The following is a 65,188-nucleotide window of genomic DNA, read 5'->3' as shown; positions in this document are numbered from 1 at the left end:
TTATGATCATTATCTCCAAAATGCTCTCCCACTGAGAGATCTGACACCTGACCAGGTACATTTCCCAATACCAAATCAAGTAGAGCCTCTCCTCTTGTAGGCTTATCTACATACTGTGTCAAGAAACCTTCCTGAACACACCCCATCTTAACCTCTTGCTCTAAGGAGATGCCAATCGATATTTGGGAAATTAAAATCTCCCATCATGACAACTCTGTTATTATTACACCTTTCCAGGATCTGTTTCCCTATCTGCTCCTCGATATCCCTGTTACTATTGGGCGGCCTATAAAAAACACCCAGTAAAGTTATTGACCCCTTCAAGTTCCTAAGCTCCACCCATAGAGGACTCAGTAGACAATCCCTCCATGGCATCCACCTTTTCTGCAGCTGTGACACTATCTCTGATCAACAGTGCCACACCCCCACCTCTTTTGCCTCCCTCCCTGTCCTTTCTGAAACATCTAAAACCCGGCACTTGAAGTAACCATTCCTGTCCCTGAGCCATCCAAGTCTCTGTAATGGCTACCACATCATATCTCCAAGTACTGATTCACACTCTAAGATCATCTGCTTTGTTCACAATACTGCTTGCATTTAAATAGACACATCTCAAACCTTCGGTCTGAGCGCGTCCCTTCTCTATCACCTGCCTATCCTCCCTCTTGCACTGTCTATAAGCTTTCTCTATTTGTGAGCCAACCTCCACTTTCCCAGTCTCTTCAGTTCAGTTCCCACCCCCCCAACAATTCTCGTTTAAACTCTCCCCAGTAGCCTTAGCAAACCTCCCCGCCAGGATTTTGGTTACTTTGAGTGCCAGGCTTTAGATGTTTCAGAAAGGACAGGGAGGGAGGCAAAAGAGGTGGGGGGGGGGGGCATGCCACGGTTGATCAGAGATAGTGTCACAGCTGCAGAAAAGGAGGAAGACATGGAGGGATTGTCTGTGGGTGGAAGTTAGGAACAGCAAGGGGTCAATAACCCTACTGAGTGTTTTTTTTATAGACCACCCAATAGCAACAGGGATATAAAGAAGCTGATAGGGAGACAGATTCTGGAAAGGTGTAATAATAGCAGGGTTGTCGTGGTGGGAGATTTTAATTTCCCAAATATCAGTTGGCATGTCCTGAGAGCGAGGAGTTTACATGGGGTAGAGTTCCTTAGGTGTGTTCCAAGAAAATTTCTTGACACAATATGTAGATAAGCGTGCAAGAGGAGAGACTGTTCTTGATCTGGTATGGTGAAATGAGCCTGGTCAGATATCAGGTCTCTCAGTGGGAGAACATTTTGGAGATAGTGATCACAATTCTATCTCCTTTACCACAGCACTGGAGAGGGATAGGAATAGACAAGTTAGAAAAGCGTTTAATTGGAGTAAGCAGAAATATGAAGCTATCAGGCAGGAAATTGGAAGCATAAATTGAGAACAAATGTTTTCAGTGAAATGTACAGCAGAAATGTGGCAAATGTTCAAGGGATATTTGCATGGTGTTCTGCATACAAGGGGTAATTGATAAGTTCGTGGCCTAAGGTAGAAGGAGATGTTATTAACTTCAAACTTTCTGCATTATCATCCAAAGAGTTGAACAGCACGTGCATGTAATGAGAGCGTCACGGACCTCTGGGTGGTCCACAGCAGGGGTGATTGATAAGTTTGTGGCCTAAGGTAGAAGGAGATGAGTTATACAGCTAGCAGAAAGGAGCTTAAGAATGAAATTAGGAGCACCAGAAGGGGCCATGAGAAGACCATGGCGGACAGGATTAAAAAAACACACCAAGGCATTCTACAAGTATGTGAAGAGAAAGAGGATAAGACATGAAATTACCGGAAGTTAGAGAGATCAATGTTTGTGCCAGGTTGGAGGTTAGGGTGTTGCTCCTCCAATCTGAGAGTGGTGTCATCATGGTAGCAGAGGAGGCCTTAGCTGACATGTCAGAATCGAAACACCTGAAACATCAACTGCTTATTCCCCTCCAGAGATGCTGACTGACCTACTGAGTTCTGTTAGAGTGATTTTTGGGTTTAGGACATATACATTTAGCAACTGACTTTGGCTTCACATCTGAAAATATGCATTTAATTTGGAGCGCAGCTCTTAACAATGGGTTCCTAAAAGCTGTGAATCCCAGTCCAGAAATGTTGATTAAAATTAATTTGGGTGTCTGTGGTGAGGATGCAAATCAGGAGGTGTGACGGTTGTATGTAGTTTCAAAGAAAGCATTGTCCATACTTTTAACCATATAACCATATAACAATCACAGCACGGAAACAGGCCATTCCGGCCCTCCTAGTCCGTGCCGAACTCTTAATCTCACCTAGTCCCACCTACCCGCACTCAGCCCATAACCCTCCACTCCTTTCCTATCCATATACCTATCCAATTTTACCTTAAATGACACAACTGATCTGGCCTCTACTACTTCTACAGGAAGCTCATTCCACACAGCTATCACTCTCTGAGTAAAGAAATACCCCCTCGTGTTTCCCTTAAACTTTTGCCCCCTAACTCTCAAATCATGTCCTCTCGTTTGAATCTCCCCTACTCTCAATGGAAACAGCCTATTCACGTCAACTCTATCTATCCCTCTCAACATTTTAAATACCTCGATCAAATCCCCCCTCAACCTTCTACGCTCCAATGAATAGAGACCTAACTTGTTCAACCTTTCTCTGTAACTTAAGTGCTGAAACCCTGGTAACATCCTAGTAAATCGTCTCTGCACTCTCTCTAATTTATTGATATCTTTCCTATAATTCGGTGACCAGAACTGTACACAATATTCCAAATTTGGCCTTACCAATGCCTTGTACAATTTTAACATTACATCCCAACTTCTGTACTCAATGCTCTGATTTATAAAGGCCAGCGTTCCAAAAGCCTTCTTCGCCACCCTATCTACATGAGACTCCACCTTCAGGGAACTATGCACTGTTATTCCTAGATCTCTCTGTTCCACTGCATTCCTCAATGCCCTACCATTTACCCTGTATGTTCTATTTGGATTATTCCTGCCAAAATGTAGAACCTCACACTTCTCAGCATTAAACTCCATCTGCCAACGTTCAGCCCATTCTTCTAACCGGCATAAATCTCCCTGCAAGCTTTGAAAACCCACCTCATTATCCACAACACCTCCTACCTTAGTATCATCAGCATACTTACTAATCCAATTTACCACCCCATCATCCAGATCATTTATGTATATTACAAACAACATTGGGCCCAAAACAGATCCCTGAGGCACCCCGCTAGTCACCGGCCTCCATCCCGATAAACAATTATCCACCACTACTCTCTGGCATCTCCCATCTAGCCACTGTTGAATCCATTTTATTACTCCAGCATTAATACCTAACGACTGAACCTTCTTAACTAACCTTCCATGTGGAACTTTGTCAAAGGCCTTGCTGAAGTCCATATAGACTACATCCACTGCCTTACCCTCGTCAACATTCCTCGTAACTACTTCAAAAAATTCAATAAGGTTTGTCAAACATGACCTGCCACGCACAAATCCATGCTGGCTACTCCTAATCAGATCCTGTCTATCCAGATAATTATAAATACTATCTCTAAGAATACTTTCCATTAATTTACCCACCACTGATGTCAAACTGACAGGTCTATAATTGCCAGGCTTACTTCTAGAACCCTTTTTAAACAATGGAACCACATGAGCAATACGCCAATCCTCCGGCACAATCCCTGTTTCTAATGACATCTGAAAGATCTCCGTCAGAGCTCCTGCTATCTCTACACAAACTTCCCTCAAGGTCCTGGGGAATATCCGGTCAGGACCCGGAGATTTATCCACTTTTAAATTTCTTAAAAGCGCCAGTACTTCCACCTCTTTAATTGTCATAGGTTCCATAACTTCCTTACTTGTTTCCCACACCTTACACCATTCGATATCCTTCTCCTTAGTGAATACCGAAGAGAAGAAATCGTTCAAAATCTCTCCCATCTCCCTCGGCTCCACACATAGCTGACCACCCTGATTCTCTAAGGGACCAATTTTATCCCTCACTATCCTCTTGCTTTTAATATAACTGTAGAAGCCTTTCGGATTTACTTCCACCTTATTTGCCAAACCAAACTCGTAACTTCTTTTAGCTTTTCTAATCTCTTTCTTAAGTTTCCTTTTACATTCTTTATATTCCTCGAGCAATTCCTTTACTCCATGCTGCCTATATCTATTGTAGACATCCCTCTTTTTTCGAACCAAGTTTCTAATATCCCTTGAAAACCATGGCGCTTTCAAACCTTTAACCTTTCCTTTCAACCGAACAGGAACATAAAGATTCTGTACCCTCATAATTTCACCCTTAAATGACCTCCATTTCTCTATTACATCCTTCCCATAAAACAACTTGACCCATTCCACTCTCTCTAAATCCCTGCGCATCTCCTCAAAGTTAGCCTTTCTCCAATCAAAAATCTCAACTCTAGGTCCAGTCCTGTCCTTCTCCATAATTATATTGAAGCTAATGCTATTGTGATCACTGGACCCGAAGTGCTCCCCAACACATACATCTGTCAGCTGACCTATCGCATTCCCTAACAGGAGATCCAACACTGCCCCATCTCTAGTCGGTACTTCTATGTATTGTTGCAAAAAGCTATCCTGCACACATTTCACAAACTCTAAACCATCCAGCCCTTTTACAGAATGAGCTTCCCAATCTATGTGTGGAAAATTAAAATCTCCCACAATCACCACCTTGTGTTTACTACAAATATCTGCTATCTCCTTACACATTTGCTCTTCCAACTCACGCTCCCCATTAGGTGGCCTATAATACACTCCTATCAGTGTTACTACACCTTTCCCATTCCTCAATTCCACCCAAATAGCCTCCCTAGAGGAGCTCTGTAATCTATCCTTCCAAAGCACCGCCATAAGATTTTCTCGGACAAGCAATGCAACACCTCCTCCTCTGGCCCCTCCTACTCTATCACACCTGAAGCAACTAAATCCAGGAATATTTAGTTGCCAATCACACCCTTCCTGCAACCATGTTTCACTAATAGCTACAACATCATAATTCCAGGTATCAATCCACACTTTAAGCTCATCCACCTTTCTTACAATGCTCCTAGCATTAAAATAGATACATTTAAGATACTCTCCACCTCCTCCTCTCTTTTCATCCCTAGCAATGCATTCAAATCTATTATCCTTTTCTTTCTTCTCCCCTACAACTTCGGGCTGAGCGCATCCCTCCTCCATCACCTGCCTGTCCTCCCTCACACACGGTCTACTTACTTGCTCTACTGGTGAACTAACCTCCTCTCCCATAGTTTCCTCAAATTGATTTCCGCCCCCCCATCTTACTAGTTTAAAGTCTGCCCCGTAGCCCTAGCAAACCTCCCCGCTAGGATATTGGTCCCCCCAGGATTCAAGTGTAACCCGTCCTTCTTGAACAGGTCACGCCTGCCCCAGAAGAGGTCCCAATGATCCAGAAACTTGAATCCCTGCCCCCTGCTCCAGTCCCTCAACCACGCATTCATCCTCCACCTAATTCCATTCCTACTCTCACTGTCGCGTGGTACAGGCAGTAATCCCGAGATTACTACCTTTGCGGTCCTTCTTCTTAACTGCCTTCCTAACTCCCTATACTCTCGTTTCAGGACCTCTTCCCCTTTCCTACCTATGTCATTGGTACCTACATGTACCACGACCTCTGGCTCCTCACCCTCCCACTTCAGGATATCTTGGACGCGATCAGAAACGTCCCGGACCCTGGCACCAGGGAGGCAAACTACCATCCGGGACTCCCGATCACCTCCACAGAACCGCCTGTCTGAACCCCTGACTATCGAGTCCCCTATTACTATGGTCCTCTTTCTTCTATCCCTACCCTTCTGAGCTACAGGGCCGTCCTCTGTGCCGGAGGCCTGGCCACTGTCACTTCCTCCAGGTAGGCTGTCCCCCCCAACAGTACTCAAACATGAGTACTTATTGTCAAGGGGTACAGCCACTGGGGTACTCTCTAGTACCTGCCCCTTCCCCTTCCTGATCGTGACCCACCTATCTGCCTCCCGTGGCCCCGGAGTGACCACCTGCCTGTAACTCCTCTCTATCACCTCCTCACTCTCCCTGACCAGGCGAAGGTCATCGAGCTGCAGCTCCAGTTCCCTAATTCGGTCCCTCAGGAGCTGCAGTTCGGCGCACCTGGCGCAGATGTGGACGTCTGGGAGGCTCGGAGACTCCAGAATCTCCCACATCCGACACCGAGAACAACAAGCTGCCCTCACACTCATACTTCCCGAATAACTGAAAATAACAAGAACTAAAAGATAAGCCTACTGTGCCCTCTTCCGCCTAAGCCCTACACTCTGCTCCCGGCTCACTCCGCTGCCCGCAAACGAAGCTGCCCGCTGCTTAAGGCTGCGTTCTTTTTATATCTTCCCTCCTTCCCAGGCCTCCTTCACGCGCCTGCGCAGTCCCGCCTCTCAGAACTCCGATCTGAGAAGCAATTTGAAAATGGCCGCCGCCGCACTTCTTCTCAGCCTCGCTGTCCTCTTCCAAAAGAGGAATATGGAATTTTATTTAGCACATAAAATATCGAGCCCCATGTTGGGCCAGCAGACCTTTCCACTGAAAGCATCTCCATATGATGCCGGCTGTACCTTGTTTTGTTGACTAAGGAAGTTGCTTTGTATTTACCAGCAATTTTCTCCAGTGACTTCATTCATGCAACAAGTTCCTCCAGCATTTTGTGTGTTTTTCTCTGGATATCCAGCATCTGCAGAATCTCCGGTGTTTATAATTATCAAAACTTTATGATCAAGTCAACCATGGATAAGGGTCTCACCTATACAACTTCGGCATCTTTACAGATCTACCAGTGTAGTGGATAATGGAGCAGAGTTGTATTTTGAATGAGTCTCCGAGGACACTGTTTGAAATTTAAAAAAAAGTGGAATGAAAGGGTTCGCAGAACCCACCAGTAGTAACAGTGCAAGAGTGGAAGGGAAGCCACTAAGTGACTGAAGTTGATAAATAACAGTTCAAGCAGATCCAGCAAAACTATACTGTATATAGTGAATAAATACTGGTCTCAACTTTATTTTGTAAAGTCTAGTCCAGCTTTACACTCATTATAAATAATAACTTGCTGTGTCCAGTACTTCCCTGGGAAAAAATTAAGAATTACTCTTATTTTTCAAATTAAATACTTAAGCAGAATTAGAAGTTTCAGACATGACAATGATGTGGAATATGTTTCATATTTAAGAACAGTTTTATGCTCTTACAATTTGCTGAGCAAAGTTTTAGACTAGCTAATATCCAACAGGTGAACACTTTGAGAAAGAAATCAATAATAATTGCAAAATGTATTTTGGTAGTTGGTTTGGTTACCAATACACGTGGACTTTTGGTTAGTCATTCCACCAGCTTCTAAAGGATTCATATTAAATGCTGAGCTTATGTCTCCAGTGACCGATGACTGTTAATAGCGTGTGGTGTCTCAGACAAGTAAGAATTTACTTTAGTAAAACATTGGTTTATCTGCAAGTGCCAATTGAAAAACAATGCAAATCCAAAAACTATTTTAATACATTTGGAAGAGGGCACTGATTCAGTAATAAATACTGCTGCTGTCACATTCAATCTGAATCTGTTTACTATCTCCCCACTTAGAATATTGAGCTCTGAAGTTAAAGCACATAAAAGATAAAATATAAAAGTATTCCTTGCGTCTCCAATTTAGTGCTTAGATATAATGGAAAATCCTCAGAACCAACTTAGTTGCTCTTTCAGAATAGCAACAGTCAAAAGCATCAAAGTGCACACAAATCTGACCGTTCACCTGCATTCGCTGGGCAAATGTGACAAAGTAGAAAAGAGAGCTAGAAATATGCCAATGCAATTTTGGATTTTTGATTGAAGCTGCTCTGTTCTGGAGCTATTTAAAAATCTATCAGCAGTTATTAAGTGATGATTGACATCTCTTCTTTCTCTCTGCTTTCTGACAAAGAACTAACAACCGTTCCCAAATACTGACGGAAAGCTGTGCGGACTTGTTCCGGATCCTCTTCTAGGTTTGAATGGATCAAACTCAGCTTGCTTAGTTGCTGGGCTAATGGAAAAAAAGAACCAAAACTAGTTAGGAGCTGAAATCATATCCCCATTACAAAGAAATTATATACAAGCCATTTTCTGACCATTACTTGAAGTTTAACCTTCCAGTCTACAAAAGAAAGTGTGTCTTTGTTCAAATATTCTTTGATTCTTAAATATATGGAGTTCAAGGGGATAGGATCAACTTTGTTAACAACTGGGGATGCAGAACAAATGATCTTCATCCATTCAACATTCATACTCTTTTCCCACCCACCATACGAAAGAAGGTCAGAGTACCTGTAGGGAAGCAACCAAAGATGGTCAGGCAACCTTTATACAATTAACAGAGGCAGAAATGATGGATCTGGAAATAACTGATAGAAGGAATAAATGCTCATAATTATGATACCTGCAAGGCTGAATACATATGCCTTAAAACTACAATGAAAATAAATTCTCTTGCATGAGTCACACTGCAAGAATCACAGCAATACAATACAATACAATGTATTGTCATCAGCAATACAAATGCCAATAATCAGACATTTTCAATTTCCATCTTTAATGTTACAGGACACACAAGGCAACAATAACTCCCTTACACAGGAAATCATTCATTCCAAGGACTCCTGCCCACTGTTTCAATTGGTTACAGGTTTCACCTTGTGGATCTCACAAAACAAGCAAGAGCAGATGGAACAGACAGAGGATACTGGCTGTTCAAGCTCCGCTCAGTGGAAAGTCAAAACAAAAAGGATATTAATAGAGCAGCAAAGGATGTGTGATGGTAAACTGTCCAGGTCTGTGATTATAAAAAGTGGAATGCAGTTTGGACATGAACAACTTAGCTAGTTTCCTTCATGATGTTCTCAATCCAGTGAAAGTGTGGCCACTGGCATTAATATATAGCAAATCGCAACTACATTCATGCGTACTCCAAGTGCTTGCACACATAAACACCGATGGGAATAGAATATTCTTTCCTATCACCAGTTAGCATCCCAATTAGCAGCTCCAAAAATGCATCTACTACGTTAAAACAGGGATCTGACTAGCCTGCCTGTACCATGAGATGCACCATGCATAAGTTTTACAGTGAAAATCTACAGCTGCACAAAACAATACATATATTTTACACAGTGTAAGAATGTTAAGAGGCTCACACACAAAATGCTGGAGGAACTCAGCAGACTAGGCAGCGTCCATGTATCTACATTCACTGTACTTTGCTGCCTGGCCCGCTGAGTTCCTCCAGCATTCTGTGTGTGTTGTTTGGATTTCCAACATCTGCAGATTTTCTCTGTTGTTCAGAGTTAGAAGAATTCCTAATGAAGGAGCTTGGCCTGAAAAATCAACTGTTCATTTCACTACATAGCTGCTACCTGACCTGCAGAGTTACTCCAGTATTTTGTGTTGCTCCAGACTGCTAGTAACTGCAGTCTCTCTTGTATCTATATCACACAATTCACTGGGATTGCATGAGTACTGGAGAGGTGGGCAAGGAGTGCATGGCTGTCTAATGTACAATAAAGGACATATCAAGGCACTCAAAAACACATTTTCAAAGTCCCAATAGTTTGCTAGATGAGACTTGAGCTTAGCTGGTTCTGGTCGTAATGTTCCCTGACCTTATTGCCTAAAGGGTGTGATCATCCAGGTTTTGAAGTAGGGCATGGGTATAATTCCTGGTCCCTGTGTATACAGCTGATCTATCTGCTTGGGAGAGCGATGCAAGGAGAATGAAGAAGAGATTGCAAGGGAATGATGTCATTGAGAAAGCTGACTGGGAATGTTGTACTCAGCTGAGAAGCATATTGAAGAGGTGGACACTCCTTGCAGCTGACAAGGTAATCTTCTACACTAATTGAAAGCCACTGAGAATCACAACCCAGAAATCTGTAACTTCTGATTATCCCTCATCACAAAGTTGAAATAATTACCTACACCCTATTAACAAACAGTTACCAGTCGCTGCAGACATAAGTTCGGCATTTAATATGAATATCTTTTAGAAGCCGGTGGGTAAACGGTCTGCATTGGATCTCAAGATCTTTCTCTGTAACCGGATCTTGCACTTCTTGACAGAAAGGCCACAGTCAGCCTGTGTTGGCAGAAATATAAGATCATGAGCCACAGGAGCAGAATTAGGCCATTTGACCCATTGAGTCTGCTCTGCCATTTCACCAATTTTCCTCTCAGCCCCAATCTCCTGCCTTCACCAAATTCCGTTCAAGCCCTGACCAATCATCAATCTATGCTTTAACTATACATAAAGGCTTGGTCTCCACAGCTGCATGTGGCAAAGAATTCCAAAGATTCACTGCTCTCTGGCTAAAGAAATTACTCATCATCTCCATTCTGAAAGGATGCCCTTCTATTCTGAGGCTGTGTCCTTTGGTCTTAAACTCTTCCCCAGTAGGAAGCATCCACTCTAATAAGTGAAACCATTCGATAGGGTTCAATGAGGTCACCCCTCTTTCTTCCAAATTCTAGTGAATACAGTCGTAGAGCCATCAAACACTCTTCATATGACACGCCATTCAATCCTGGAATAATTATTACAAGGTTATGGACGAGTTCTGTTCCCGAGTCCGTCTTTAAGTCAGATTTGTATGTAAGTCGGAACAAGTGCATCTGGTATTATTTAGCGTCAGTTAGTCAAACATTTGTCTTAGTATATAGTATACATTTTACCTTTCTATGCATATAAAACACTTAAGAAACATATGCATTCCAATAATTAAACCACTGCATTGCTTAGTAATAATTGTAGCTTTCATCGGCGCAGAGCCTTTCACATGCTCCATTATTCTCACTTTATCTTTTATCCTTTAAAATTGTTCCCATTGTTGACTGACTGTAGCCTAACGCTTTTCCAATGACCGATGGTGTATCACTTCTTTCCAAATGCTTTATTATTTCCACTTTATTTTCAATTGCGATTGCTTCCCGTCAATGGAACAGAAACACTGTGGGCAGCGGATCCCGAGCTGCACCAGCTCCCGAGCTCCACTGGGTCCTAAGGACCACCAATCTAAAATCCCTGGGTCCTAAACTGCACCGCACTGAGACAGGTTAAATGGGACAAGTGGGGGCTGTGCTGGGTTCGGGTACTGTATTTGAGCCTCCACAATATTCCACGTGGGAATTTAAACTGGAGGTGGCAGTGTTTTTTTTTACGAGGTCGAGTTGTGATCAACCCGGTACGGATGGTACGGGAATCACTGGTTCGATATCAACCCGGCACGCTCGGGAGCAGTCTGTCTCGAGCCTGGTGCTGATCTCACTGCGCCACCAGCCGACCGGAAAAGGGGGGGGGGGCGGGGTCAGGGTGAATCTTGCTAAGAAAAATTTAAGCCAAATACAAAGTTAAACACTCAACACAGTGTCAACGGCAATGACTTAAAATGGCGGACGGCATTCTCCTTCCTCGGTTCGTAAGTACGAGTTGTCTGTAAATCGGACGTTCATAACTCGGGGACTACCTTTTATGAACCTCCTTTGAACCCTCTCCAGGGGTCCAAAACTGCTCACAATACTTCAAGTGAGGCCTTGTTTATCTCCAAATGAGGCCTCATCAGTGCTTTATAAAATCTCAAAATTACATCCTTGATTTTATATTCTAGTCCTCTTGAAAGGAATGCTAACATCGCATTTGCCTTCCTGACCACAGACTCAACCTGCTAATTAACCTTTAGGGAATCCTACAGAAGGATTCCCAAGTCCCTTTGCACCTCAGTTTTTTGTATTTTCTCTTCATTTAGAAAATAGTCAACCCTTTCATTTCTTTTACCAAAGTGCATGACCGTACACTTTCCAACACAGTATTCTATTTGCCATTTCTTTGCCCATTCTCCTAATCTGTCCGAGTCCTTCTGTAGCTTCTCTACTTTCTACTATCTGCCCCTCCAGCTACCTTCATATCATCTATAATCATTGACATAATAATGTAAAAAGAATCGGTCCCAACACAGACACCTGTGGAACACCATTAGTTACTGGCAGCTACCCAAAGGCGCACTTCATTCCCACTTTTTGCCTCCTGCCAGTCAGCCACTGCTTTATACATACTAGAATCTTTCCTGTATACTATGGGCTCATAGTGTGTTAAGCAGCCTCATGAAGGCCCTTCTGAAAATCCAAGTGCACAACTTGGTGGTGTGTGGTGAGACGGCACTTAGAGTATTGTGTTCAATTCTGGTCACCTCATTATAGGAAGGATGTGGAAGCTATGGACAGGGTGCAGAAGAAATTTACCAGGATGTTGCCTGCATTGGAGAACAAGTCATATGAAGCAAGGTTAGCAGAGCTGGGACTTTTCTCTTTGGAGCGTAGAAGAGTGAGAGGGGACTTGATAGAGGTCTACAAGATTATGAGAGGCATAGATAGGGTGGATAGTCAGTACCTGTTTCCCAGGGCACCAATAGCAAACACCAGAGTGCATATGTACAAAATTAAGGGAGGGAAGTTTAGGGGAGATATCAGGGGTAAGTTTTTTTTACAGAGGGTTGTGAGTGCCTGGAATGACTTGCCAGAGATGGTGGTGGAGGCTAAAACATTAGGGGTATTTAAGAGCCTCTTGGACAGGCACATGGATGAAAGAAAAATGGAGGGTTATGGGGTAGTGTGGGTTTAGTACTTATTTTAAAGGATTATATGGGTCAGCACAACATGGAGGGCTGAAGGACCTGTACTGTGCTGTAGTGTTCTATGGTTCTAACATCAACCGATTTTCCTTTGACTATGTTGCTTGTTATTTCTTCAAAGAATTCCAACAGATTGGTCAGGCAAGATTTTCCCTTGAGGAAATCATGCCGACTATGGCTTAATTTTATCATGTGCCTCCAAGTATCTCATCCATAATAATCGACTCCAGCATGTTCCCAACCCCTGAGGTCAGACGAACTGGCCTATAGTTGGAGTGACATTTGCAATTTTCCAGTCTTCCAGAAGTACTCCAGAATCTAGTGATTCTTGAAAGATCATTACTAATGTCATCAAAATCTCCTCGGCCACCTCTTTTAGTACCCTGGGATGTATACCATCTGGACTTATCTACTTTCAGACCATTCAGTTTCCAAAGAACCTTCTCTCTCGTAATGGTAACGTCACACACTTCATGACTCCTGACAGCTGGAACTTCCACTATACTGCAGTGAGGACTATTGCAAAATACTTATACAAATCATCCGCCATTTCATTGTCCCCGTTACTACCCCTCCAGCAGTCCGATATCCATTCTCACCTCTCTTATCCACTTTATGTAACCAAAGAAACTTTTGGTATCCTCTTTACTATTACTGGCTAGCTTACTTTCGTATTCCATTTTTTCCTCAAATGGAGCATTTGAAGCACGTGATCCTGAGATTACAACCCTAGAGGTCCTGTCCTCTAACTTAGCACCGAACTCTCTGAACTTCCTATCCAGAACCTTGTCACTTCCTACCCATGTCATTGGTACCTACATGGACCAATACTTCTGGCTGTTTATCCTCCCACTTAAGAATGCTGAGGACTCAATCCGAGATATCCTGGACCCTGGCACCCACGAGGCAACATGCCATCCTGGAATCTCGTCCACGTCCACAGAACCTCCTGTCCATTTTCTTAACTAACAAATCCCACACTGCACCTCTCCTCCCCCCTTCCCTTCTGAGTCGCAGAGCCAGACTCAGTGCCAGAGACCTAACCATGGTGACTTTCCTGTTAGGTTGACATCCACTCTCCCCAACAGTATCCAAATTGATATACCTGCTGTTGTGGTGGTTGGCTACAGGAGTACTCTGCACTTGCTCCTTATCCCCTTTCCACTTCTTGACTGTCACCGAGTCTCCTGTGTCCTGCACCTTGGGTGTAACTACCTCTCGATATGTCCTATCTATCACCCCCTCAGCCTTCTGAATGATCCGGAGTTCATCCGATTCCAGCTCTAACGCGGTTAGGAGCTACAGCTCGATGCACTTCTTGCAGTTGTAGGCATCAGGGACAATGAAGGTCTCCCTGCCTTCCCTCATCCCACAAGAAGAGCATGCCAATATCCTGCTTGGCATTGCTAGCTCCATCACACTAAGCATCTGTGCTCCCCAGGGCTGCAGGCTCAGCCCGCTGCTGCCACATGGCTGCACTGCTAGATCCATTTCAAACCGAATCAAATTTGCTGATGACACAAGTGGATGGTCTCATCAACAATGACAAGGCAGCATACAGAGACAAGGTAGAGCGGTTAGTAGGATGGTGCGAACACAACAATTTGATTGGCAACAATGACAGGACCAAAGATATCATAGTGAACATTAGGAAGGTGCAGGCTGTCCACCCCTTACTACACATAGGACAGTTCGGAGCCCCACGTTTCTGGGAGTGCACGTAACGGACAATTTCGCTTGGTGCCTCGACACCACCTGTTTGGTCAGCAAAGCACAGCAACATCACCACTTCCTGAGGAAATTCAAGCGAGTGAGGATCCCCCACACCCTTCCCCATTTTAACAAGTGCTCCATCGAAAGTTTCCTGAGCAGCTGCTTCACTGTCTGGTATGGGAATTGTAAGGCATCTGACTGCAAGTCCCTACAAAAGATTGCAAAGGTTTCTAAGAGGAACATTGGGTTCTGCCTTCCATCTAGCAGAGGTATTTATTAGGTGCACTGCTTATGCAGGGACCTTAGCATTGTCAATTATCCCTCCCATTTATCTTTGATCCCTTACCATCAGGCAAGACTGTAGCATTAGGGCAAGAACTGTTAGGAAGGGAAACAGCTTCTTCCCTCAAGCCTTAGGATTACTGAACTCCTTGCCACCGCCAGACTTTATCATGCATGAAGCGTTATACCGTTTACTTATTAATTTGTGTCATAAATGCCCCTAATTATTTGTTAATTTACTTGTGGTACTGTTACTTGATGTGTTGTTGTGTACTATATGTTCTGTGTTGTGCACCTTAGTCCGGAGGATCGTTGTTTCATTTGATATGCGTTCAGTTGAAAGATAATAAACTGAACTTGTACTTGCAAGAAAATTAGCTATGATCAATCACAGAAGTGACCAAGCTATATGCACCAACACATCCTGAGAGACCTGCAGGATTTTTAAAGTAAAGACTGCTCAACACAGCTGGGAGTTGCTTCTCACTTGTGCATGTTAGATCTGTATGCCAGCATATTGAAATTAAAGATGTCTGAAAATTAAATACTGTTTATTTTGCTTTACAAGTCTCATGATTATGACTACTGGTTGCTGATGAACATGAAAAGAAAAAATGAGAATCTATATACAATATTCTACTTAAATGCAAAATTATTATGAAAAATTGACAAATTTGAGGAATAAAGAAATTAGGGACATTTGGGACTAATGTACTCAATGGTGACCTGGTCAGATGCCAGTTACAATCAAACTGATCATTATTAGTGATTGTAAATGCAGGATATAGATCTTGGCCTGATTAGTAATCAGGGATTGTTGTGTGCCTCAAGTCCCAAATGAATACCTATTTCACCCTTTTTCTTCCAAAGTACGATTCAATCTCCTCTGTGAAATAGGATTTAAATGCACCACTGTGCAGCTAGGTGTTGAACTTCATAACCTAAAGACCCCACATGGTCAAGATGCACAACTGCCCTCCTCATAGTCAGATTCTGGGGTTTAAATCTGAGGTTCTTTTAGAAGTCAGGAACGAGGCATAAAACTTGTTGCTTCATGATCATTTTTTAAGAGATGATTGAACAAAGAGAACAGGAACAGAACAGTGCTACTCGAAAGGGAGGATCTAAAGAAGATGGTGCCTTGCACAAAACAGCTGCTTTTATACCATAGAGCCATGCTTCCTCTAATTTTTTTTTGAACAGCTGTGCAGACCAACCATTGCTCTGAGCAGGAAATTATTAAACAGCATGAAAATTGTTTGGAACTTGTGTTTTTTTAATAATATGAACATCAAACAAGCACAAACCACAACTTACAACACAAGTAAACTGTCAGCCAGTCAAAGCAACTGACAGGCGGAATGGCAAGAGTAAAATGTTTTGACTAGACAGTGTTGGCATTCAGTGGGCCTCAGTTTAACAATGAGCTTCCATTCTGTGTTTACAGTTATAATTTGTAACAGTGCTGTACCTTGAAACACTGACAATATAAATACATTGAAGTTCCAAAATGTTTCACAGGTCACAGTAAGTTTATTTAAACTGCAAAGAAAATGACATTTAAATAGTCAAACACCTGGCTGCTCCAGGGCTGTGTGCTGAGCCCATTGCTGTACACTCTGCTCACACGTGACTGCACAGCCCGAGTCAAGTTCAAGTTCACCAATGACCAAGTGGTGGGGCTCATCAGCAACAATGATGAGACAGCCTACAGAGAGGAGGTGGAAGAGTTCAAGGCCTGGTGCCAGGCAAATAACCTCTTCTTCAATAATGTCAACTTCAGGAAAACTTGCAGCCCTCTTTACATTAGCAGAACAGAGTGAAAACTGTGCAGATTTTCAAATTCATTTGTGTGCATAGCTCGCAAAACCTTTCATGGTTCCAGAAGACACACTGCACTATCAAGAAAGCTCACCAATGACTCTACTTTCTGAGGAGGCTAAAGAGCTGGGCTTTGCACATCTATACTCACGTTACATGCCAATGATAGGATGACAGAATTGATGGCTTTGTGGCAAAGGTTGTGGATGACATGAAGAAAGGTGAAGGGGTGATAGTATTGAGAAAGCAGGGAGGCTGCAGAAGGACTTGGATAGATTAGGAGAATAGGCAAGTAGCAGATGGAATAACACACGTGAAATGCTCAAGGAACTCAGCAGGCCAGGCAGCATCTATGGAAAAGAGTAGTCGACATTTCGGGTTAAGAAAAGGCGTACAGTGTCCTTACTTTAGAAATTACTGGGCTTACCTATAGCCCTCAATGTACCTATCCAAAAGTCTCTTAAAAGACCCTATCGTATCTGCCTCCACCACTGTTGCCGGCAGCCCATTCCATGCACTCACCACTCTCTGAGTGAAAAACTTACCCGACATCTCCTCTGTACCTACTCCCCAGCACCTTAAACCTATGTCCTCTTGTGGCAGCCATTTCAGCCCTGGGAAAAAGCCTTTGACTATCCACACAATCAATGCCTCTCATCATCTTATACACCTCTATCAGGTCACCTCTCATCCTCCTTCGCTCCAAGGAGAAAAGGCCAAGTTCACTCAACCTATTCTCATAAGGCATGCTCCCCAATCCAGGCAACATCCTTGTAAATCTCCTCTGCACCCATTCTATGGCTTCCACATCCTTCCTGTAGTGAGGCAACCAGAACTGAGCACAGTACTCCAAGTGGGGTCTGACCTGGGTCCTATATAGCTGCAACATTACCTCTCAGCTCCTAAATTCAATTCCATGACTGATGAATATTGAAAGGCCTAAATAGAGTGGATGTGGAGAGGATGCTTCCTATTGTGGGAGAATCTAGGACCAGAGGGCGCAGCCTCAGAATAGACAGACATCCATTTATAATGGAGATAAGGAATTCCTACAGCTAGAGGGCGGTGAATCTGTGGGATTCATTGCCACAGGGTAGCTGTGGTGCCAAGTCATTGGGTGTATTTAAAGCAGAGGATGATAAGATTCTTGATTAATCAGGGTGTGAAAGGTTACCAGGAGAAGGCACGAGAATGCGGTTGAGAGGAAGTATGGATCAGCCATGATGAAATGGTACAGATGACTCAATAGGTCAAATGGCCTAATTCTGTTCCTCTCATTTCTGGTCTTATGGTCCTGCAGATGCACAGTAGAGTGTATCCCAATGTGCTTCACCATTGTGTGGTATGGAAGCTGCACTGTGGCACACAGGAGTGTTCTACAATGGGTAGTCAAAACTGCCCAGTGCATCACCAGCCTAGCCTACCGCCATCAAGGATGTACATACAGAAAAGTGCTGGAAAAAGGTCAGTAAATCATGGAGGATCCCACTCACCGTTTCACCCACTCTCTTCAAGGAGAAGGCTATGTAGCCTCCATGCCAGGACCATCAGACTCAAAAGTACTTTCTTCCCCTAAGCAGTAAGGCTGATCAATACCTCCACCCACTAACCCATCTCTCCACATCCCCCACCACTACTACTTCATCATTTCCTGTTAAAGTCACTTATGTACAGACACCTAGAGTCTAATGCCTAGAGACATTTTATGGACATACAATCAATATATACACACAAAGTTATCTTATGTAAATATATTCATTGTGTTTTTATTATTGTGTTCTTTATCTTACTGTATTTTTTTGTGCTGAAATGGACCTGCAGTAATAATTACTTCATTCTCTCTTACACTTGTGTACAGGAAATGACATTAAACAATCTTAAATCACCCTTTTGCTAAGTAATTGCTGCAATTAATCCAAAAGTCTTTATCTCATGGTTTACAATGCAATTAGCACACTGACAAAAGAAGGGAGAAGGAAGAGGGAGGCAACACAATTGTTCCATTTGTTTCTGGAGAACTGCAGCACAGTGACACATTAATTCTCACAGTGATCACATGGCTCCAAGTAGCCACATTTTATCCTCATACAGCTGCCATCTGTACAGAGTTTGGCATCTGATGATACATATTTACCAACATATAATACAAAACATTTTACAATACAATTTTAACACACAATTGATTAAGTGGTTTGGTCTAACATTTGATTCCTTAAATCAGAAATTGTTTGAAAACCCATTGAATTGCACCAGATGTCATCTTCTGTAATATAATAGTCGGAGGCTCACAATTCCTTTACTTACCCAGATTTGGCCGGCTTCTACCAGTTGCTGAGCTTGGCTTGTGGTGAGCAATGAGAAGACATTGAGAGTCATGTAACCTTTGCTGCTGAACAAAGTAGGAATAGAACATCTCAATCTCTTTCAGGTGGCTGGGTACATCGACATTAAACACAATGATAACTCCATTGGAGTCTTTCATTAAAGCAGGCCAGCATGTCTCAAACCTTCAGAGATGAAAGGAACATTATGTGAAAATTAATATAAGAATTGAAAAAGAGTAAGTACATAATAGGTGAACGTGTAACATTCAATATTATCATTAAGTCATAAGATAAAGGAGCCGAACAAGGCCATTTGGCCCATTGAGTCTACTCCGCCATGAATCTTGGCTGATTCATTTTCCATCTCAGCCGCAATCTCCTGCCTTCTCCTCAGATCCCTTCATGCCCTGACTAATCAGGAATCTATTAACTTCTGCCAATGACTTGGCCTCCAGAGCCGCCTGTGGCAATGAATTCCATAGATTCACTACTCTCTGCCTAAAGAAATTCCTCTTTGTCTCCATTCTAAAAGGACGCCTCTCTATTCTAAGGCTGTGTTCTCTGGTCTTAAATTTCTCCACCATAAGAAACATCCTTTTCACATCCATTCTATCAAGGCCTTTTAACATTTGATAGGTTTCAATGAGATCACCCCTTGTTCTTCTGAATTCCAGTGAGTACAGGCCCAGAGCCATCAAATGCCTTTCAATCCCAGAATTGTTTTCCTGAACCTCCTCTGAACCTTCTCCAATGTTAGCACATTCTTTCTTAGATAAAGGGCCCAAAACTGCACAGAATACACTGAGAGGCCTCACCAGTGCTTTATAAACCATCAACACTACATCTTTGCTTTTATACTCTAGTCCTCTTGAAATGAATGCTAACATCGCATTTGCCTTCCTCGCCACTGATTCAACCTGCAAATGAACCTTTAAAGAATCCTGTACAAAGACTCCCAAGGCAATTTACACCTAATTTTTTTGTATTTTCTCTTAATTCCTCTCAAAAATAGTCTACCTTTTTATTTCTTCTACCAAAGTGCATGACTATACATTCCCAGCACTGTAATCCATCTGCCACTTCTTTGCCTATTTTCCTATTCTGTCTAAATCCTTCTGTAGCCTCTCTACTTCCTCAAAACTACCTGCCCCTCCAACTATCTTTGCAACATCTGCAAACTTGGCTGCAAAGTTATCATCCCAGTAATTGATATATAACGTAAAAAGATGTGGCCCCAACACAGACCCCTAAGGACCACCACTAGTCACCAGCATCCAACCAGAAAAGACTCCCTTTATTTCCACTCTGCTTCCTGCCAGTTAGCCACTGCTTTATCCAGGCTAGTATCTTTCCTGTAATACAATGGGCTCTTGTTACAATGTGTGGCACCTTGTCAAAGACATTCTGAAATTCCAAGTAGGCAACTTCCACTGATTCTCCTTTGTCTATCCTTCTTGCTATTTCTTCAAAGAATTCCAACAGATTTGTCAGGCAAGATTTTCCCTTAAGGAAACCATGCTTATTATGGCCTAATTTTACATGTGCCTCCAAGTGCCTGAAAACCATATCATTAACAAAAGACTCCAACATCTCCAAAGACACTGAGGTAAGATTAACTGACCTACAATTTTCTTTCTTCCGCTTTTCTACCTTCTTGAAGAGTGCAGTGACATTTGCAATTTTCCATTCCTCTGGAACCACGCCAGAATCTAATGATTCTTCATAGATCATTACTAATGCCTCCACAATTTCTTCAGTCTCCTCTTTCAGAACCTGGGATGTATACCATCTGGTCCAGGTAACTTATCTATCTTCAGATCTTTCAGTTTCCTTTGAATTTTCTCCCTAATAATGGCAACTTCACCCAATCTGCCTTCTGATTCTCTCGAACTTCTGGCATACTGTTAGTGTCTTCCACAGTGAAGACTGATGCAAAATACTTATTTAGTTCATCCACCATTTCCTTGCTCCCCATTATGATCTCTGCAGCGTCATTTTTCAGTGGTCCGATATCCACTCTCGCCTCTTTTACACTTTATGCATCTGAACAAACTTTTGTTATTCTCTTTATTATTGGCTAGCCTACCTTTATATTCCATTTTTTTCTCTTCTTAATTACTTTTTTAGTTGCCTTTTGATAGTTTTTAAAAGCTTCCCAATTCTCTAACTTCCCACTAATTTTTGCTCTATTATATGCCCTCTCTTTGGCTTTTATGTTGGCTTTGACTTCTCTTATTAGTCACGGTTGTGTCATCTTGCCCTTAGAATATTTGGGATGTCTTGGTTATGTATATATCCTATGCCTTCCGAATTGCTTCCAGAAATTCCAGCCATTGCCTCTCTGCTGTCATCCCTGCCAGTATTCTTTTCCATTCAATTTTGGCCAGTTCCTCTCTCATGCCCCTGTAATACTGATACATCCAACTTTAGCTTCTCCTTCTCAAATTGCAGGGTGAATTCTATCATGTTATGATCAATTTCTCCTAAGGGTTCCTTTACCTGAAGCTCTCTCATCAACTCTGGTTCATTGCACAACACCTAATCCAAAATAGTTGATCCCCTGGTGGGCTCAACTATGATCTGCTCTGAAAAGCCATCTCGCAGGCATTTTAGAAATCCCCCTCTTAGGATCCAGCTCCAACCTGATTTGCCTAATCTACCTGCATATTGATATCCCCTATGACTATTGTAACACTGCCCTTTTAGAATTTCTAAGACCACATCCTTACAACTGTTTGGGGATCTGTATACCACGGTCTTTTTACTCTTGCAGTTCCTTAGCTCTACCCATAACGATTCAACATCTTCTGACCTATGTCACCTCTTTCCAATGATTTGATTTTTTTTTACTAACAGAGCCACACCACACCCTCTGCCTACCCTTTTGATACATTGTGTATCCTTGCACGTTAAGCTCCCAGCTATAATCTTCTTTCAGTCATGATTCAGTGACACCCACAATGTTATGCATGCCAATCTGTAACTGTGCCACAAGTTCATCTACCTTATTCTGTATACTATGTGCATTCAAATACAACACCCTCAGTCCTGTATTCACCCTTTTCAATTTTGTCTGCCTTTTACATTGGAACTCATCCTATTGACTGCAATTCTGCCCTATCATCAGCCTCTCCTAGCTAGCAGTCTCACTACACATCGCCTTTATTTGTAAACCAACTCCTTCATCCTCAGCACTATTGTTCCGGTTCCCATCCTCCTGCTAAATTGGATATTTATTCAAATAATAATTTGATAATATCCAACTACTGGATAAGGGCAACATGGTTACATAGTGGCCAGTGTAACTCTTCACAGCACCAGTGATCAGGGTTTAATTCCTGCTGCGGACTGTAAGGAACTTGTACATTCTCCCCGTGACTGCATGGATTTCCTCCAGGTGTTCTAGACCAAAGGGCTGATTATTGACTTCAGGAGGAGAAAACCAGAGGTCCATGAGACAGTCCTCACTGGAGAATCAGAGGTCGAGAGGATCAGCAACTTTAAATTCCTCAGTGTTATAATTTCAAAGGATCTGCCCTGGGCCCAGCATGGAAGTGCAATTATAAACAAAGGACAGCAGCACTTCTATTTCCTTGGAAGTTTGCAAAGATTTGACATGACATCTAAAACTTTGACAAACTTATGCGGTGGACTGGTTGCATCATTGCCTGGTATGGAAACACTAATGCACTTATATGGAAAATCCTACAAAATGTAGTGGTTACAGCCCAGCCCATCGCGGGTAAAACTCCCCTCACCAACTGAAGCAATGTCACAGGAAAGCATTATCAAGGACACCCACCACCCAGGCCATGTTCTCTCTTCAATGCTAACACCAGGAAGACAGCCTCAGGACCCACATCACGGTTCACGTTGCTACTCCTCAGCCATCAAGCTCTTGAACCTGTGGGGATGACTTCACTCAACTTCACTTGCCCTATCACTGAACAATTCCCTCAACTTATGGACTCACTTTCAAGGATTCTTCATTCATGTTCTTGATATTTATTGCTTATTTATTTGTTATTACTATTATTTATTTTTTTTCTTTTGTAGTTGCACAGTTTGGTGTCCTGTTGAGTGTGGTCTTTCAATGGTTCTATTAGGTTTCTTGGATTTTATGAAAATGAATCTTAGGTTTCTATATGGTGACTCTATACCATAAATAATACAGTTACTTTGAATTTCCTCTCACATTCCAAAGAGGTATAAGTTAGTAAGGGATGTTAAATTGTGGATATACATAGTACCATTTGCAGGCAGCTCCCAGCAGATCCTTGGACTGTGTTGGTTATTGGCACAAATGACATGTTTTGATGCACGTGACAAATAAAGCTAATCTTTAATCTCTTTAACTAGTTAAATATCTTGTTTGGTGTACCTGGAGAATTGAAAAATAGTTTATTTGTTATTCTAGTTTCCTATTCTATTTCAAAACAGTCCATTTGTCCAAACAGATCTACACTGTAATGATATCAATACTCTACATATGTTGCCTTACGGTGTCATAACCTTATTCACCTCTCTCCCTCATGTACTTAAGTAACGAGCTTCCCCTTAAAGGCATCAATTCTCTTTCCCTTAATTAAGTAGGGGGCACAGAATAGTTTGCAAGAAAGGCATGACAAGAAGTATGGTACACATGTAACAATGATATGGAGAGAGCAGGTACTGAGGTCCCAGTCAGTATTTCATGATTACGAAGTTTTCAGAGTTGGGGAAGGAGCTTTAGAAAAAGAATAGGATCTCCAGGGTAGTGATCTCTGAATTGTGTTCAGTGCCAGATGATAAGAAGGATCAGGAGGGAGAATGAGAGACCTTTGGAACTGGTACTGAGGTAAGAGGACCTCCTCCAGAGGAATGCATCATGGCACTGGGAGAGATATCCCCACTGGGGGATCTACTAATATGGCAGGGAAGGTTTGTACTGAGTTTCTGTGGGATGAGCATCAGTACACAGAAGCTGTAAAGACAATGAAGCTTAAAAGAGCAAGACCATTGAACAGAACATAAAACAGTACAGTACAGAAAAGAAAACGGCTCTTCAGCCCACAAAGTCTTTGCGGATCACAATGCCAAATTCCATATCTGCCCTTATATGTCTAAATGACTCTTTCACAGGATCGTACCAATAAAGGAAGTAGTTTCAACAGAAGGTGTAACTATGAGGAATACAAATGCAAGTTTAGAATTATTGTATGTAAATATGCTGGCAGAACATCCAGCACAGATGTGTTGCAGTAATGGAAAGGTCTAAAATCTGAGTTCACCAAGCACTTAATATTCATGTTTACAGTTTTCAGAAATGATAAAAAAAATTATACAGATGTTGCCTGATCAGCTGAGTGCAGAAATAATCTGAGTTTATTTAAGGAGAAAGGGAGATGGACTAAGATAATGCAATGTTACAAAGGAAACATGAGGGGCAAGAAGCAAATTCATTTTGTTGCATATGCAAAGCAAATAGAATATAGTCATGCTACTGTAGATCTCCAAATAGTGGGAGCTGGAGGAGAATGACAAGGAAATTACAGACATGTGCAAGAAGTGTACATCGGGGATTTTTTTGTTACTCAAATGCAACTGGGACAATTTTAGAATAGAAGGAAGGAAAGGAGATTCTATCCTAATTTTTAAAAAGGTGCTGTCAGGGCACTTTTCAGTCCTCTGTTCCAGGGAAAAGTGCCTCAAATTATTCAATCTGTCTTAATAAGATGTGCCCACTGAATTCCAGGTCATCCTTATAAATTATCCCTACCTTTGTAGCTTGATATGGACATCAAAACTATGCCCAATATTCCAAGTGTGAAATTGACCAAGGTTCTATGCAAATTTTAACTCTGAAATTTTAATCTTATGTACAATGTCCTGTGTATGTTACTCAAAATGGCTTCTTTGGTTTGTTAAGAGTAGGAATGCTTCTTTGTCTGATAAGTGTTTCTCTCGCAGTTGTTTAGCTTTAGACTTGCTGATATGGGGATTGTATTCATTTGTTAACGAATGGGGAATTTTATTTTGTCTGGTGAGGCTGGAAGCGGGGGTTTTCACGTTTTTTTCAGGGGAGTCGGGAAGAAGACGCCGAGGAAGGTGGACATGCGCTGCACTGCTCGGTTGACCACCGGGGGTGGTCCCAGGTGTGAGGACGTGGAGGTCGGAGGAAAGGGACGAGGGGTCGAATGGTTCGATGGTTGAGCTCCAACGATGTGCACTAAACTGACTGAACTTTGATAAGTTGGTGCCTTTTACTTTTTCTTTTCTTTCATATATATTTTATTGCATAGTACTCTTTTAGTTTTAGTAAAATCTTTAAAGTGTATTTCATAACGGTATCTGGTGTGTGTTTGATATTGTGTGTGTGTGCGCGGCATAAACTTGATTCCCACAGCACCTGCGTGTAGGGGAGGTGGGGTTGGTGTGTGGCTGGATCTCCTTTTCCCCTAGACATATACCAGCCTGTTGGGTAAGTGTTACACTTAATTTAATCTTAAATTTTAATTTTAAGTGGAAGAATTCAGACCTGGGTAATGTGTCCATTTTCAATTTCAGGGCAAGTTGACAGTAATTGAGGGAGCAAACTCTTGTAACTAACAGACATATTAATTCCACTGTTTTCTTACTTCTGATCACCAGAGCAGTCCCAGAGTTCCACTTCACATCCAACATTTTTACCACCAGCGTTCACATTTAAACATTCGAATTCCAGTATTCTAGAATACAAAGTGATTTTTTATTAGCATTAACATGCATAGCTTATTTAAACTTAAAGTCTAAAGACACTGATACAGCACTAAGGCTTAGTCACCTAGAAGTAGGGCCCATTGCAGAATCGAACAAAATACTAAACAGGTTTTGTTTAATGGCTGAAGAATGACATACCAAATTTCATATGGGTTGATATGAAATTTTAATTTTGCATCAACCTGAATGAAATAACTGTGACTTGTGGGTAGAATAATAAGAATAAACATAAAAGTGGGTAGTACAGTTCTAAGCAGAAGAGTAGAGACATTGAAAGTGCCTAGGTTGGTTGGGAAAGTGGTTTAAATACATAAAGGATCCTGTCATTTTCAAAGTCATGATGAATCTTTACACAAAACCGGTTTAACTCCCAATGCATCATTGTGTCCAGTTATGCATGTCATATGGAAGGACAAGTGGAAAGCACAAGAGGTTTACCAAGGAATGAAGAGCTGTTAAGTGGATTGTCTGAAAAAGGTAAAGAGTTATCCTATTTGGAACATAGGAGCTTGTAGGAACATCTGATAGAGATATTTAAAATTATAAAGGATACAGAAAGCCAGAAGTTATCCTCTGAGAAGGGTTCAAGAACTAGAAAACACAGAAACTTGAGAGATTCTGTAGATGAAGTATGAAGCTGGGAGGTGATAGGTGGACCATGGAAAAAAAGGTAGGAAGAGGGAACCAAAGGGAGGTGAAGGGCAGATGAGAAGAAGAGAAGGAATAAAAGAGTAATCAGAACGGGTAATGGAAAAAGAGAGGGGGGGATAGTAATTACTGTAAGTTAGGGAAATTGATATTCATGCTATCAGGTTGGAATACGAGTTGGTGCTTTTCCAACCTGAGTTTGGCTTCATTGTGTAGTAAAGGCAGCCATGGGCAGACTGGAATTAGGAAATCAATTTAGACAGAGTGAAGGTGCTCGATGAACTGGTCCCCCAGTTTGCATCAAGTCTCACTAATGTAGAGGAAGGATTGTTTAGGGCCCTTAATGGTGGTGAGGGGTAAAGTGTATGAACTTGTCATGTTGCAAAGATAAGGGAGTCACGTAGAGAGTGATCTCAATGAAATGTGGAGAGGGGTGGTGGGGATAGGAAATGTGCTTTGCTGTATGATCCTATTGGACAAGGCAGAAGTTAGGGGGGCTTGTTTGGGAAGTTAGGGAACCCTTTCCCCATTATCATGGCAGGAGGGTGGGGTGAGGGCATATGTCCTGGAATATGATGAGTGAAGTCAGCATTGACAGTGAGGGAAGGGAAACCCTGTTCTTTGAAAAGAAGAGTGCATCTAAGATGTTCTAGAATAGAAAGTCTCATTCTGAGAACAGGAGAGATGGAGGAACTGAGAGAAAAGAATAGCACTTTTAGGGGTGGGAAGAGGTATAGTCAAGATAACCATGAGTGTCTGCAGGTTTATAAAAGATGTCAGTAGATAGTAGATTCTGTGGATGTGAATGAGTCACCAGGATGGTACGTTGTTTCCAGGTTCCAGGGTCAGGGATGTCTCGGACTGGATCCGCAACATTCTAAAGTGGGTGGGTGAACAGCTAGAAGTCATGGTACACACTGGTACCAACAATGTAGGGAGGAACGGGATGAATCCTAAAGAGAGACTAAAGGGAGTTCAGTAGAAAGCTGAAAAGCCAGACCCAAGGGGAGTAATCTCTGGATTGCTGCCTGTGCCACGTACCATTGTGGGTTTTAAAAAAAAAAGGATGATTTGGCAGATGATTGTGAGGCTAAGGGGAGGGAGAGAGAGAGTGTGAGTGTGAGTGTGAGTGTGAGTGTGAGTGTGAGTGTGAGTGTGAGTGTGTGTGTGAGTGTGTGTGTGTGTGTGAGTGTGAGTGTGAGTGTGTGTGTGTGTGTGTGTGTGTGTGTGTGTGTGTGTGTGTGTGTGTGTGTGTGTGTGTGTGTGTGTGTGTGTGTGTGTGTGTGTGTGTGTGTGTGTGTGTGTGTGTGTGTGTTTCTGGATCATTTCAAGGGAAGTTATGACCTGTACAAAAAGGATTGTTTACAGCTCAACTCGAGGGACACCAATACCTTTGTGGATAGGTCTGCTAGAGCTGTTGGGAGGGTTTAAACTAATTTGGCAGTAGTGATATGCAGAGGATGGGGCAGTTGATATACAAGTAGATGTAGTATGTATTGAGATTGTGAGGAAGGACAGGCAGATGATTGGACAAAACTACCATCATTGGGATGAACTGAAGTGTAACATGGGCAAATTGAAAAGGGTGATTAAAACAGGACTGAAGGTGTTATCTTTGAACACACAGTATATAGAATAAGGTAGGTAATCTTGCAGTTCAGTTAGAGATTGGCAGGTATGACATGGGCATCATTGAGTTGTGGCTGAAAAAAAATTATAGTTGGGAGCGTAATATCTAAGGATGTGCATTCTATCAAAAGAGCAAGCAGGTAGGTAGAGGGGATGTTGGTAAAAAAATTAAATCAAATCCTTAGAAAGAGGTGACATAGGATCGGAAGATGTAGAATTCCTGTGGGTAGAGTTAAGAAACTTCAAATGTAAAAAGACCTTGATTGGGGTTATATACAGGCCTTCAACGATAGTTAAGATATGAGGTACATATCACAATGGTGTTGGCACGTGGCCAAGTGGTTAAGGCGTTGGTCTAGTGATCTGAAGGTCGCTACTTTGAGCCTCAGCTAAGGCAGTGTGTTGTGTCCTTGAGCAAGGCACTTAACTACACATTGCTCTGCGACGACACTGATGCCAAGCTGTATTGGCCCTTGCCCTTCCCTTGGTTGGTGTGGAGAGGGGAGACTTGCAGCATGGGCAACTGCCGATCTCCCATACAACCCTGCCCTGGTCTGTGCCCTGGAAACTTTGCAAGACGCAAACCCATGGTCTCTCGAGACTAACGGATGCCTATTTATTATTACAATGGGATGTAGAAGAGGCTTGTAATAAGGGCAATGTCACGATAGTCATGGGGGAGTTCAATAAATTTAGATGGTCATGTGGTAAACTGGATCAGCAAATTTGTAGGTGACATCAAGATTGGGGGCTTAATGGACAGCAAGGAAGAATATCAAAGCTTGCAGTGGAATCTGGCCAGCTGGAAAAATAAGGTGAAAAACTTAATGTAGAGCAGAGTGAGGTTTTGCATTTTGGCAGGACAAACTAGAGTAGGACTTGCGCAGTAAACAGTAAGATACTGAGATGCATAATAGAGCACAGGGATTTGGGAATTCCTTGAAAGTGGCATCACAGGTACACAGGGCTGTAAAGTAAGCTTTTGGCACATTGACCTTCATAAATCAGAGGAGGAGCTGCAATATTATATTGAAGTTATTTAAGACATTGCTGAGACCACATTTGAAATATCATGTACAGTACTGGTCACCTACTTACAGGAAAGATATCAATGACCTTGAAAGAGAGCAGATATCTACAAGGAGCACTGCTAAAAAAAAGCTGCATCCATCATTAAGGATCCCACCATCTAGATCATGCTCTCTTGCCATTGCTGCCATCGGGAAGGAGGTACAGGAACCTCAGGTTCCACACCACCAGGTTCAGGAAGAATTATTACCCTTCAACCATCACGCTTCTACCAGGGTGGATAACTTCACTCACTTTAACCGTGAACTGATACTAACCTATGGACTCTCTTTTCAGGATTCTTAACTCATTTCCTCAGTATTATTTATTTCCTCTTCTTCTTATTATTATTATTATTGTATTTGTCTTCTTCTGCACATTGGTTGCTTGTCAGTCTTTGTGTGTAGTTTTTCAATGATTATGTTACATTTCTTTGTTCTACTAGGAATGCCTAAAGAAACTGAATCTCAGAGTAGCACACTATGACATAAATGTACTTTGAACTTTAAGAAAATTTACAAAAATGTTGCAGGGACTTGAGGATCTGAATTATAGGAAAAGGTCTTTATTCCCTGAACTTTTAAATCGGAACTTTAACTACAACATTTAAGAGAAGTTTGGTTGAGAGGGTACAGAGAGCTACAGTCTGACTCTGATGGGACTGAGTAGAAAACCAGGTTGGCACAGACTAGATGGGCCAAAGAACCTGTTTCTGTATTGTAGTACTCTATTACTCTTTCCAGTACAGCAGAAACACAAGAGAAATCCAGAGTAACACACACAAAATGCTAGAGGAACTCATTAGGTCAGGCAACACTACAGAAAGGAATAGATAGTTAATATTTTGTGATAAGACACTTCCAACACAACTTTTTTTTATTTCCCCATGTTACTACCACCTTTAACAACATAACCCACCCATGGAATTCAACAATATTTCTGATAGAGTTCCCAACATCACAACTTACAGTAAACCATCCATATAAATTTCACTGTCACGAGCAGTTGGATATCTTGTTGTGCCTGGCACTATATCTAGAGGCGCTCTGTCTCCTTTCTGTATTCCAACGTGTTATTGTCTGAGATTTGGTTCCCTATAGTAGAATCATCTCCAAACTTGCAGCACAATCTGACCAGTCTGACCACGTAGTCATGAGTGTATATGGAGTGAAGAGCTGAGGAGCCTTGTGGAGCACCATTATTGAGGATAATCAGTGGCAGCCCAAGTCCTTCCACCATCTACAAAGTGCAAGGTACAAGTAAGGAGAGTGATAGACTGAATATCTAAATGAGTGTAACTTCAACAACATTGAAGCAGCTTGACACTATTTAGTACAAATCAGATCACTTAACTGGCATCCTTTTAAAACAAATTTTGCACACCTACACACAGTGGTTTGAGTGTGGACATCTAAAATTGCACTGCAGTTACTCACCCAGGCCACACCAACAACTGTCAAACCTCCAACCTCTACCACCAGCAAGAACAATGCAGTATACACATGGGAATACCTGCAAGTTCCCCATCACTGCATCTAAATCCTAGAATTCCCTATCCAAAACACTGGGAGCATCTTCATCAGGATCAGTAGTAAAGATTCATTGATGTTCTGGGGCTGGGATGACTGACCACAAACATTTTCCTTTGAGCCCACATTTGAACCTAGGCTGAATTGTAAAGTGGTCTGGGACCAAATCCAAACTGGGCATGAGGAAGTAGATTATAATGAATAAATGCCTCTTGATAACCCCATTGCTGGCTACTTCCATCAATTTACTGATGACTGAGATTCAATTAAATGCATGGTCATAGCCAGGTTAGTTACTGGTCAGATCGATGGTTTAACAATGCCAAACAATGTGAAAAATATATTCTGTTAGTTTCCTGTAATTTCACAGATGTTCCTTCCAGTATCACTATGACTTTCATGTGTAAATTTTCACTGCGGTTAAACAGGAGACTGAGGTGTGGCTAGTCAGGGTGGTATTCTCAGGTAGTTTGCACCAGCAGATACAGGAACACATTCAGACTTAAATACACAGGAAGTAGGAATGGGAAAATATTTAGTGAACTTTTTGCTCCCTGTCCTGGATCATCCATTTGAACTGTGATCTGAAAATGCTAGTATGCTGAAAGACACTCTCAACCCACTGCGATTCTATGACAAATGCCAACTCCCTGGATCTATCATAATCGCTGGAGCATCTGGGCAGTCAAGACACCAATATTAGACTATTGTTTATTGACTATAGCTCCACTGTCAATACAATTCCAAATAAGCTCATCAATGAAATCCTAGACCTGCAACTCAACAACACCCATTGCAAAAGGTGCTCCACAAGGCTCCTCAGCTCTTCATTTCACTCCATGTACACTCATGACCACGTGGTCAGATTGTGCTGCAAGTTTGGAGTACATAAAGGAGACAGAGAGCCTCTGGATATAGTGCAATGATATCCCTTGAGATCAGCAGAACTAAAGAAATTAACATCAGGAAGATGGGCAGGGGGTGGGGAGGGGGGGGGGGTTCAAGTTCCAAGGAGTGAACATCACCAAAGCATGTACACGCCATGACCAAGGAATCTCACTAGCACCGCTGCTTCCTCAGAAATTTCTAAAGAAATGTATGGCATGGAATGTTCCTTTTGTCTTTCACCAATTTTTATTGATTCACTATAGAATGCAAACTATCACAGCTTGGGATGACACTGTTCTGCCCGTGGCCACAAGAAATTTGGAGAGAATGGTGGACACAGCTCAGCTCATCACAGCAATCAGCTTCCTCTCCAGGTATTCTGTCTACACTTCTCGCTGGCTTGGTAAAGCAGCTAGCGTCATCAAATGAACCCACCCACCCAGACATTTTCTCTTCTCCTACCCTCCCATTTGGCAGAAGGTACAAAAGCCTGAAAACATACCATTAAGATCAAGGATAGCTACAAACCCACTATTTTTAAGACTACTGAACAAACCTCTATTACAATAAGATAGTCATTGGATGACATTGTCTGCCCCATTAAGGCCTTGTACTTACTGTTTTACTTGAACAGCACTTTCTCTGTAACTGGAACACTTTTTTCTGCATTCTCTTATTTTATCTCTTACTATCTCAGTAGATTGTTGTAATTATATTGTCTGTATGGATGGTACACAAGACAAGTTTTTCCACTGTACCCTGGCACGTGACAATAATAAACCAATTTATCAATTTAGCGACAATATTCTACACAAAGCTCGGCTATACATGTCTTCGGGAACAATAATATTCATTCTGATGACACTCTGTCATCATCACTTTATGTCCTACAAAATACATTATGAGACAGGTTTGTTCTTAGGTGTTCACGTACCTGACTCCCTGAGTAGGGTTGTAGTCACCACCAATAGCTTCTGTTGCATCAGAAAGAAAATTTGCCAGAACAGTTTTTCCACTCTGAAAAGATAAGTACAGGAATATAAATAAACTTACAATGATGATGGATCTGCTAGATAACTCAGCCCATAACCCTCCATTTCTTTCCTGTCCATATACCTATCCAATTTTACTTTAAGTGACAATACTGAACCTGCCTCTACCACTTCTACTGGAAGCTTGTTCCACACAGCTACCACTCTCTGAGTAAAGAAATTCCCCCTTGTGTTACCCTTAAACTTTTGCCCCCTAACTCTCAACTCATGTCCTCTTGTTTGAATCTCCCCTACTCTCAATGGAAAAAGCCTATCCACGTCAACTCTATCTATCTCCCTCATTATTTTAAATACCTCTATCAAGTTGCCCCTCAACCTTCTACGCTCCAAAGAATAAAGACCTAACTTGTTCAACCTTTCCCTGTAACTTAGCTGCTGAAACCCAGGTAACATTCTAGTAAATATTCTCTGTACTCTCTCTATTTTGTTGACATCTTTCCTATAATTTGGTGACCAGAACTGTACACAATACTCCAAATTTGGCCTTACCAATGGCTTGTAGAATTTTAACATTACATCCCAACTCCTATACTCAATGCTTTGATTTATAAAGGCCAACATACCAAAAGCTTTCTTCACCACCCTATCCACATGAGATTCCACCTTCAGGGAACTATGCACCATTATTCCTAGATCACTCTGTTCTACTGCATTCTTCAATGCCCTACCATTTACCATGTATGTCCTATTTGGATTATTCCTACCAAAATGTAGCACCTCACACTTATCAGCATTAAACTCCATCTGCCATCGTTCTAACTGGCCTAAATCTCTCTGCAAGCTTTGAAAACCTACTTCATTACCTACAACGCCTCCTACATTAGTATCATCTGCATACTTACTAATCCAATTTACCACCATATCATTAATGTATATGACAAACAACACTGGACCCAGTACAGATCCCTGAGGCACACCACTAGTCACTAGCCTCCAACCTGACAAACAGTTATCCACCACTACTCTCTGGCATCTCCCATCCAGCCACTGTTGAATCCATTTTACTACTTCAATATTAATACCTAACGATTGAATCTTCCTAACTAACCTTTGTGTGGAACCTTGTCAAAGGCCTGACTGAAGTCCATATAGACAACATCCACTGCTTTCCCTTGTCAACTTTCCTAGTAACCTCTTCAAAAAATTCAATAAGATTTGTCAAACATGACCTTCCACACACAAATCCATATTGACTCTTCCTAATCAGACCCTGTTTATCCAGATAATTATATATACCATCTCTAACAATACTTTGCATTAATTTACCCACCACTGATGTCAAACTTAGAGGCCTATAATTGCTAGGTTTACTCTTAGAACCCTTTTTAAACAATGGAACCACATGAGCAATACACCAATCTTCCGGCACCATCTCCATTTCTAATGACATTTGAAATATTTCTGTCAGAGCCCCTGCTATTTCTACACTAACTTCATTAACTTCCCTCAAGGTCCTAGGGAATATCCTGACACATTATGATTTATATGTAGATCATATACTCATAAAATATGAAAGTACGATGACAATATTTATAGTTTCAACAATGTAATGTGATGTTAATATTTTAATTTTTCTGTCTATTCCATCTCACACCATTGTGCACTACTTCCATTTTTGATGCTCTTAGGTTCCTATCAAATATTTTCCCTCTCACCTTAAACTGAGGCCCTCTAATTCATCTTCAGCATTATTTATTTTTGTAACATACAGAACATTTTAGGTCTTGCATTGCACTGCTGCTGCAAAACAACAAATTTCACAACAAATATCAATGATAATGAACCTGATTCTGATTCTAGTTCTTGATTCCCCAATGCTAGAAAGAAGAATTTGTGAATTCACCCATCTATACTCGTTGTGACTTTATACAGCTCTATATGATCACCCTAACATTTTTATGCTGTAAAAAAAAGTTCTAGTCTGTTCTACCTCTCTCCATAACTCAATTCAAAGTCTTAGCAATATCATCATAAATAACCTCTGCACTCTTTGCTACAGAGTAACCAAAACTAGACAGAATATTGTAAATGTGGCATCACAAAGATTGGGCAACCTGAAGATGTGGGTGGGTAATGTCCCACAAACCACTTAACCTTGTCAGCTGAACCAGCAAAATAACTTTGTTCAGTTCCCAGTTATGTTGCTTATTACTGTTCTGAAGGCAATTTTCACACACACACACACACACACACACACACACACACACACACACACACACACACACACACACACACACACACACACACACACACACACACACACACACACACACACACACACACACACACACACACACACACACACACACACACACACACACACACACACACACACACTATGCTGGAGGAACTCAGCAGGTCAAGTAGTACCCATGGAGGGAAATAAACTGTTGATGTTTCTGGCTGAGAACTTTGATCAGATTAGTGTCAGTGATAATGATGGGACTCAGCCCGAAATATCAATTGGTTAGTCCCCTCCGTGGATGCTGCCTTTCCTGCTGTGTTCCTCCAGCATCTGCAGAATCTCTTGTTCTAGTTAAAAAAAAATTGAAAGGATCCCCAGTACAATAAGGAGAACTCGTCACACAATCTCACTATGATTTTGCACTTAATTGTTTTCAGACATAGCATTTTCTCTGTAGCTGTTAGTTTATTGAGCACTGTGTAATGGTCTGTATGAACAGAATGCAAGACGAGCTTTTCACTGTATCTCAGTAAATGTGTTAATAATAACCCAATACTAGTTTCCTTTGTTTACATGCAACAACACTGTGACAAGCACCAATGAGCTCCTGAAGGGATGAGATTTGGCCCAAGATGTCTGCTCTGACGACACCCAATGAAATTAATTCCAACTACCTGCACAGGATCCACATCTCCATGTTCAGCTGTCAGTGTGAATGTTTCTAGAAAAACCACTATCATGCCACTGGCAGCCTGTATCAGACACCTACCACTCACGGTGTGAAAAAAATACTTAGCCTGCACATCTCCTTTACACTTTCCACCTCTCATTTTAAAGCTATATTGACTGGTAATTGACAGAACTACGTGGGAAAGGGATGCCAACTATCAACCCATCTTCCACAATTTTAATAAGCATTTATCAGCAACCCCCCTCCCACGGCCTCCAACACTTGAGAGAAAACAACTCAAGTTTGTCCTTATAGCTAGTACTAATCCAGGCAGCATCCTGGACCTTCTCTGCACACTCCCCAAATCCTCCACATCCATTCTGTAATGCAGCAACCAGAAGTGAACATGATACCCTAAATGTCACCAAAACAAAGCTGCAGAATGGAGTGAAATCTAACCATTCCCCTCTGCTTCTCTCACCCACCTCCATTCCCCTTTTATCCCCATGGCCCTGTTACCTCTTCTCTTTCCCCTTCCCCACTCTCACAACCTGCTCTTCACCTTCCTGCCTCTGGTTCGCCAACTCCCTTTGCTCCCTGTTCTAGTATCCTCTCCCGTGAGATTCCTTCATCTTCAGCCTTTCGGTTGTTCACATTGTTTCCTTTCTGCTACCCCCTTCTGCTTTCTCCCTCTCACCCGGATTCATTCATCACATTCAAACTCTCCCTCCTCCTTTTTTGTTCTGGCCTCTCCCCTCTTACCTACCTGCTAAGTTCCTCCAGTGCTCATCTGCATGTTCCTTCCCAATTCTTTAATAGGTACGAAGTTCAAAGTAAATTTATCATTAAATTGAATTTATGTCACTATACACAACCCTAAGATTCATTTGTTAATTTATTGAGATACAGCACAGAGTACACTGCCTATAAAAAGTATTCACACCCCATGGAAGTTTTCATGTTTTATGTGCTACATCTGTCCCTACACCTCATCTCTTACCACCATTCAGGGCCCCAAACAGTCCTTCCAGGTGAGGCAACACTTCACTTGTGAGTCTGTTGGGGTAATCTATTGCATCCGGTGCTCCCGGTGCAGCCTCCTCTACATCGGCGAGACCCGACGCAGATTGGGGGACCGCTTCATCGAGCACCTCCGCTCCGTCCGCCACAACAGACAGGATCTCCCGGTTGCCACTCACTTCAACTCTCCTTCACATTCCCATTCAGATATGTCCATACATGGCCTCCTCTACTGCCATGATGAGGCCAAACTTCGGTTGGAGGAACAACATCTCATATACCGTCTGGGTAGTCTCCAACCCCTTGGTATGAACATCGAATTCTCCAACTTCCGGTAATTCCCTCCCTCTCCCTTCCCCCATCCCACCTTCACTCTGTCTCCTCTTCTAGCTGCCTATCACCTCTCATGACTCTGCCTTCTTCTACTACCCATAGTGCTTTCCCCTTAGATTCCTTCTTCACTTATCCTGCCTATCCCCTCCCTGCTTCCTCTCCCCCACCCCTTGATCTTTCCTCTGATTGGTTTTCCACCCTCCACCACCTTCTTTATTGGGCCCCGCCCCCTCCTTCTTTAGTCCTGACGAAGGGTCTTGACCCAAAACGTTGACTGCTTCTTTCAACAGATGCTGCCCGACCTGCTGAGTTCATCCAGCTTTTTTGTACGTCTTCATGTCTTATTGTTTTACAACATTGAATCATAGTGGATTTAGTTTTTTTGATTCTGATCAACAGAAAAAGACACTTTCGTGTCAAAGTGAAAGCAGATCTCTACAAAATGATCTAAATTAATTACAAATAAAAAACACAAAATAATCGATTGCATAAGTATTCATCTCCTTTAATATGACACACCAAGTCATCACTGGTGGGCCAATTGGTTTTAGAAGTCACATAATTAGTTAAATTGAGATCACTGTGTGCAGTCAAGGTGTTTCAATTGATTGTAGTAAAAATACACCCCGATCTGGAAGGTCCAACTGCTAGTGAGTCAGTATCCTAGCAAAAACTACACCACGAAGAGCATTCCAAGAAACTCTGTGAAAAGTTATTGAAAAGCACAAGTCAGGAGATGGATACAAGAAAATTCTCAAATCACTGAATATCCCTTGGAGTACAGTTAAGCCAATCATCAAGAAATGGAAAGAATATTGCACAGCTGTAAATCTGCCAACAGCAGGCCGTCCTCAAAAATTGAGTGACGATGCAAGAAGGGGACTAGTGAGGGAGACCACCAAGAGACCCACGACAACTCTGGAGGAGTTACAAGCTTCAGTGGCTGAGATGGGAGAGACTGAGCATACAACAGCTGCCTGAGTGTTTCATCAATCGCAGCTTTAGGGAAAGTGGCAAAGAGAAGGTGAAATCTCAGCTAGACTTTGCCAGAAGGCATGTGGGAGACTTTGAAGTCAGTTGGCAGAAGAAGGCTCTATTGTCAGAAGAAACCAAAATTGAGCTTCTTGGCTATCAGCCTAAATGTTATGTTTGGCATGAGCCAAACACTGCACATTATCAAGAACACACCATCCCTACCATGAAACATGGTGGTGGCTGCATCATGCTAAGACGATGCTTCACTGCAGCAGGCCCTGGAAAGCTTGTGAAGGTAGAGTGTAAAATGAATGTAGCAAAGTACAGGGAAATTCTGCAGGAAAACCTGATGCAGTCTGCAAAGGAACTGCAACTTAGGAGAACATTTGTTTTCTAGCAAGACCATGATCCCAAGTATAAAGCTAAGGCTACACAGGATTGGCTTAAAATAACAAAGTTAATGTCCTGGAGTGGCCAAGTCACAGTCCAGACCTCAATCCAATTGAGAATTTGTGGCTGGACTTGAAAAGCGCTTTTCATGCACGATCCCCATGCAATTTGACAGAGCTTGAGCAGGTTTGTAAAGAAGAATGGGAAAAACTGAAGTATCCAGATGTGCAAAGCTGATAGAGACCTATCCACACAGACTCAAGGCTGTAATTGCTACCAAAGGCATGTCTATTAAATACTGACTTGAATGGGGTGAATACTTATGCAATCAATTATGTTGTATTTTATATTTGTAATTAATTTAAATCACTCTGTAGAGATCTGTTTTCACTTTGACACAAGTCTTTTTCTGTTGATCATTATCAAAAAAAGCTAAATTAAATCCACTGTGATTTAATGTAAAACAATAAAACATTAAAACTTTTAAGGTGGAGAGGCAAATACTTTTTATAGACACCGTTGGCTCTTCCAGGCATACTCAATAAATCACCAACAGAAAAATAACCATTATAGAGTACAGTTATACAGTATAGAGTATAGGGGGTGTTGCATTGCTTGTCAGAGAAAATATTACAGCGGTGCTTTGGCAGGATAGATTAGAGGGCTCGTCTGGGGAGGCTGTTTGGGTGGGATTAAGGAATGGGAAAGGGTAGTAATACTTATAGGGGTGTATTATAGACCATCTAATGGGGAGTGAGAATTGGAGGAGCAAATTTGCAAGGAGTTAGCAGATATTTGTAGTAAGCACAAGGTTGTGATTGTGGGAGATTTTAATTTTCCACACATAGACTGGGAAGCCCATTCTGTAAAAGGGATGGATGGTTTGGAGTTTGTAAAATGTGTGCAGGATAGTTTTTTGCAGCAATACATAGAGATACCAACTAGAGAAGGGGCAGTGTTGGATCTCCTGATAGGGAATGAGACAGGTCAGGTGACGGAGGTATGTGTTGGGGAGCACTTCGGGTCCAGTGATCACAATGCCGTTAGTTTCAATATAATTATGGAGAAGGATGGGACTGGACCCAGGGTTGAGATTTTTGATTGGAGAAAGGCTAACTTTGAGGAGATGCGAAAGGATTTAGAAGGAGTGGATTGGGACAATTTGTTTTATGGGAAGGATGTAATAGAGAAATGGTGGTAATTTACAGGTGAAATTTTGAGGGTACAGAATTTTCATGTTCCTGTTACGTTGAAAGGAAAGGTTAAAAGTTTGAGAGAGCCATGGTTTTCAAGAGATATTGGAAACTTGGTTCAGAAAAAGAGATAGATCTACAATAAATATAGGCAGCATGGAGTAAATGAGGTGCTCGAGGAATAGACAATAGGTGCAGGAGTAGGCCATTTGGCCCTTTGAGCCTGCACCGCCATTCAATCTGATCATGGCTGATCATCCACAATCAGTACTCCGTTCCTGCCTTTTCCCCATATCCCTTGACTCCGCTATCTTTAAGAGCTCTATCTAACTCTTTCTTGAAAGCATCCAGAGAATTGGCCACCACTGCCTTCTGAGGCAGAGCATTCCATAGGTCCACAACTCTCTGGGTGAAACAGTTTTTCCTCAACTCTGTTCTAAATGGCCTACCCCTTATTCTTAAACTGTGGCCTCTGGTTCTGGACTCACCCAACATCGGGAACATGTTTCCTGCCTCTAGCACATCCAATCCCTTAATAATCTTATATGTTTCAATCAGATCCCCTCTTATCCTTCTAAATTCCAGTGTATACAAGCCCAATCTTTCAACATATGACAGTCCCACCATCCCGGGAATTAACCTTGTGAACCTACGCTGCACTCCCTCAATAGCAATAATGCCCTTCCTCAAATTTGGAGACCAAAACTGAACACAGTACTCCAGGTGTGGTCTCACCAGGGCCCTGTACAACTGCAGAAGGACCTCTTTGCTCCTATGCTCAACTCCCCTTGTTATGAAGGCCAACATGCCATTAGCTTTCTTCACTGCCTGCTGTACCTGCATGCTTACTTTCAGTGACTGATGTACAAGAACACCTAGATCTCGTTGTACTTCCCCTTTTCCAAACTTGACACCGTTCAGATAGTAATCTGCCTTCCTGTTCTTGCCACCAAAGTGGATAACCTCACATTTATCCACATTAATCTGCATCTGCCCACTCACCCAACCTGTCCAAGTCACCCTGCATTTCTCCTAACATCCTCCTATTTCACACTGCCACCCAGCTTTGTGTTATCTGCAAATTTGCTAATGTTACTTTTAATCCCTTCATCTAAATCATTAATGTATATTGTAAATAGCTGCGGTCCCAGCACCGAGCCTTGCGGTACCCCACTAGTCACTGTCTGCCATTCTGAAAAGGACCCGTTAATCCCTACTCTGTTTCCTGTCTGCCAACCAATTTTCTATCCATGTTAGTACTCTACCCCCAATACCATGTGCTCTAATTTTGCCCACTAATCTCCTATGTGGAACCTTATCAAAGGCTTTCTGCAAGTCCAGGTACAATATAAAGAATATAAATACAATATAAAGAAGATAAAGAATGTAAAAAGAATCTTAAGAAAGAAACTAGAAAAGCTATAAGAAGATAAGAGGTTGCTTTGGCAAGTAAGGTGAAAATAAATCCAAAGGTTTCTACAGTTATATTAATAGCAAAAGGATAGTGAGGGATAAGAGAATACGTACACAACGCTGGAAGAACTCAGCAGGTCAGGCAGCATCCGTGAGAAAAGAGTAGCCAACGTTTCAGGCCAAGACCCTGAGTGGACAGCTATGTGTGGAGCCAAAAGAGATGGGGGAGATTTTGAACAAATTCTTTTCTTCGGTATTCACTAAGGAGAAGGATATTGAATTGTGTAAGGTAAGGGAAACAAGTAGGGTAGTTATGGAAACTATGATGATTAAAGAAGAGGAAGTACCGTTGCTTTTAAAGAATATAAAAGTTGATAAGTCTCCGGATCTTGACAGGATATTCCCTAGGACCTGGTGGGAAGTTGGTGTAGAAATAGCAGGGGCTCTGACAGAAATATTTCAAATGTCATTAGAAATGGAGATGGTATCGGAGGATTGGCGCATTGCTCATGTGGTTCCATTGTTTAAAAAAGGTTCTAAGAGTAAACCTAGCAATTATAGGCCTATCAGTTTGACATCAGTGGTGGGTAAATTAATGCAAAGTATTGTTAGAGATGGTATATATAATTATCTGGATAGACAAGGTCTGATTAGGAACAGTCAGATGGATTTGTGTGTGGAAGGTCATGTTTGACAAATCTTATTGAATTTTTTGAAGAGGTTACTAGGAAAGTTGACAAGGGAAAGCAGTGGATGTTGTCTATATGGACTTCAGTCAGGCCTTTGACAAGGTTCCGCACGAAGGTTAGTTAGGAAGGTTCAATCGTTAGGTATTAATATTGAAGTAGTAAAATGGATTCAACAGTGGCTGGATGGGAGATGCCAGAGAGTAGTGGTGGACAACTGTTTGTCAGGTTGGAGGCTAGTGACTAGTGGTGTGCCTCAGGAATCTGTACTGGGTCCATTGTTGTCTGTCAGAAACAGTCGGCCCTCCTTATCCGCGGGGGATTGGTTCCGGGTTCCCCCCGGATACCAAAATTCGCGGATGCTGAAGTCCCTTATTTTACATGTATCAGTGCAGTGATCTTTAGGACTCAGCGGAACCCCAGACTTTATTTAACATGTCCCCATGTGGTGGACATTAGGACCTGGCGGCGTGGCTCTGAATCCGCAGTGTTTCTGTTCACGAAAGTAATCACGATTGTAATTGAAAATAAGGTGGAAGTAATAAAGTGATCGGAAAGAGGTGAAAAGCCATCAGTCATTGGAAAAGCGTTAGGCTACAGTTGGTCAACGATCGGAACAATTTTAATGGAGCATGTGAAAGGCCCTGCCCCGATGAAAGTTACAATTATTACTAAGCAACACAGTGGTTAAATTATTGAAATACATATGTTTCTTAAGTGTTTTATATGCATAGAAAGGTAAAATATGTACTATATACTAAGAAAAACATTTGACTAATTGATGCTAAATAATACTGGATGTCCCTGTTCCGACTTCAAATCCGACTTAAAGACGGACTCAGGAACGGAACTCGTACGTACCCCGAGGACTGCCTGTACTTTTAAGTCATTTCTAGATTGCTTATAATACCTAATACAATGTAAATGCCATGTAAATAGTTGTTATATACTGTATTGTTTAGGGAATAATGACAAGAGAAAATAGTCTGTACATGCTCAAACGAGTGCTGAAGAGAGAACTTCCGGGTTTTCACGATCCGTGGTTGGTTGAATCCGCGGATAAGGAGGGCCGACTGTACATTAATGCTCTGGATGATGGGGTGGGATTAGTAAGCAAGTAAGTATGTAGTTAGTAAGTATGCAGATGATACTAAGATAGGTGGCGTTGTGGATAATGAAGCAGGTTTTCAAAGCTTGAAGAGAGATTTAGGCCAGTTAGAAGAGTTGGCTGAAAGATGGCAGATGGAGTTTAATGCTGATAAGTGTGAGGTGCTACATTTTGGTAGGACTAATCAAAATAGGACATACATGGTAAATGGTAGGGCATTGAGGAATGAGGTAGAACAGAGTGATCTAGGAATAATGGTGCATAGTTCCCTGAAGGTGGAATCTCATGTGGATAGGGTGGTGAAGAAAGCTTTTGGTATGCTGGCCTTTATAAATCAGAGCATTGAGTATAGGAGTTGGGATGTAATGTTAAAATTCTACAAGCCATTGGTGAGGCCAAATTTGGAGTACTGTGTACAGTTCTGGTCACTGAACTATAGGAAAGATGTCAACAAAATAGAGAGCGTACAGAGGAGATTTACTAGAATGTTAACATAAGAACATAAGAGATAGGAGCAGGAGTAGGCCAATCGGCCCCTCAAGCCTGCTCCGCCATTCAACAAGATCATGGCTGATCCAATCTTAACTCTAGTTTTCACTGAATCCCACAAGGCAACAGTGCCAACCAACAGGGCACCATGCCGCCCATTTTATTTTATTATTCATCCCGCCCAAACCCATGTGATCACCCGGGGAAAAAAAACTGAGTTGCCAATTGAGGAGAAAAAATCTGGAAAATTCCTCTCCGACCCATCCAGGTTATCGAAAACTGGTCCAGGAGATCACATGGCTGATCTAAACCTAGCCTCATGTCCACTTACCTGCTCGCTCACCGTATCCCCTAATGCCATTTTTAATCCAGGAAAATGACTATCTCCGTTTTGAATTTATTGAGTGTAGTAGCTTCCACAGCTCTCTGGGGCAGTAAATTCCACAGCCCCACTACCCTCTGAGTGAAGAAATTTCTCCGCATCTCAGTCCTAGAACGGCATCCCCTTATTTTAAGATTATGCCCCCTAGTCCTAGTTTCACCCATCATTAGGAACATTCTCCCCGCATCCACCCGATCAAGCCCCTTCACAATCTTATATGTTTCAATAAGATCGCCTCTCATTCTTCGGAACTCCAATGAGTAGAGTCCCAATCTACTCAACCTCTCATCATACATCAACCCACCCATCCCCGGAATTAACCTAGTGAACCTTCTCTGCACTGCCTCGAGAGCCAGTATGTCCTTTCTTAAATATGGACACCAGAACTGCATGCAGTACTCCAGGTGTGGTCTCACCAATACCCGGTACAAATGCAGTAAGACCTCCCTGTTCTTATACTCCATCCCCCTAGCAATAAAAGCCAGCATTCCATTGGCCTTCTTGACCACCTGCTGCACTTGCATACTAACTTTTTGTGTTTCCTGCACCAGGACCCCCATATCCCTTTGCACAGAAGCACTTTCCAGTTTCTCTCCATTTAGATAATAACTTGCTCTATTATTTTTCCTGCCAAAGTGCAAGACCTCACACTTGTCAGTATTATATTTCATCTGCCAAATGTCTGCCCAATCACTCAGCCTATCTATGTCCCCCTGCAGGGTTTCAATGTCCTTCAATGTTACCTGGGTTTCAGCAACTAAGTTACAGGGAAAGGTTGAACAAGTTAGGTCTTTATTCTTTGGAGCGTAGAAGGTTGAGGGGGGACTTGATAGAGGTGTTTAAAATTATGGGGGGATAGATAGAGTTGACATGGATAGACTTTTTCCATTGAGAGTAGGGGAGATTCAAACAAGAGGACATGAGTTGAAAGTTAAAGGGCAAAAGTTTACAGGTAACACAAGGGGGAACTTTTTACTCAGAGGGTGGTAGCTGTGTGGAACGAGCTTCCAGTAGAAGTGGTAGAGGCAGGTTCGATATTGTCATTTAAAGTAAAATTGGATAGGTATATGGACAGGAAAGGAATGGAGGGTTATGGGCTGAGTGCAGGTCGGTGGGACTAGGTCGGAGTAAGCATTCGGCACGGACTAGAAGGGCCGAGATGGTCTGTTTCCGTGCTGTAATTGTTATATGGTTATATATAGGGATCAATGAGCCACATCAACCAGCGTGCAAAAGTTTCAATATAAAAAATAAACAATAATACATAAGAAATAAATATCAACAGATGACATCATTAAATTGATTTAAAAGTACACTGCTTAAATTATATGCTGCAAATTGTAATGAGAGTACGTAATTCAAAAGAGGTACAGTATATTTGTAAATATTGTCAATAGCCCACTGAACGTCCCCGTGGTCGCAGCTTCTCAGAATTAGGAATCAGCAATGTTCTTGGAGTTAAAGCAAGAGAAAAATCGATAGGCATAAAGAAGAAAAGTCTAGGATTTAAATAAGATTCTGATGCCTGGATGGATCCCACTAAACCTCTCCACCGACTTTCCCACAGCCACTCATCACTGAGACCTCTCACCAAGTACTGAAGTGTTCTCTGTTGTTACTCCCAAGTCACAAGTGTTGCTCAGCCACGATTTCCAGGCCTGTGCTGCACGAAGAGTTACTGCCATAGGCCCGCACCGAAGCATCTGGTAACCGCACCGCCTGCAGCCGTACTAACCAGCCGCGGCAGCGTTCGACCGCCGACACTACATGGAGCGGCCTTGTGCACCAACCCCACACCCTGCTCTGCGCCCTGTGTTATTCCCCCGTCAGAATCGACCCCGCTCACCTCGCTCGGACCCACCAGGAGCAACTTGGTACTAAACATGACTCCACACCGCCGTTAACCCGCTCCCGTTACCATAGACACCGCGAAGCCCCGCCCACCGAGGGAAGGCCTTCACGTCATCCCGTCGCCTCGGCAACCTCCGCCCGCTCCCACCCGGCGCGGAACCGTCTCCTTCACGTCGTTTGCATTGGTACAACACCCGAGGCCTGTGAAGCTGGAAATCAACCGCTCATCGTCCTAAACACCTTGGGACTTCCGTTAGCAGCCCCGAATCGTCTCTAATATATACCGGTGCTATGATCCAGCACGTTCATTGGGGATATGAGGAGAACATAAGGCAACATTTGTGACAACATGAGATTGCAAGGTGAGCTTGCAGAGAGCTGATGGGTTGAATGGAATCGAATGCAGAATGGAAACAAACAACTGTTTGCTGTTAAACACAAGGGATTCCACATACGTTGGAAATCCAGAGTAAAACACACACAATGATGGAGCAGGTCAGGGAGCAACTGATGGAGAGGAACAAACAGTTGGCATAAAGACCTGATTAAGTCTCAAGTCAAACATGAGGAAATCTGCAGATGCTGGAAATTCAAGCAACACACACAAAATGCTGGTGGAACACAGCAGGGCAGGCAGCATCTATAGGAAAAAGCACTGTAAACATTTCCGATGGAGACCCTTCGTTAATCCTAACAGCATTTTGTGTGTGTTGCTCAAGTCTCAAATCCTGATGAGGGATCTCAGCCTGAAACATTAAATGTTTATTCCTATCCATAGACGGAGCTTGACCTGCTGTGCTGTTCACTGTTGAAGTGTGAAGCCACTCCATTACCAGATCTTGCAATCTCCTTAACTCATTTCCAGTGGTATGCTAAATGAAGGAAATGCAGTGGAAAAGAAGAAACTAACTAGTCAAATTGTAATTTCACTTTGGGTGGAGGTAACTAAACTAATGGTGGCATTGTAATTTATACAAATAATCAGACATCAGAATTAGAGCCCCTCCCCCCAATAACCACCGGGAAATTCAGGAACAGATATGTGATCAGATTAAGAAAATGTGTAAAAATAATAGGATTGTTATCATGGGGGATTTCATCTTCCCAAATATAAACTAGGACTTTCTCAGTGCAAGGATTTTAGATGAGGCAGAATTTGTTAAGTGTATCCAGGAGGGTTTATTAAATCAATATGTGGACAGTCCAACAAGAGGAGGGACTGTACTGGACCTGGTGCTGGGTAATGAGCCTGGCCAGGTGACTGATGTTTCAGTGGCTGAACAGTTAGGGAACAGTGACCACTCTCCTTAAATTTCAGGATAGCCATAGATAAAGGCAAGAACAAAGAAAGGATCATTGGGAACACCGTTTTTTTCTGGCAAGTCCACATCAGACATGTGGAGGGTGTTTATGGATCAATTACACAGAGTACAGGAAAGGTAGGTTTTTGTGAGAGGGAAGGATGGGAAACATAGAAGAATAGAAAACATAGAGTGCAATACAGGCCGTTTGGCCCACGAAGCTGTGCCGTACATGTCCCCACCTTTGAACTACCTAGGCTTTACCCATATCTCTCAATTTTTCTAAGCTCCATGTAGCTTTCCAGGAGTCTCTGAAAAGACCCTATCATTTCCACCTCCACCACCGCCGCTGGCGCCCATTCCACGCACTCACTACTCTCTGCGTAAAAAACTTACTCCTCCATCTCCTCTGTATCTACTTCCAAGCACCTTAAAATTATGCCCTCTTGTGCTAGAAAATTCAGTCCTAGGGAAAAGCCTCTGACTATCCACATGATCAATGCCACTCATTATCTTGTACACCTCTATCAAGTCACCTCTCATCCTCTGTCACTCCAAGGAGAACAGGCCAAGTTCACTCAACCTATTCTCATAAGGCATGCTCCCCAGTACAGGCAACATCCTTGTAAATCTCCTCTGCACTCTTTCTATGGTTTCCACATCCTTCCTTTAGTGAGGCGACCAGAATTGAGCACAGTACTCCAAGTGAGGTCTGACCAGGGTCCTATATAGCTGCAACATTACCTCTCGGCTCTTAAACTCAATCCCACGATTGATGAAGACCAATGCACTGTATGCCTTCTTAACCACAGAGTCACCCTGCGTAGCAGCTTTGAGAGTCCTGTGGAATCGGACCCCAAGATCCCTCTGATCCTCCACACTGCCAAGAGTCTTACCATTAATACTATATTCTGCTATCATATTTGACCTACCAAAATGAACAACCTCACTGGGTTGAACTCCATTTGCCACTTCTTAGCCCAGTTTTGCATCCTATCAATATCCCATTGTAATCTCTGACAGCCCTCCACACTATCCACAATGCCGCCAAACTTTGTGTCATCAGCAAATTTACTAAACCATCCCTCCACTTCCTCATCAAGGTCATTTATAAAAATCACAAAGAATAGGCGTCCCAGAACAGATCCCAGAGGCACACCACTGGTCACCGGCCTCCATGCAGAATATGACCTGTCTACAACCACCCTTTGTCTTCTGTGGACAAGCCAGTTCTGGATCCACAAAGCAATGTCCCCTTGGATCCCATGCCTCCTTACTTTCTCAATAATCCTTGCATTGAGTACCTGATCAAATGCCTTGCTAAAATCCATATACACTGCATCTACAGCTCTACCTTCATCAATGTGCTTAGTCACATCCTCAAAAATTTCAATCAGGCTCGTAAGACATGACCTGCCTTTGACAAAGCCATGCTGTCTATTCCTAATCATATTATTATTCTCCAAATATTCATAAATCCTGCCTCTCAGGATCTTCTCCATCAACTTAACAACCACTGAAGTAAGGCTCACTGGCCTATAATTTCCTGGGCTATCCGTACTCCCTTTCTTGAATAAGGGAACAACATCCTCAACCCTCCAATCCTCCAGAACCTCATCCGTCTTCATTGATGATGCAAAGATCATTGCCAGAGGCTCAGCAATCTCCTCCCTCGCATCCCACAGTAGCCTGGGGTACATCCAATCCGGTCCCAGTGACTTATCCAATCTGATGCTTTCCAAAAGCTCCAGCACATCCTCTTTCTTAATATCTACATTCTCAAGCTTTTCAGTCCACTGCAAGTCATCCCTACAATCGCCAAGATCCTTTTCCGTAGTGAATACTGAAGCAAAGTATTCATTGAGTACCTCCGCTATTTCCTCCGGTTCCATACATACTTTTCCATTGTCACATTTGATTGGTCCTTTTCTCTCATGTCTTATCCTCTTGCTCTTCACATACTTGTAAAATGCCTTGGGGTTGTCCTTAATCTTGCCTGACAAGGCCTTCTCATGGCCCCCTTCTGGCTCTCCTAATTTCATTCTTAAGCTCCTTCCTGCTAGCCTTATAATCTTCTAGAGTCATATCATTACCTAGTTTTTGAACCTTTTATAAGCTCTTCTTTTCTTCTTGACTAGATTTACCAAAGCCTTTGTGCACCATGGTCTTGTACTCTACCATCCTTTCCATGCCTCATACCTACTCAGAACCCCACGCAAATATCCCCTGAACATTTGCCACATTTCTTCAGTACGTTTGCCTGAGAACATCTGTTTCCAATTTATGCGTCCAAGTTCTTGCCTGATAGCCTCATAGTTTCCCTTACTCCAATTAAACACTTTCCTAACTTGTCTGTTCCTATCCCTCTCCAATGCTATGGTAAAGGAGATAGAATTATGATCACTATCTTCAAAATGCTCTCCCACTGAGAGACCTGACACCTGACCAGGTTCATTTCCCAATGCCAGATCAAGTACAGCCTCTCCTCTTGTAGGCTTATCTACATATTGTGTCAGGAAACCTTCCTGAACACACCTAACAAACTCCACCCCATCTAAACCCCTCACTCTAGGGAGATGCCAATCAGTATTTGGGAAATTAAAATCTCCTACCATGGAGTTCTCTTGGGGCACTAGATAGAGTAAGTTGTATTTTGGCTTTGCTCAGTTCATTTTTCAATTTTTTTACCACCCTTTCACTATCTATATTAAAGTGTTTATAACACTTTTATATGCCTGAACTTTGATTTTTAATTGCTGAACACCTCCCTCTGCAACTAGATACTAGACTTCCTGACTGGGAGACCTCAGTCAGTCCGGATCGGAGGTAACATCTCCAACACCATGGGGGCCCCCCAGAGCTGTGTGCTCAGTCCACTGCTGTTCACTCTGCTGACCCATGACTGTGCTGCAACACACAGCTCGAACCACATCATCAAGTTCGCCAGTGACACGACCGTGCTGGGTCTCATCAGCGAGAATGATGAGTCAGCATACAGAGAGGAGGTGCAGTGGCTAACAAACTGGAGCAAAGCATTCAAAGACAACCTGTCTCTGAATGTGAACAAAACAAAAGAGATGGTTGTTGACTTCAGGAGGGCACGGAGCGACCACTCCCTGCTGAACATTGACAGCTCCTCAGTAGAGATTGTTAAGAGCGCCAAATTTCTTGGTGTTCACCTGGCGGAGAATCTCACCTGGTCCCTCAACACCAGCTCTATAGCAAAGAAAGCCCAGCAGCATCTCTACTTTCTATGAAGGCTGAGGAAAGTCTATCTCCCACCCCCCATCCTCATCACATTCTACAGGGGTTGTATTGAGAGCATCCTGAGCAGCTGCATCACTGTCTGGTTGGGAAATTGCACCATCTCGGATCGCAAGATCCTGCAGCGGATAATGAGGTCAGCTGAGATCATCGGGGTCTCTCTTCCCACCATTACAGACGTTTACACTACATGCAGCATCCGCAAAGGAAACAGCATTATGAAGGACCCCACACACCCCTCATACAAACTCTTCTCCCTCCTGCCGTCTGGGAAAATGCACCAGAGCATTCGGGCTCTCACGACCAGACTATGTAACAGTTTCTTCCACCAAGCTATCAGACTCCTCAATACCCAAAGACTGGACTGACACCAACTTACTACCCTCTACTGTACCTATTGTCTTGTCTATTATTTATTGTAATGCCTGCACTGTTTTGTGCACTTTATGCAGTCCTGGGGAGTCTAGTCTAGTGTAGTTTTTTTTTCTGTGTTGTTTTTCACGTAGTTCAGTCTAGTTTTTGTACTGTTTCATGTAACACCACGGTCCTGAAAAATGTTCTCGTTTTTACTGTGTACTGTACCAGCAGTTATGGTCGAAATGACAATAAAAGTGACTTGACTTGAAAATGAATACCAGAGGGCAAAATGCATCAGCCGAAGGCAAGGAAGCCGGTAAGGGAAGTGGAAGGGAAGAAGGAGATTCTAAACAACTTAAACAGTCTCCACTCTCTTTGGAGGCTATGTCGAAACTCCTGGATGATAAATTCAATAAAAAAATTTCTACTTTGGAAGTATTGTTAAAGGAGGTCGAAAGAAGACTGGGAGCTCTTAAGTGGGAAAGTGAAAAACAACAGCGGCAAATATCTGAACTCGATGAAGCTGGAAGACAGAGAGATCTCAGATTTGACGCACTGGAAAAGAAATTAATTTCAACCACTCAAACGCTGGAACAGTATAAACTCAAAGTTATTGACCTGGAAAGTCGCAGTTGTAGACAGAACCTGCGAATAATAGGACTCCGTGAAGACGTTGAGAGTGGTGACCTTACTAAATTCTTTTCTCAATTTTTAATGGATGTGTTCGGCTCTGAAGCTCTCTCTACCACCCCTATGCTTGATCGTGCCCATTGGGCTTTAAGAGCCAAACCTCCTAAAGAGTTGAAGCCCAGACATGTTATACTCCGATTCCACTATGTGCAAACCAAAGAGTATTTAATTCGAATTGCCCGTCAGAAAGGGGTTAATGAACACGGAGACCTCAAGTTTCATCTGGTTGCAGACAACAGTCCCGAGGTGATGCGAGAAAGATCGCTCTTTAAACCGGTGATGTCCGAGCTTTATCAAAGGAAGTTTCAACCAGCTCTGCTATTTCCAGCTCGTTAAAGGGTTGTTTTGCCTGATAAATCACGGAAATGGTTTAAATCCGTGAAAGATGCTCAACAATTCCTTGAGGATCAACGTTCGATCCCAGCTGTCTAATAAATTTACCATCTCTTTGTGTCTGCATTCATTTGGTTTATAAGTTAATAAACAGTTCATAGATCTAGACTTTTGGAGTTTGAAGATTTTTGCCATTGATTTGATAACACTTGTACTCTGTTTCTGAGTATGGATGTTTATTATGCTTCTACGTTAAAGTTCCTTTTTCTTCCTTTGTTACTTTATTATTTTCAATTATTCGTTTTTGAAATTAATTAAGAATTTGATTTGGGGATTGACTGCTTTTTTCCCTGAAAGATTAATAAGATTGTATTCTGTTTCATTTTTCAAGAACTCGCCTTTCAAAATGTTTTGCAAACAGCTGATCCTTTTTTTAAAACACTTGTTTGGTGTTGTTTATAGCATTCCCTTCTCAATGTTTTGACTATGGATGGAAGTTTGCATTTTTCTCAATTTTTTCATGTCTGTATTCATTTAGTTTATAAATTAATTACCAGATTTGGACTGTTAAAGTTTGTAGTTTTTTGCCCTTGGTTTATAATACTCGTACTTTGTTTTGGAATATGGATGTGTGTCATGTCTCTATGTCAAAGTTCTTTTATTTATTAACTTATTTTATTATTTTCAATTGTTCATTTTTGAAAAGAATCAAGAATCTGATCTAGTGATTTTTTCCCCTGAAATATTAATAAGATTGTATTCTGTTTCACTTTTCAAGATCTCACTTTTCAAAATGTTTTTCAGGTATGGCATTCCTTTTTCAATGTTTTGACGATGGGTGGTATTTTGCATTTTTTTTCAATTTTGGAGATTTGCCTTTAAGAGAGTAAGGGTAAGGGAGTTTCTAGTTAGCTTTCTGACTGTCTATTGGCCAGTTTTCAGGCTTTTGTGGGGTGGGGGTGGGGCTATCCTTAGTTTAACCATATAACAATTACAGCATGGAAACAGGCCATCTCGGCCCTTCTAATCTGTGTCGAACACTTACTCTCACCTAGTCCCACCGACCCGCACTCAGCCCATAACCCTCCATTCCTTTCCTGTCCATATACCTATCCAATTTTATTTAAATGACAATATCGAACCTGCCTCTACCACTTCTACTGGAAGCTCGTTCCACACAGCTACCACTCTCTGAGTAAAAAGTTCCCCCTTGTGTTACCCCTAAACTTTTTCCCCTTAACTTTCAACTCATGTCCTCTTGCTTGACTCTCCCCTACTCTCAATGGAAAAAGCCTATCCATGTCAACTCTATCTATAATTTTAAATACCTCTATCAAGTCCCCTCTCAGCCTTCTACGCTCCAAAGAATAAAAACCTGACTTGTTCAACCTTTCTCTGCAGCTTAGGTACTGAAACCCAGGTAACATTCTAGTAAATCTCCTCCGTACCCTCTCTATTTTGTTGACATCTTTCCTATAATTCGGTGACCAGAACTGTACACAATACTCCAAATTTGACCTCACCAATGCCTTGTACAATTTTAACATTACATCCCAACAGTTTTTTAGTTTTCTAGTTTTTTTCATCTGGGCTGAACTGAAACTACAAATATGTCTGAATTGTCATAACTTCCGGTTCCCCTGTAAACCTTTTTCTCGCTTCCTGATTCACAAGTTTCCTATGCAGGAAGGTTAACCCTTTACATACCATATGGTTTATTCAAATAAAATGGATAATATTACTAACTTTGTCTCATGGAATACAAATGGTTTGAACCATCCGATTAAACAGAAGAAGATTTTTAAAGTTTTTCATAGATTGAATGCTCAGATTAGCTTTGCCCAAGAAACTCATGTGAGGAAGGAGGATAATCAGTGTTTTTTCAGGTTTTGGAAAGAACAACAATTTCACTCTAATTCACAGGCTTAGGTGAAAGGTTTACCTATTTTTATAGACTCCTCAATTGCATTTGTTCACTATGAAACAATCTCAGATCCGAATGGTAGATTTCTATTAATTACTGGTTTACTTTACAAACAAAAAGTTGTTATCGTTAATATCTATGCACCAAATGCCAACTATCCTGAATTCTTTAAACATCTATTTGCATCTCTTCCTAATTTAAATGAATATATGTTGATAATGGGCAGAGATTTTAACTGTTGCCTGAATCCCTCGATGGACAGGTCTGTGTCCAAACAGGTTCCTGCAAACAAATCCGCTATTCTTATTAATGCCTTTTTAGTTGACTTCGGAACGTTAGGAATTTGGAGGTTTTTAGATCCTAGTGATAAAGAGTTCTCATTCTTTTCTCATGTACATCATAATTACTCTAGAATTGATTACTTTTTTTTATCAACTCTTGATTATTTCCGTCTGTTACTGCCTGTGAATACGATGCAATCGCCATTTCCGATCATACACCCTTGAAACTATCAATAAAATTAACTGATGTAACTTTTAGCACTAGGCAATGGTGGTTCAATTCTACTCTACTTCAGGACTTAAACTTAGTTAACTTTATTAAAGAACAGATTGACTTTTCCTTTTCAACTAACTTTACGGAAGAAATTTCCAGTGGGATATTATGGGATACTTTAAAAGTATACATCTGTGGTCAAATTATTTCATATTCTTCTGGATTGAAAAAATGAATTAATAATCAGATATGTACATTAGTTGATAAGATTAAAGAAATTGATAAAAAATATTCTGCTGCTCCTAATCTGAAGCTTTATAAAAAGAGAGTTGAACTTCAGATGCAACACAGTTTGTTATTAATATCCCCGATTAAAAATCAATTACTTAAAACTAAGTGTAAATTTTATATACATGGTGATAAATTGGGTAAATTATTGGCCAACCAATTGAAAATTGCTTCGGCTGAACGTCAGATTATTAAAGTTCACAAACAGGATGGTACCTTGACAGTTGACCATGACGAAATTAATAAATTTTTTCAAGAATTCTATACCTCTTTATACCAATCAGAATTTCCTGAGGATTCCACCATAATGCATGAATTTTTAAGGAAATTGAATATTCCGGAATTACCACTTAATGAACATTTAGCATTAGATGCACCCATCATGAAAGAAGGAATAAAGAAAGCAATTTCTTTGATGAATTCTGATAAAGCACCTGGGTTGGATGGGAAAACAGTAGAATTTAAAAAAATCTTTTTCAAACCTACTTTCTCCTTGGTTATGTAGAATCTTTAAGGATGCCTTATTTGTGGGTAAATTACCACAATCCTTTTGTGAAGCATCTATTTCTTTAATTCCTAAAAAAGATAAAGACCCTACTGAATGTGCATCATATAGACCTATATCCTTGTTGAATGTGGACTCCAAAATCTTTTCCAAGATATTGGCAATTAGATTGGAAAATGTATTGCCACAAATGTCTCTGACAACCAGACAGGATTTATTAAAAATCGTTACTCGTATTTTAATGAATATTGTGTCTACTTCTTTATCTAAAACTCCAGAATGTGTTACTTCGTGTGACGCTGAAAAGGTGTTTGATAGAGTTGAATGGGAATATTTACTTAATATGCTTGAGAAATTTAATTTTAGCCCAAAGTTTATATCTTGGATTAAATTGATATATCATACACCTTTGGCTTCTGTACTTACCAATAATCAGAGATCCCCCTTTTTCAGGCTTTTTCGAGGCACTAGACAGGGCTGTCCTTTAAGTCCCTTACTATTTGATATTGCTTTGGAGCCCTTGGCAATCGCTGTTCATGATTCACCCAATATATTTGGCATTATTCATGGGAATGGGATGCATAAGGTATCACTATATGTAGATGACCTGTTACTGGACATCTCTAACCCAGAGAAATCCATCCCTGCAGTAATATCACTACTTGCTCAGTTTAGTAGTTTTTCTGGTTATAAATTGAATCTTAATAAGAGTGAGCTTTTCCCATTAAATATGTAAGTTCCAATTTATAGACAATCACCATTCAGACTGGTTACTGATTACTTTACTTATTTGGGTGTTAAAATTACTAAGAAGCATAAGGATCTAGTTAAAGTTAACTTTTTACCCTTAATTGATTATGTTTTTTAAATTGATTTTTTATGTATTTCTACAATTACTATGACAAAAGCCCAACTACAAAATAAAGATTAATACAGTGCAAGATAAACATACAATAATATAGTTCAAAATAATGATGAAAAAGCACCCAAAATAAAGTCATGTAAAGCTAGTATCCTTCCCCCTCCCACAGAAGAAAAAACTCCAGATCAACCTCTGCAAGATGTAAGAAACATTAATCGGAGCATTCAAACCCCCAAAACTGTAAATGAAAATAAAAACAAAAAATAATAATGCCTACTACCAAAGAAAGAAAAAAAGCTGAAAGTAAGGGACTGAAAAAAAAAGACTTAATCTAAAGAGGAGTTATGAAAATATTCAAGAAAAGGTCCCCTCACCTTATGAAACTTTATGTCCGAATTGAGAAGTGAGTAGTGAATTTTTTCAAGATCTAAACAGGACATAACATCATTAAGCCATTGAGCATGGGTGGGTGGGAAAAACTCAAAAACGCCGTGCTTGTGGTAGTTAAGTCAGACTCCGAAACCAGGTGGAGTGCAAGGACAGAAGCAGTGAAGCCCGTCACCAAGACCACAGCTGGAGTATTGTGTGCAGTTTTGGTCGTCTAATCTGAGGAAAGACATTTTTGCCATAGAGGGAGTACAAAGAAGGTTCACCAGATTGATTCCTGGGATGGCAGGACTTTCATATGAAGAAAGACTGGATCGACTAGGCTTATACTCACTGGAATTTAGAAGATTGAGGGGGGGATCTTATTGAAACATATAAAATTCTAAAGGGATTGGACAGGTTAGATGCAGGAAGATTGTTTTCGATGTTGGGGAAGTCCAGAACGAGGGGTCACAGTTTAAGGATAAAGGGGAAGCCTTTTAGGACTGAGATGAGGAAAAACTTCTTCACACAGAGAGTGGTGAATCTGTGGAATTCTCTGCCACAGGAAACAGTTGAGGCCAGTTCATTGGCTATATTTAAGAGGAAGTTAGATATGGCCCTTGTGGCTAAAGGGATCGGGGGGTATGGAGAGAAAGCAGATACAGGGTTCTGAGTTGGATGATCAACCATGATCATACTGAATGGTGGTGCAGGCTCAAAGGGCCGAATGGCCTACTCCTGCACCTATTTTCTATGTTTCTATGTTTACCTTGAGGAGATACTTCAAGTTCTCCAGGACATGATAGACAATGAAAATGAGACCAGTGAAACAAGAAGTGACGCAAGGCAGCTGTATAACTGCATGTTGAGTTACGATTTTCTGAATTTGCTAGGATTTTGGAACAAAGTACTCATTCGCATTGACCATATTCAAAAGAGGCTGCAGGATCCTAGCATGAACTTCCACAATGCTGCCCTGGGTTTGAAAGCCCTCCGAGATCATTTTTATGATGAAAGAGAAGTGTTGATCAGTGAGTCACTCGAAGGAGGAGTCGGTCTCTGTCAAGAATGGAATATTGAAGTTGAAAGACGTCAGAGACAAAGGAAGTGAATGGCTGATGAGAACTGGAGAGACGCTGGGTTAACAGCTAAGGAGGAAATGGAAAGAGTCATGAAAGGAATACTTGACCATCTTCACAGAGAAATAGACAAAAGGTTTGCTCGTTTGCATGACACTGATGCCAAGTTTGGGTTCAAAACACTGACTTTGATCACATCATAGACCAATTTGCATCAGTAAAAGCAAGGAAGGTGCAGTTATGATTTTCATGTAGTGCCATAATTTGTTAATTAAAAGATTAACGAGCTTGACTTGTATTTTTGAGCTGATTGATGGTAAATTTATCTAAAAGATGGGTGTCAGATGTTTGTACAGGGGCGCAATTTCAGTGCTTGCCACAGGCGCTATTTTCCTCTTTCAATATTTTTATTAGTTTCTGCATAGAGGAATACAGAGTACAAGAAGGTATATATTTTATGTCAAAAGAACAAGAATAAAACAGTACCAAATACACTGTATTAAAAGCAAGTTACAATCACAAAACCCCGTATTCATAAAAATTAAATTAAATCATAATATTGAAATACAATAATTTTGTTATACAGAAAAAAATCTAAACCCACTACCAAAGTCAGAGCTGTTAGGAAAAACAAGAAAAAAGGAGAAAAAACCCTTATCATATAATAAAATATATTATTAGCCACCATCTTTACTTTTACAACAAATCAAAGGTTTTGAAAATAACTCAAAAATGGTCCCCACAATGTATAAAAGTCTTGGCTAGATTCAAAAACTGAACAACGGATCTTCTCTAAATTTAAGCATGACATAACATCCCGTAACCATTGAGCATGAGTAGGTGGAACAGAATCCTTCCATTTAAGCAAGAGCACCCTCCTAGCTATAAGAGAAGTCAAAGCTAAAATATGCAAATCAAGTGTCTCCAAAATAAAGTATTTTCCTCCAACAATACCAAATAATGTGGTCAAAGAGTTAGGCTTAAAATTTACCTTGAAAAGTACCGAGAAAATTTGGAATACTTCCTTCCAGTATCTTTCAAGGCTCAGACATGTCCAAAACATGTGAATTAATGAAGCTTCTCCATTATTACATCTAACAGAAAGGAGATATATCGGAATAAAAACGAGATAGCTTATCTTTAGACATGTGAGCCCTATGAACCACTTTAAATTGTAAGAAGGAATGATGAGCACTTAACGATTAAGTGTTAACCAATTAACAAATTTCATTCCAAGTTTCCTCAGAAATTGAAGTCTGTAAATCTTGTTCCCAAAGATTTTTAATTTTTTCTATAGGAACGTTTCTCACTCCTAACAACATACCATAAATATTGGATTTTGAACCATTATAAAAAGGTTTCAAATTAAAAATTACATCTAATAAGTCCTTATCGGAACTTATAGAAAATGTATATAATTGAGAATGCAGAAAGCCTCTAATTTGTAAATAACAAAAAAATGAGTTTTGGGAAAACTATATTTAGCTGACATTTGCTCAAATGAAAGAAGACTTTCTCCAATAAACAAATCCTGGAAGCAATTAATACCCAATCTATCCCATTCTTTAAAAACTGAATCGGTTATCGAAGGTTTAAAAAAATAGTTAAAACAAATGGGACTAGACAAAGAAAATTCCAATAGACCATAGTATTTCCTAAATTGTACCCAGATCCTCAAAGTATATTTAACTACCAAATTTTCAGTTAGTTTACTAAAAGATAAAGGGCGTTACTTTCTGTAGATACGCCCCTGACTATAACATGACCTATTGTTGGCTAGAAGAAACTACAATCTACAATTAGTGGATTTGATGAATCAATGACAGGGAAGCAGACAGACCAGTTGTCTGTGTTTAGTATGAAGTGTTGGCATGTGGCCAAGTGGTTAAGGTTTTGGGCTGGCGATCTGAAGGTTGTTAGTTCGAGCCTCAGCCGAGGCAGTGTGAGCAAGGCACTTAACCACACACTGCTCCTGCACGTTTCTAGCCCAGTGGTGGCAGTTGGTGCAGTATGGACAAGACAAAACACACTTTTGGGAAGTTAGTTTTCAAAAAGACAAGAGTTTAAGATGTGAAATAATGAATGCAAGCTAAGGAGCAGTAGATACTGGATGGACTTTACAACACACAGGAACCTGTAGTCTCTCTACAACACATCTGCGGGTAAATCTGTGAGCTGATTACAGCTGCGATCCAGTAACTGGAAATCAGTCCGGACCCAAATCCACCAGACTGGGACTTCTGATTATGGCTGTCTAACCCTCTCACCAGAGCTCATATGCCAGCTTGGCTCACTAGCTAACTCTGCTAATGGCCACGTGACTCAGCACTGAAAAGACACCTTTCTGAACCAGGTTGGCATGATTTGGGGTTCAACCAAATGGGTACCTTGAGAATTTCACTCAGAGTGAATGCTGTGTAAATACATATGTAATTTTAACACGTATCACAAGTGCAAGCACAAAGCAGGCACTCATTCAACAGAATGCAAAGGTTGGGGTTTGTTCAAACCACAAGCAAAGCTGCAGAATTAGGCCATTTGGCCCACTGACTCTGCTACACAATTCAGTTATGGCTGATTTATTTTCCCTCTCAATCCCATTCTCATGCCCTCTTCCTCTAACCTTTGATGCGTTTAGTAAACAAGAATTTATCAACCTTTAAGTACACCCAATGACTTGGCCTTCACAGCCATCTGTGGCAATGAATCCCACAGATTTACCACCCTCTGGCTAAAGAAATTCCTCCTCTTCATTGTTCTAAAGGGACATCCTTCTTTTTTTATAATTGTGCTCTCTGGCCCTAGATTTTCCCGCTACGGGAGGAATCCCCTCCTCTTCCACTCTGTCTAGGCCTTCCAATATTCAATAGGTTTCAATGATTCCTTCCTCATTCTTCTAAACTCCAGCGAATATAGCCATCAAATGCTCGTCATATGTTACCCCTTTTATTCTCGGGATCATTCTTGTAAACCTCCTCTAGACCATCTCCGATTCCAGCACATCCTTTCTTTGATCATGGGCCCAAAACTGCTCACAATACTCCAAGTGAGGTCTGACCAAGGCCCTACAAAGTCTCAGCATTACATCCTTGCTTTTATATTCTAGCCTTCTTATTACCAACTCAGCCTGCAAGTTACTTCTAGGGAATCCTGCACAAAGACTCACAAGTCTCTTTGCATCTCTGATTTCTGAATTTGCTCTCCACTTAAAAAATAGTCCAAACCTTTATTCCTTCTACCAAAGTGCATGTCCGTACAATTCCCTACCCTGTATTCCATGAGCCACTTCTTTGCCCATTCTCCTAATCTGTCTGAGTCCTTCTGCAGACTTCCTGCTTCCTCAAGAATACCTAGCTCTCCACCAACAACGAAGCCACCAATTCTGTCATCCAGAACATATAACATGAAAAGTGGTGGATTCAACTCTGAACCCTGCAGAAAACCACTAGCTACTGGTAGCCAACCAGAAAAGGACACCTTAATTCCCATCTTTTGCCTTCTGCCAGTCATCCAATCTTCTGTCCATACTAGTATCTTTCCTGCAAGACCAAGGCCTCTTATCTTGTTTAGCAGCCTCATGTGCGGCACCTTGTCAAAGGCCATCTGAAAATTCAATTAAACAACATCCATTGATTCTCCTTTATCTATCCTACCTGTTAGCTCCTCAAAGAATTCCAACAGATTGTCCTTGGTGATAAGGGTCCTTAATGATAGATACCACCTTATAGAGACATTGCCTTTTGAAGGTGTCTTCATTGCTGGGGAGGCCAGTGCTCATGATGGAGCTGACTGAGTTGACAACTTTCTGCAGCTTTTTCTGATCCTGTGCTGTGGCCCCTCCGCACCAGACAGTGATGCAACCAGTCAGAATGCTCTCCACGGTACAGCTGTAGAAATTTTGCAGGAGTCTTTGGTGACATAACAAGTCTACTCGGACTCTTAATGGAATATAGCTGCTGTCGTTCCTTCTTTGTAATTGCATTAATATGTTGGACTCTGGAAAGATTTTGACATCCAGGAGCTTGAAACTGCTCACCTTTTCCACTGCTGATTCCTTGATGAGGACTAGTGTATGTTCCCTTGCCTTCCCCTTCCTTAAGTTTGCAATCAGTTCCTTGGTCTATAAGAGATAAGAGACAGGAGCAGAAGTAAGTCATTTGGCCTATCAAGTCTGTTCCACTATTTGATCATGGCGGATCCATTTCCCATTCTATCCCAGTCTCTTGCCTACTTCCTATAACTTTTCTGCCTTGACTTATCAAGGACCTATCAACCTCTGCCTTAAGTACACCCAGTGACCTTTTGCCTCCACAACTGCTGTGTCAATGGATTCCACAGATTCACTATCCTCTGGCTAAAGAAATTCCTCCTCATTTCCATTCTAAATGGACATTTTTCTATTCTAAGGCTGTTCCCTCAGGTCCTAGACAACTGGAAGCATCCTTTCCACATCCTCTCTATCAAGGCCTTTCAACATTTGATAAGTTTCAATGAGATCACCCCTCATTCTTCTAAATTCCAGCGAGTACAGGCCCTGAGCCATCAAACACTCCTCATACCAAAACACTTTCATTCCCAGAATCATTTTTGTAAACCTCCTCTGAACCTTTTCCAATGTCAATACATCCTTTCTGAGATAAGAGGCCCAAAATTGCTCACAATACTCTGTGATGCCTCACCAGTGCCTTATAAAGCCTCACCATTACATCCTTGCTTTTGTATTCCAGTCGTTTCAAAATGAATACAAACATTACATTTGCCTTTCTCACCACCAACTCAACCTGCAATTGAATCTTTCGGGAATCCTGCACGAGGACTCCCAAGACCTCATATTTCAGAATTTTCCATCCATTTATAAAATAGTCTTTTGTTTTGTTCCTTGTGCCAGGCACTGTATTCCATCTGCCACGTCTTTGCCCATTCTGTCTAAGTCCTTCTGTAGCTTCTCTGCTTCCTCAACACTACCTGCCCCTCCATCTGTCTTCATATCATCTACAAACTTGGCCACAAACCCATCAATTCCATCAACCAAATCATTGACATAAAAAGAAGAGGTCCCAAAACCGACCCCTGTGGAACTCCACTAGTCAGCAGTAGGCAGCTAGAAGAGGCTCCTTTTATTCCTACTCTTGCCACCTGCCAATCAGCCCGTGCTCTACTGATGTTAATATCTTCCCTGTAATACCATGGTCTCTTAACTTGTTATGCGGTGTCATGTACGGCACCTTGTCAAAAAACCTTCTGAAAATCCAAGTACACAACATCCACCGATTCTCCTTTGTCTACCCTGCTTGTTATTTTCTCAAAGAATTCCAACACATTTGTCAGGCAATATTTTCTCTTAAGGATATCACACTGACTTTGGCCTATTTTTGTCATGTGCCTCCAAGTACCTTGAGATCTCATTTTAAAAAATCGACTCCAGCATCTTCTTTTGATGTCAGGGTAACTGGCCTAGAAGACCATAAGTTATAGGAGCAGGAGTAGGCCATTCTGCCTATCGAGTCTGCTCCGCCATTCAATCATGAGCTGATCTCCAGGGAATACAGCCCAAGAGCTGCCAGACATTCCTCATACAGTAATCCTTTCATTCCTGGAATCATTCTTGTGAATCTTCTCTGAACCTTCTCCAGTGTCAGTATATCCTTTCTAAAATAAGGAGCCCAAAACTGCACACAATACTCCAAGTGTGGTCTCACGAGTGTCTTATAGAGCCTCAGCATCACATCCCTGATCTTATATTCTATGCCTTTAGAAATGAATGCTAACATTGCATTCACCTTCATCACCACCGGCTCAACCTGGAGGTTAACCTTTAGGGTATCCTGCATAAGGACTTCCAAGCCCCTTTGCATCTGTGCATTTTGAATTCTTTCTCCATCTAAATTATAGTTTATTTCTTCCACCAAAGTGTATGACCATACACATTCCAACACTGTATTTCGTTTGCCATTTCTTTGCCCATTCCCCTAAACTATCTAAGTCTCTCTGCAGGCTCTCTGTTTCCTTAACACTACCTGCTCCTCCACCTATCTTTGTATCATCAGCAAATTTAGCCACAAATCCATTAATAGCATTGTCAAAATCATTGACATACGTTGTAAAAAGCAGTGGTCCCAACACCGACCCTTGTGGAACTCTACTGGTAACCAGCAGCCAGCCACAGCAGGATCCCTTTATTCCCACTCTTTGCTTTCTGCCAACCAGCCAATACTCCACCCATGCTAGTAACTTCTCTGTAATTCCATGGGCTCTTATCTTGCTAAGCAGCCTCATGTGCAGCACCTTGTCAAGGGCCTTCTGAAAATCCAAGTTCAGCACATCTACTGTATCTCCTTTGTCTACCCTACTTGTAATTTCCTCAAAGAATTGCAGTAGGTTTGTCAGGCAGGATTTTCCTTTCAGGAAACCATGCTGGCTTTGGCCTATCTTGTCATGTGCCCCCAGGTATTCTGTAATCTCATCCCTAACAATCGATTCCAACAACTTTCCAACCACTGATGTCAGGGTAACAGGTCTATAGTTTCCTTTCTGCTGCTTCTCACCCTTCTTAAACAGCCGAGTAACATTTGCAATTTTCCAGTCATCCGGTACAATGTTAGAATCTATCGATTCTTGAAAGATCATTGTTAGTGCCTCTGCAATCTCTCCAGCTACTTTCTTCAGAACTCGAGGGTGCATTCCATCAGGTCCAGGAGATTTATCCACCCTCAGACCATTAAGCTTCCTGAGCACCTTCTCAGTCGTAATTTTCACTGCACAAACTTCACTTCCCTGACACTCTTGAATGTCTAGTATACTGCAGATGTCTTCCACTGTGAAGACTGATGCAAAATACGCATTCAGTTCCTCTGCCATCTCTGTGTCTCCATTACAATATCTTTAGTGTCATTTTCTATTGGTCCTATATCTACCCTTGACTCTCTTTATATACTTCATATACTTAAAAAAGCTTCTTCTTTGATATTAGTCGCCAGCTTCATTTCATAATTCATCCTTTCCTTCCTAATGACCTTCTTAGTTTCCTTCTGCAAGTTTTTAAAAGCTTCCCAATCCTCTATCTTCCCACTAGCTCTGGCTTCATTGTATGCCATCTCTTATGCTTTTACTTTGGCTCTGACTTCACTTGCCAGCCACAGTAGTGTCCTTCTTCCATTCAAAATTTCTTCTTATTTGGAATATACCTGTCTTGCACATCCCTTATTTTTTGCAGAAACTCCAGCCATTACTGCTCTGCTGTCCTTTCTGTGAATGTCCCTTTCCTGTCAACTCAGGCCAGTTCCCCTCTCATGCCATTGTAATTTCCTTTATTTCACTGAAATACTGACACATTGGGTTTTATGTTTTCCCCGTCAAGTTTCAATGTGAACTCGATCATATTGTGATCACCTCCAGATCATTGCACTACACCCAATCCAGCACAGCCGATCCCCTAGTGGGATCAACAACAAGCTGTTCTAAAAAACCATCCCTTAGACATTCTACAAATTCTCTCTGTTGAGGTCAGTCTGGTCTGGTTTTCCCAATCCACTTTCACGTAAAAATCCCCAACGATTATCGTGACATTGCCCTTCTGACACGCCTTTTCTATCTCCTGCTGTAATTTGTAATCCACATCCCGGCTGCTGTTTGGAGGCCTGTACACAACTTCTATTAGGGTCCTTTTACCTTTGCCATTTCTTAACTCAACACCTTCCAATCTTATGTCATCTCTTTCCAATGATTTGATATTATTTCTTACACACAGAGCCACACCACCCCCTCTGCCTACTAACCTATCTTTCCGTTACCCCGTATATCCTCGGACGTTCAGCTCCCACTGGCAGCCATCCTTTAGCCAAGTTTCCGAGATGGCCACAACGTCATACTTGCTAATCTGTAGCTGAATTTCAAGATCGTCCATTTTATTTCTTTTGCTGCATGCATTCAAATATAACACTTTCAGTCCAATATCTGTTGCTTTTTGTTTTAACTGCTCCACACCTCTATTCCCCTGTAACTCATGCCCTGGCTGTGATTAAGCCTCAGCTCCTGCCTGTTCTTTCTATAATCTCTGTTGCACGCTATCTTTGATTTACTTCAGTTTTCCCCTTCCTCAACCCTATCACTGGCTTCCATCCCCCTGCCAAATTAGTTTAGACCCTCCCTAACAGCTCCATTCAATGTGCCCACTAGGATACTGGACCCCTCTGGGTTTAGGTGTAACTTGTCCTTTTTGTACAGGTTGTACCTCCCCCAGAAGAGGCCCCAGTGATCCAGGGACCCAAAGGCCGGCCCCCTTCACCAGTCTCTCAACCACACGTTCATATGCCTGATCATGCTATTCTCGCACTCACTAGCACGTGGCACAGGCAGCAATCCTGAGATTACCACCCCAGAGGTCCTGCTTTTCAGCTTCCTACCCAAGCGGCCAGTAAAGGAGTGGAGCTTTGAGGCTCTGACTCAGGGAGCGGCCTTGTCGAGGGAAGTGCCTTGAGAGAAAAGTGCGAGTCTTTGGCTTGAGAGTCTTTGGCTAGGAGGCTGAGGGAGGAGACTACGCCACAGTTGGAGAGGGTGAGAGGTGGTGAAGAGATGACAGGTAAACTGATTCAGTGTAATGCTTGCCTGATGTGGGAGGT

General features: G+C 41.7%; 1 protein-coding gene across 6 annotated transcripts; it reads right to left on the bottom strand.

The window, feature by feature from the left end:
- Positions 1-6,537: 6,537 nt before the first annotated feature.
- Positions 6,538-45,317, bottom strand: ift22 (intraflagellar transport 22 homolog (Chlamydomonas)). 6 transcript variants are annotated; one of them, XM_073053850.1, is made up of 6 exons: positions 44,844-45,048; positions 32,291-32,373; positions 29,908-30,178; positions 25,474-25,563; positions 18,837-19,039; positions 6,538-8,086 (listed from the first exon to the last, which is right to left on the bottom strand). In XM_073053850.1, exons 3-6 carry the CDS (start codon positions 29,919-29,921, stop codon positions 7,938-7,940), a joined length of 456 nt encoding a protein of 151 aa, XP_072909951.1. In that variant the 5' UTR covers positions 29,922-30,178; positions 32,291-32,373; positions 44,844-45,048; the 3' UTR covers positions 6,538-7,937. The 6 variants fall into 6 exon arrangements, with proteins under 6 accessions (XP_072909951.1, XP_072909949.1, XP_072909947.1 ...); XM_073053848.1 differs by lacking the exons at positions 29,908-30,178; positions 44,844-45,048 and adding an exon at positions 45,114-45,264; XM_073053846.1 differs by lacking the exons at positions 29,908-30,178; positions 44,844-45,048 and adding an exon at positions 45,099-45,251.
- Positions 45,318-65,188: the final 19,871 nt, after the last annotated feature.

This window comes from Hemitrygon akajei, chromosome 8, assembly GCF_048418815.1.
Source record: "Hemitrygon akajei chromosome 8, sHemAka1.3, whole genome shotgun sequence".
NCBI classification, from domain to species: Eukaryota; Metazoa; Chordata; class Chondrichthyes; order Myliobatiformes; family Dasyatidae; genus Hemitrygon; species Hemitrygon akajei.
This window is presented reverse-complemented; position numbering and strand designations above follow the sequence as displayed.

Coding starts and splice junctions, on each gene's coding strand:
- ift22 (XM_073053846.1), bottom strand. CDS start 45,137: ATGTTTAGTACCAAGTTGCTCCTGGTGGGTCCGAGCGAG. Junction 32,374..45,098: donor TCCTGGTGGGTCCGAGCGAG/GTGAGCGGGGTC, acceptor TTATCTTTTCAG/AGTGGAAAAACTGTTCTGGC. Junction 19,040..25,473: donor GACTGCTCTGGTGATCAGAA/GTAAGAAAACAG, acceptor TCATCTCTGAAG/GTTTGAGACATGCTGGCCTG.